Raw genomic sequence first — 60,948 nt, forward strand, 5'->3', positions numbered from 1 at the left:
ACCACGTGTAACATTCACAGGCAGTTTCTCAGAAGGTGGATACTGTGAATTTTAGTCACAATATTTTGTTATCTCCACTTTAAACTTGACAAGTCAAATCTGAAATCATTTATCTAAACACCTCAAATTTCCAAGTTTGTTGAATTCAAACAGCCTCATATAGGTAAAAATTTAATGACATGATGGTTCAGGAAAAGATCAAAGTAACAGTGTTCTGGACCTGGGATAAAGTTGCATACCTTTTATAGATAGAATTTATACAATTAAGAGTTATGCTTCAGATATTAAAGGTGAGCTCAAATCATTAGTAATTATGCAAAGAAAATGGATTAGCAAATGAAATTCTGCTATAGGATAAAAATGAATGCACTGATTGAGCTTTTAAAATCAGTTTCTATTTTTATTGTGTTCCTATTTTCCTCTTTGTTCAATAATGAAGGGGAGGGGCTGTAAGCACCCAAGCTTGAGCCCCCATATGCAGAACAAAGTTTCCATTGCTGTGCATTATCAAACTGGGTGTTAATTTCTTCCAATTTTATTTCAACTTTGCCATGGGACATCTGTTCTTGTGTGCTGTGTTATATTATTAACACTTTCTACACTCTGTTACGAGAACTCTGACAACAATTTTGAAAGGATGTTCCTGCTTTAACTTAAGAATTCTAGAATGTGCCTTTTAAAAATTAAAATGCCAGCACAGCTCTCTCATTATGGTAACAGCTGAACATCCATCTCCAAGCTGAGGATGTAAGGAGAAACCAGATGTGGTGTGACATGTACTGCATGACAAACTTATAACTTAATGGTCTGTGCTATAGGGTACAAAGAGGAGACATTTTCTACTGCTAGGACCTTGGAATTTGTGAACAATGCAGCTCCAAATCACCCCAGTTTCTTTTAAAGAGTGAAAACCCAACCACAGTCCACTTTTGTACAGCAGAATCAGACCCATTTGTTATCAATTTTCAGTGGGAGATTTCCCAAAGGGAGAATCAATCACCAGATTCTTTTTCTACTCCAATATAAAGAAACTTCAGTTTATGTAATTAAGACTCAGCCCAAATTTGTCTGAATCTTCAAAATTAACAGTGCAGAGACAACATTATGGTTTAATCCATCATTAAGGTAGAGCTGGATGTCAATTTTTAATAAAGCTACTTTTTATCAAAAAAGGTAATTTGCCTAAAAGGAGCATCCTAAAGACTGCAGCATTATTTGAGAAAAGAGAAACAGAAATCCCAAAATACTGTTTATTTAAAGCTGTTCTCTCTGTTGGCAAAAGTTTGTCTTCAGCCTAATGAATATTTCCATGTAGGTTTCATAGCTGAAAAAAGGACAGTGTAAAATGATTTCCAGACCAACATGGGTTGTTCTAAGACTTAAATCTGTGAGAATAGTCAAAAAACACTTGGAACATTTGGACCAGATTCCTAAATGCAATTATAAAATTATAAATTCTTTTCACTGATGAGATCTGGAATAATTGCACAGCAGCTGAGACCCAAGGCTGTGTGCCACTTTAGATAGGTTCAGGGTTGATTTTTAATGCACCACTCGGACCAGGGGGTCAATAGGCTTAGGCAGGAAAGAAAATAAAGGTTCTGGCTTCCAAAGCAGCTTTCTTTGCATTACTCAGATGCCCAGCTTCTGTGCCAGCTTGCTTGTGCAGTGAAGGAAAGAACACATGCACAAAAATCCCACCCACATATCTCATCCATGTTACAGGAATCAGTCTCTGGATTTCTGTGTTGGCCTAATAATAAGGATACAGGAAAGGATGTACAATGCCTGACACATGAGCCAAGGGCTTGGTTATTGCTCAAAATAAATCACTACCTAATTACACTTTGCCAAAGAGCACACACTGCTTTCTGGTGGCACACACCCAGCCAGCATTCCTTACTGTAATACCTACAATATTGACAGCTTCAACTGACAAAATTGATCAGAGTCTAGCTCAATTTAATTCACTTTATCAGTGAACACTTCTGTGTTGCTTCTTACTGAAGGAGTTTGATTTTAGTGGTTGCCACTTAAAAGCTTAGGAAGTTTTGGAAGGCTTCTTTTATGCTAAAAAAACCCCCAAAAACCTACTGCTACCAGACAAATGAAAAGTACAAAGAGTTAACATTTCCACTCAGAGACCCTCATCCTGACAAGAAACTTCTCAGATCTGCCTTTAACCTTGCTAGCCTGCCAATAATCCAGCTGGGTTGTAATGGCAGAGACAATGGTAGGGGAGTGACATCCCCACCATAATAAGCAGCTAAAACAGAGGCAATTTCATCACAAACCAAAACCAACATTTTGTCAGCTGGTACTATAATACACAACTGCTGAAAATAGGGTCTCACAAATAATGATAAATATTCATTAGGACACCATTAATGGGCTCTAAGAGACAGGGCTGGAGCAGAGCTGCCTTGCTGCCCTTGCAAGTCACTGGCCCTTCTCTCGAGGTGCTAAACTCTCTGAACTGATGGCCAGCAAAGATTTTCCCTAAACATCAGCAGGGAACACGACTGGTTGGGATTTCATGGCAGACTCTGAGTGCCTCGCAGGAGTGAGTTTTCAAAGAGAAACAAAAGGAGAAGGCAGTCTACAGGCAGATGGTAGGCAGCCGGGGAAAAGTCACGCTGTGTTGGCTGACCAGCAAAAAGAAACAGAGGGAGATGGTCCAGCAAACCCATTGAGGAATGGACAAGGGGAAAACTGGGGGGGATCACAAACAGCTCGCTTCTGTTGCTGCTGCCCCTGTTCCCTGAAGTGCAGGGGATCAGCAGTGAGTAGAGCTTGGCAGAGAATGTGTGACACTGTACCAACACCCCCTGGCACAGCTGCCTCTCTCCTTTCTGCTCCTGTCCCTCCCTAGGCTGCCACAGCCTGCACAGGGTTTGTATTGAAATGGCTCTACCCATCCAAGGAGCAACAGGTAACAAAGGGATAAGAGAAAGTCCCAGGCTGAACCTGCCCTAAATGAAGGGATTACTGTACCAACAATATTGCATCCATTTGGCCAGATGCAACAAGGTTTTTGAGAAGTTCCAGAGCAACACCTGCACTCAACAGTCGTAGAACTGCAACTGGCATGTACATTTATGTACTGATAATGCTCCTGCAGTCTCATAACCCAAAACACATCACTGCAACATTGTGAGACTGGCAGGCCAGTTCTGTTATGGACCTTTGAGTTTTCATAGTGCTAAAAAGAAATGCATTCCACCCCTCCACCCCCCTCACTCCCATATATATGTATTTATGTCCTGACTTGGTAATGATCACCTAATTTCTACACATCATCACCATCCACAAAGGTTTAAGAGTCACAAATTGAGCAAATCATAGATGTGAAGAAAAGATAGCTTAAATAATTATAACAGGGCCCACCCTTTGAAGCACAGGCTCTTGCTCTGTAAGAAACACGAGGCATGGAAAGTGCAGCAGTGTTTCTGCAGCCTGAGCAGGCTTGGAGGGTTTGCAGCAGCCAGTGCCACAAAAGTCACCTTTTCATCCTTTATTCAAAGGCATTTTATCACCTGATCGATCCTGCAAGTTACAGAATATAACATTTATAATGATACAAATTCTCTTTTGAAACCAAAACAAACCCCCAGCACGGTGCAAAGTTAAACAGACTATTTCATCTATCTACCAACCAAGACCTAATTGCCACCAAAACTTTCCTTCCCTCATTTTTTGCATAAACATTCTTCACTGTATTTTAACTGATCACTGCTTATCAAATAGTCTGGCGAGATAACAAAGGGAGAATGATTGCTTTGAGGATATGAAATTCATAAAAGGCATATTTCTCTCAAAAATCTTTACCCACAAAATCACTTTAGCAGTAACATATAGAATCCAATAGAGAAGAGGGTAGGTGAAGTTTCTCCATTATCTCAAGCAGATCACAAAGAAAGGGAGTGAAGAAATGAGGGCCAAAAATCCAGATTGCTGCCTGGGACAGGAGATTGAATTTTTAACAGTCAAATACCCGAGACATAAAAATCTCAGGACTGTTCCAGGAAAAGATCATATTACATTCCTCACTGAGCCCTTGGACCTCACCCATCTAAGTGCACAGGAAAGAAGAGAGTTTCTTCATAAATCAGAAATAAGAGGAACAGTGAATAAAGGCTGAGTCATCACAACTAAAACTTCAGCTTCCACCTACACCTCTTACACATGCACACACACACAGAAGATGAACAGCATTGTTTATGGACACTGACACATGTTAATATCAGATGAGTCATAATACAAGGTATTTCAGGATTCATTTTATCCTAGCACGTTAGAGGGATACAAAAAAGGGACTGCTTAAATCCAACCCACGTATGCTTTGTCCAGTGCTGTGTAAGACTGCCTTTTCATACAGTATTTTTCAATAGAAACAGCATCCCACTTTAAACAATTAATGTCCATTTCTGAAACTGAGGCAGTTATCCCAAAGCAGGTTTGGATAGCAGTCAGTGGATACTGCATGCTTTGTAGTGATAATTGTAGATATCCTTGTACTCTTCGTATTTATTTTCATTTCTACCTCTTAAATCTATACATAGCTTTAAAAAAATTACAAGTTACATAATCAGTTAACTAAGGACTTCCTCTCCTAACAGTTCCAGTACTTTATATCAAAATTTAGCTGCAACTGTACCCCAGCTGTGGATATTGGACTCAGTCCTCATTCCTGTTGCATGATGCCCTGAGATGACGGCCACAGCACAGGCTCCTTGCCTCCTTCAGTGCTGGACTTTGCTTATCAGACCTCTTACATCCCTAGAACAAAGAATGCTGTCCTTCAGTATAATCATGAGTAGCCAGGCTCAGTTTTAATCAGTTTTACTTCAAGGTAAGATATTTTTATCTCCAGAATGATATCTGCTACTCCTTTAGATCCTTCTCTCTAAATTCTCAGTAGACTTATAACTTCATGGCACGTGGTTGGCTCTAGTGAGGCTCTGAAGGTTCTGTTTAGGGTTGTGTGGTCTCCTTTAGTCAGACTGCTGTTTGCTGGGAGTGATTTCTTCTCAGTTATGGGGTTCAACCCGGGTTCATTGCCCCTCAAAACTGTGGGGAACTCTTCATTCTAAGGAAGGAGCAGGCTTGCTTCAGCACCCTGATGGTCTCCTGCAGCATTTCAGTTCACTGACTTTGGGATGACTTTCTGTGCTTCTTCAGACTCTTCTGTTCTCACACCTCCTGCAGCCACTGATCTGCCCTGGGGCTTTGCTCTCGGAATGAGTCTCTGCAGTGACTCAGCTGCTCCCTGGAGCTGCTGGTGGGGAGCTGAGGGTGTTACACAACCCACCCATGGACACCATCACCAATCTGCTGCTCCACTTGGGCTCTCAGGAAGGGACTGGGCCTCACAGCCATGCTCAGAGAGGGTTTGGATTCTCACATTCCAAAACACTCAGTGCTGTCTGCTCCTCAGGTTTTGCACCACGTGCTGCTGATCTGATCCTCCCACTCCAGCACTCAGTTTCCCTGTCACTCTCCAATCCCTTGTGGTGCTCAGTTCTTCCTGGGAGATGCTGAGCCTCCACTTCCCCCTGCCTGTCTGAAAATGGGAAATGCTCAGCCTCCCTCATGACTCAATCTTTACTTGGCATTCTTTTCAAACACACCAGAAATTGTAATTTTGATATGACAAAAGCCTTGGTAGAAACAGTTGTTATGGGAATGCCTGGGTTCCATCTTTGGCTCTAAACTTTCAGATAATGGGTCAGATTCTCTCCTACCTACAGTTTTTGGTTTAATTCTTTATTTTTTATATATTTTTACGGGTGCATAACAAACCAGGAGGGAAGATGCCCTGCAGACTGGTGTTGTATCCTCTGAGGTTGACTGGTTAATGCCCCGAGATGCCTTCCAGCCTGGATTATCCTGTGATCCCAAGTATTTTACACTGGCAGCCACATTACACCAGTTAAATGCAGCACTATACATTTTTTGTTTTTTCCAGCTACTTTTCTCTGCACATCTTTAGCAAATAAAGCACTGGAAGAGCAAAGGGAGTCCATCATGCAGTGAAAACAGTCTGAGACTTCAAGCATTTCAATGTTAAGTCTCCCCACAGCAGTCCCAAACTCCCACTCTCTATACTAGGTCCTTGACATGGAGCAGTGATGAAAGTCAGGAATTCAGACATTCCAGGTATTTTCTCCTTCCTTCAGATTAGTATTTCTTTTTTCTGAATGAGCAAAGCAGTAACCATGACCCCTCACACAAACTGTTGCAGCAGCAGGGAAACAGCTGCATGTGGCACTTCAGGGCTAAGGCTTAGCTGTAAGCTGCTGTTTGACCAAAGGCTGGACTCAATCTCAGAAGTTTTTTCCAACCTTAATGATTCTATACTGGAAATATGTAGGACTCACATAAAATTGTTGAGCAGATATTATTAGGCAGACACATCCCACAGTACTGATCCCAAAAATATTAAAAGATTTTTTTTTTCTTAGCTGCAAAAAGGACCCAAGATCTATAATCTAAAAATTCAGTTAGAAACAACAAAATCTCTATATCTTATCTAAAGACAAATTTGGATTGTCCAAGTTGAATTCAAGTCCTTTATATATTGTATTTATGGGTACTCTGAGGCCCTCCATGAGGGCAAGAGAGATAATTCACCTGAAAGTGGCCTGGACAGCAAGTTTCTAAGTAATTGCATTCCCTTTAGTGGGACTGTTGTAGGATTCCATGTAATCTAATTGCCTATGTTGCATGTTCCCAAGACTACCCATAAAATGCAATTTTATTCCTGGGCTGATGATATTTAGTTATTTATAGATAGGTGGGCAGCAGAGTGCTTTTTGCCATGCTATTAGAGATGGTCATGAAGTAAGGCCCACACACAGTCAGATGAAGATGATGTTTCCATGCTGTTCCAAAAATCACATCAAGCTCTACAGAAACCACAAATGAGCATATTAACATTCTGCCATTTGAGCATTCAGATCCATTTGTGGATGTTAGGGAATTGCTCCACAAAATATTGATTCCTCCCTCTCTGATTGCCTCTCAGAGATCATGATTATCTTTATTTTAAAGGATGCCACACTTCTTAGCAGAAAGTCTATCCCAAGACCAATCCCAGCTGCTGCATCACCCTTTCAGTCCCAGCTGTAATCCTGGGCTGAAATCCATGGATTCTGTCACCTTGCCTATGTGCAGGTACCTCTTGTGGCTGTAAAGTCACAGTCACAGCAGCAAATGTAAAGAAGCTGCAAAGCACTGAATGCTTTAGCATTTAATTTTCCTGATAATATCCACTGTATTAAAGCTCTACACAAGATGTGCAGCTCTGTGGATCTCAGCATCTGTCTTTTGTGGGAAAGTGTGACCTACCTGTTCCAATAAATCAGGATGCATAGGCATCACTGTTCTGTGAATAAATAACACCTTCCAAACACAACCTAATTTGAAATGCTGGGGAAGTTGGGGTTTGTGTGTTGAAGAATAAAGCTCTACAGAAATAACCACAGCAAGAGTGCATTTTCTAGGATACAGAAGCACGTAACAAACACCATGACTATAAAAAAGTGGATGCTGGCATAAAGAACAGGATTAGAGAAGTTAATTAAATAACTGATGCTACCTATAAACATTCTGGAAAGACAGTACAGTATAGGCCCTCCATGGTTTCCTAGCAACAAAATTTTCCCTGCTTTCTCAGAGTATGGTGAAGTTGTGGGATCCTCCTACACACAATTTGAAATCAGGGATGAAAACAAGGATGACCCATCTTCCAGACTAGAAGCATAAAACTGCCTCAAAGCATCCTGAAACACAGCTCAGTAAAAGGCACTGCTGGCTTACCTGGGTTTAATTTGCATTTTAGGCAAGGTCAAAGGCTTAAATGTAGCCATAGGGTAATCAACACTTGTATTGAAGGGCATAACTCAATAAAACATTGAAAAGTAAGGAATGTGACAAACCTTAAAATAACTTCAGTGATCACCACAAGAATTAAAAATAATTCCCAAAGAAAATGGCAGAAAAGAGAAAGGCTTACACTGGCAGCTGTCCCCTTGCTTTCCCTAGACAGCATAAGAGTGATGAATTCCCTGGTTTATCTTATATTTCACAGTGATTCCCTTGAGAAAAAATCTTTAAAATTTATTTCTCCACCCTCAGAATGGAGAAAGCAAAAATTTATTTCAGCTAATCAGTTTTAGCCTTTACTACTCTATTGGTATCCTGTCTGTAATGAAATTTAAAATAGCAAGTAAAATTATTTTAAAGCCCTGACAGTTATTTATAATGCCTAAACTCCTCCTCATTAAAAAAAAAATAGGATTATGGTTTATGCAATAAAATTCCCATGCAGAAATTCCTCAAAAGAAATTCCCCACCAACAGAATTAACTTTTCAATTTGGAGAGTAGCTTTCATTTCTTTAATCACTTAGAAAGCAAAGTTATGAATTCAAGAGCTTGCCAATATCCAGGTAATTGCATTTATAACTTATAAGAGTTATATCTTTCTAAGCACAGGATAAATCACCATCTCACACAAAGGAATGGGAAAGTATCTGTAAGAAAATAAAACCCAATATCACTAAAGTAGTAGAAAATTATGAGATGCCCAGGGAATCCAATTTAAAGTCTTATTCTACAGGCAAAATCCTACTAAAACTGAACAGAAAAGTAACAACATCCTCATGGCCAAAAGTGTACATGAACATTTTTGCTGTTCAGTTCCCATGGGAGTCTTGTTTCTACAAGCTAAAGAGGAAACAGGACAAGTTACTACTTTGCCTTTTCACTTTATTTTGCCTGCAATTAAAGTCTCCTGAGAGCAGCTTGCAAGGCATTGAGGTGATGGGACTGAAACTCAGCCTCAGTCCTTAGACCTGGTGTTGCAAACACCCCAGCACAGGCTCACAGCAGGGCCGAGCTGCAGCCTCAGCCTGGAACTGCTCCTCAGCTCTCCTCTGAGAAGTCAGCACCAAAGGCAGAACATAATTCAGCAAGACCAATGGCTAAAAATATGCCCATGCTGTGGTAGATATCCAGAACTGATGCTCTCCATCTCTTACAGTTACTTAAAAAGGGAGGGAACAGAAAATACTGAACTCTTCCATATTTATGCTCTCAACACAGGATGTACAAGCGCTGCCTACACCCTGTGTTACAGAAACCTCAATCTTGGAATATCTACTGGTCCATGAGAAGGAATTAAAGTAACACAGACATCTTGTTCATCATTTGAACTCCAAATCAAATCAGACTGTTTGCAGATTACAGCAGATGCATTATTGCAGTGAAAATCTCCTAGCAATGCACACAAAATGTGTATATGCAATGCATGCTGATCACCTTCCAAACACCAGCAAGAGTCTCAGTTGCCAACACAACAAAATTGTTGACAGAGAATCTACTGACACCAATTATTCCTGTTCTGGCAGAGATGGCACAGGGTAGTGTTCTTCATGAAATACATACACCACAAAGAAATTGGGAAAAAAATCCAAAATCTGCCACAGCACATTTCAGGAGCATGTCAGCCTGTGGGAAATGCTGCTCTGTTTAATACATTCAGTGGCAATGGGGCTTGGCTAGAGTGTGACTGCCAGAGAGTCACATAAATGCTCAGACTTGAAAGTTTCCTTGTAAGTGTGAGAGATAATAAAATAAATAGTCTAACAAAATATCAGGCAACAAGTTTAGAAACAGTACGTCCTAGTGTAGATGAATTTAAATACAGAAATAATTTGTGAGGAAAAAAATCTAACCTTACATTTTTACATTTAGAACTTAGAGGAAGATACAATCCTACCCACCTGTCTGGACAGTGTAAAGGAGACAAGTCAAACACAAAGATGGTAGTGGGGGTTCTGTTAGATGTAACAATGGAAAAAAAGAGGCTGTTTTCCATTATAGGTTTGAAGGCTCTGTTTCAAGGAGCAAAGCTTGAGTAGCAAACCAGAGGCAGCCTACCAGCCCTTTATCCAGCAGGAAGGGATAACTCAACAGTTCAGGTACAGCTCATGGGATTCAGGTGAAATCTGTGCTCCACAGCTGACTTTAAATCACAGCTTCTCAGTACCTCATTTCCCTCCAACAAACAAAATACTCCTTGATTTCACAGCAGGCCTGTAGGATAAATGTAAGACACGGATGGAATCGTAGCTGGGCTACCTGAGCATTCAGAATACAATTAAATTGTATTTGTGTGAGCATGCAAGCAGCATTTGCCAATGGAACACTGCAAGAGCAAGAGTCCTAAAAGCTGTCACAGGCAGATCTCCAGCACTCACACAATGAGTGGGCAGAGGAGGGCTTCAGCTGAGTTCCATATGGAATGGAGATCAGGACCAGATGCAGCCAAAATGTGAATGGAGAAGCCACACAGAGATGTAGCATCATTTAAGTGGGATTACATGGGGCAGTTCCAATGTTACCAGCTCCCCTGTTACATCCTACTGGTAGAGATTTATAGACAAATATATTAACTGAGCATTGAGAAAAAACATTCCAGATTCTAAACATCCCAACCTTTGGGAAGGAATAAAGGAAATGGTTGCAGAGCTACAGTCAGAGATTCAGTTTATAACAATGAGTATGTAATTGCATTATTTGTACCAAGGCAAAAAATAAATCATGAAATGCTAACTCCCTCCATGTGAAGCTTCATTTAACGGGCATCTAGATAAGTGCATATATTGCTGTTAATAAACTTTTTGTGCTTTTCTCTGCACCAGTATTGTAATGAGTGGAAACTGTAAAGTTCAGAGCTGTAAGCATATGGAATTTTCCAGGTCACGTGTTAAACCAAGTGCAGGACTGCACTGGGCAGAGAACGTTGAGAGGAAAAAATCCCTGAATTCTAACCATATGTTTTGAAATGAAACAATATGCTCATTCTGCTACAGCTGAAAACTTTTCTAACTGCTTCATGGTTAGCAGCAATAAAAAGGGAAAGTAATCTTGAGGCAGAATTTACTGTCAAGTAGCAAGAAATTCCAGCAGAGTAATGAGAATATCCAATGTATACATCTCCAGCAGGACACAACACAATATTGATTATACCATTTCCATCATTATGTTCATTAATCTGGTCATACAAGGATAAAAAAAACCTGACAGGAATTAAAATAAGTGAGGCTTGGGCTTTCCTTTTAAGTAATCTGTGCTAAGATTTTCGTCTTTCAGAGGATCATGAAAAATAACTTTTCCTTCTACTAACTGAACTATGATCAGTAGCAGAAGTAGGACTACTCAAGAGCTTAACATTTAATTCCAATTACAGCAAAAGGTATACACTCAGAAAAGAAAAAAATTGCACACAGAAAATAGGGTAAGGCCAGAGCCTAACACACCTTGGGGAGGCATCCACAGCTGCCCCATCTGTGACCCAAAATTCACCGTAGAGGCAGCTGCTGAGGGAGCTGGAAGCTTTCTGCTGGACACATCCCTTCCAAAAACACCATGGTCCTTTGCTTATGTGACTACAGCCATTGCTATTAAATAGTCAGAATTTGTCCAGATTAGGAATTATCATGAGTTTCTACCGATTGAAGACAATCCACAAATTTAATTAATTGTACTCAAATACAAACTTGTGCTTCTTACTAAACTGCTCTTATTAGGGAGGTGGTTTAAGTTGCTTTTGACAATCATAAATGCAAACAAGAACAACAATAACAAAAAGAGAATGAGAGAGAGACTAAAATGCTCTCAGCTCTCAGATTTTATCCTTAGTGTGGTATCTGGCATTATTTCTGCAACTTAATATTGGGACTTTTCTGTTGCTATGTTGTTTCTGTTGCTACGTTGTTTATATCACGACTGTAGATTCCCCACATTTTCTGCAGTCAAATTTTGCATTGGCTTTTCACAGAAGAATCCTAGAATCACTTTGATTTAGATTTTTTTTCCTTACATGATATTAATTTATGAGATAATATTCAACAGTATTTGGAATTTTCATTCAAAAAATCATTTTAAATTTAATATAAATGTCTACAAGCAAAAGTCAGAATTTGTTTCATGGAATAAAACCCATAAGTGTCCTAACAGTATGGGCTCAGGTTATGACAACAATGTCCCAAATTACTTGAGAACTAACTTTTCACTCCAGAGGTCAAAGGTTTTTGTGTCTAAACTGACCATAGCAATGTGTGCATTCCAGGGTCAGAAAGTTTGAGGTCTTTTCCCTCTTCAGGCTCAACCTGGTTTGAAGGCAGGGAAGCAACCTTAGAACATAAGCCAAACTGACTTCATTTTTGGTATTACAGCATTGCACAGAATAAGCAATCACTGGAAAGGATTTGACAGAGCCCTTTGAGTTAAAGGAAAGATTTTTTTTTTTAATCTCATACTCTATGTTAAGAAAAAGTCTTCACACTTGTCAAGAGTGTCAAGCTTGATCTGATGCAATAGATAATTTGCTATTTGCAGCCTGAAAGCAGCACCCAGACATTGCTTTTTCCAGCAACAAGGGTGTATGGTTTTGGGGTGAGAGTTCCTGACTAAAGCTGTGTTCTACAGCTACAGGCATAAATCTCTGCCTGGAGATTGCAGTCTGCTGCAGGCAGGGGTTGAGGGCCCTGGCTGGCTTTTAGGATGTGACATATCCATGGATCCATTCGATCTCCAGGCCCTGTTCTAGAATGGCCTTTGGTTCCCAGTTAGAAAAGTACTTTTTGCAGCTACTTTCCTGAGATTTTTGTGCTAGAATTCAAGACACCTTTGGTCTATAACAGCAAGGAAAACTAGAAACCAATAAAAGCAAGGGGAAGGAGATGCCTAACCTCAGAGCTGAATGAGTGACCTCAACCCTCTGAATTAAGGATGGCTCATGACTGCACTGGCTTGTAGGACAGAAGCAAAGCCTGCCGAATCTAACTTATAAGCTTTTCACTTCAAAACAATCTAACGACGTGGCCATTTACCAGATATTGCACTATCTCCTTCAGAAAAACATACAATCAGGACACGCCAGAATTCACACCTTCGTTATTCTTCTGGGCACTAACGCCCAGCAAGAACAGGGACTTGCCCATCGGCCTGCTCTAGTCTAATTTCTGAGGACTCTTATCATTAAGGACACAGAGCGGTAAAATGAGACAAGGCGACTGAAGCTCGAGGGAGACGTCCACGAGAAGAGTGATGGAGCAGACAGACGGGAGGTGCGGTGGCAGTGTACGGGACGGTCATTTCGGGATCCTTGCTCTCGGCAGGGCTCCCCGGGAGCGGCCCCGAGCGGTGCGGGCGGAGGGCAGCGCAGCCCCGCCGCTGCCGGAGCGCGGGGCCGGGGCCGCCCCCGGCGCGCCACCGCTGCCCCCGCCCCCGGCGCGCCGCCCGGCCCCGCTCCGCCCGCAGCCAATGGCGCTCGGCGGGGCGGCTGCATGTGGTGCGGGACACAGCGCCGGCCGCCAGCGCAGGAAGGCAGCGGGCTGCGCTCCGCCGCTCCGGGCGCTCCTCCTGCCAGCGGCGGCCCCAGCTGCCCCGCGGTGCCTGCAGCATGGACTCGGACTCGGCGGAGCTCAGCGAAGGCGAGCTGGTCTCGCCCGCAGGTGAGCGGCGGCGGCGCGCCGGGCGGGAGCTGGCTCCGGGGCCACCGCGCTGGGGAAGGGGTCGGGTCCCTTCCCGTGCCCTGATGTGCCCGGTCCCTTCCGTGCCCTGCTGGTGCCGGGTCCCTTCCGTGCTCTACTCTCTCGGGTCCCTTTCCCGTGCCCGGCTCTCTCGGGTCCCTTTCCCGTGCCCGGTTCTCTCGGATCCCTTCCCGTGCCCGGCTCTCTCGGGTCCCTTTCCCGTGCCCGGCTCTCTCGGATCCCTTCCCGTGCCCGGCTCTCTCGGATCCCTTCCCGTGCCCAGCTCTGGGATCCCTTTCCCGTGCCCGGCTCTCTCGGGTCCCTTTCCCCGTGCCCTGCTGTGCCGGGTCCCTTTCCCCGTGCCCTGCTGTGCCGGGTCCCTTTCCCCGAGCCCTGCTGTGCCGGGTCCCTTTCCCGTGCCCTGCTGTGCCGGGATCCCTTTCCCCGTGCCCTGCTGTGCCGGGTCCCTTTCCCCGTGCCCTGCTGTGCCGCGTCCCTTTCCCGTGCCCTGCTGTGCCGGGTCTCTTTCCCGTGCCCTGCTGTGCCGGGATCCCTTTCCCCGTGCCCTGCTGTGCCGGGATCCCTTTCCCCGTGCCCTGCTGTGCCGGGTCCCTTTCCCCGTGCCCTGCTGTGCCGGGTCCCTTTCCCCGTGCCCTGCTGTGCCGGGTCCCTTTCCCCGTGCCCTGCTGTGCCGGGTCCCTTTCCCCGTGCCCTGCTGTGCCGGGTCCCTTTCCCCGTGCCCTGCTGTGCTGGGATCCCTTTCCCGTGCCCGGCTCTCGGGTCCCTCCCGTGCCGCGGGGCAGCCCCAGGAGCGCTGCGGGGCGGGGGGCGCGGGGCAGCGCCGTCCCCGCTCCCGCGGCAGAGCCGAGCACGGCCCCGCTCCGGCGGTTATCGGGGCCGGAGCCGCGGGCTCGGGGTGCGGGAGAGCTGCCCCCGAGGGCTGTGACGTGACAGCGGCTCAAATCGCAGTGCTGGCGCAAGCTGATGCTTTGTACCCAGAAGCTGCGAAGTTTTCGGGGGTTTGGTCGCGGCTATTCCGCTGTCGCTCCCGGACCACCGCGCCTGGCGGAGAGGGAGAGATCCCCCTCCGGGACGGGCACGCAGAGCCCCCGGGCTGCTGGGCTTTTGTTTTCAAGTCTTGTCACCAGGAACCATGCTGTGTGCTTGCTGCAGCCCACATAGTTATTGGATGAGACAGAAGGGGAAAAAAAAAAAAAACAAAAAAGCACTAAAACCTCTCCTGCCCTTTCCAAACCTTCGCGTTCTTGCGTCTTACTCGAAACAAGTCATGGTTGATGTGCCGTAGTCAAAGGCCATCCTGCACACATGTGAAAACGCGGCCAACAAACTTGTGTGAAACACACGGAGGTAGGTTCGCTCTACCAGCACAGCACGTGGCACAGAGACGCGCTGGCACCTCACGGCCACACCTCTGGGTGTCCCACCCGTGGGTCAGCGGTGGTGGCACCCTGCCCACAGCAGAGCGAGGTGTTACACACGCAGACAGGAGTGGACAGCAGGGGTGTCACACAGACGGCACTGGGCTGCAGGAGTGTCACACACACAGCACTGGGCTGCAGGAGTGTCACACACACAGACAGAAGTGGACAGCAGGAGTGTCACACAGGACTGGGCTGCAGGAGTGACACACTCAGACAGGACTGAGGCTGCAGGAGTGTCACACACACAGGACTGGGCTGCAGGGGTGTCACACACATAGCACTGGACAGCAGGGATGTCACACACACAGACAGGAGTGGACAGCAGGGGTGTCACACACACAGACAGGACTGGGCTGCAGGGGTGTCACACACACAGACAGGACTGGACAGCAGGAGTGTCACACACGCAGACAGATGCTGGGCTACAGGAGTGTCACACACACAGGACCGGACTGGACAGCAGGGGTGTCACACTCAGAGAACCGAGCTGCAGGGGTGTCACACATACAGCTGGCACGTGACAGATGCTGGGCTGTCACTGACACCAGGTGCAGAAGGAACCTGTTTGACCTCCAGCTTCCCACAGAGGCTTTCTCTGAAGCCATTTAACTGGCATCAGATACAAGTGCAGTTGGAATGATGCCTGAAATTGTCCCAGCGATCATAATAAATCCAAGTAGAAAGTTGCCATGTTATGTTATTAGACCTTCGAGAAAATTCTCTCCACCATAACCAGTCCAGTTTGGACATGTATTTCATCCCAGCTAGCACCCTCCTGCATCCCCAAAAAGGAAGATTTGAACACCAAAATATGCTCTAACTATGAAGGCAGAAAAGCACCAGATATTTTGTGAAATAATTCACCTGTCCTATTAATACAGCAGTGATAAACAAAAGTAGGAAGTCATAAGATAAATGTGTTGTCTAGTCTCCCAGCAGAACATTTTATAGCATAATCTTAAATCTAATTCAGTTTTAAATACTGAATTTTTAAAGGGTATTTACTCTTGATATCTTGCTTTGTATTTTCTTACTTGGGATTTAGAGAATTAAAGAAAACCAGCAACAGGTCACAGAGCTCCTTATACTCAGGGAGCTCTGTTAGGCTCAGCTTACTCTCAAGGACCACCAACAGCTATAATTTTTCATCCAAACAAATCTTCCAAGTCATGCATGAAGAGCAAAATACAAACATTACATTTATAGACAAATTAATATAATAGAGCTCCTGCCAGCAATTTACTCCTGTTCTGAATAGGATTTTCTTTTAAATAAATTTAAAATAACCATCTTTAGAGATCGCCGTAAGTGCTTTTCATGTCATTACTTGCTAGCTGCCAAGAGTTGATATTCATCAGTCTCCTCTCCTCTTTTCTATTCCTTCTTTGTACTATTTAAGACAAGAAAAATCTGGTATTTTGGCCATACATGGCAGATGACTATGCAGTAGAATAAAACAGGAATAGGAGAAAACTTGAATGTTTTGTCTTACCCAGCTGCATTTTTTTTTTCTGCACTAAAGAATGACTTACTCTTTGTATCCCTCATCATCTTCTGAGAAATAGATTTTTTTGCTAGGTTTCCTTTGGTCTTTTCTCTGTACTCTGCCATATGTGTGTAGCAGCCTCTCTGTGTCCGTGGGTGTTCAGCAGCCGGGCTGTCAGTCACTGCTGCAGCCTCAGGGGCTGCAGGGGGATTCAGCCTTGCTCGGGGAGGTGCACACAGCTCCAGTGACACAGCCCACAGGGCAAGCTCAGTGCCCTGGAGGAAAATTGGGGTGAGGACCTGGTGATGGTTAGATTTTGGACACTGAGTTTAGTCCAGCTAGGAGCCTGCACTGAAGCTGACAGTGACCCCAGTGTTGAGCTTGCTCTCCTCATTGCCAGTCCTCGCCCTTCCCCGGGTTCAGCTGGCACAGCCCAGGCTCTGAGGCTGCCAATTGTTGGAGCAGTGGGATGCAGCCTGCTTTATCCCCAGGGCTCCACCATGCCCGTGCAACACAGATGTTTAAGGCACAGCCCAGTTCAGGGATTGCAGTGCTCTCCCAGCCTTTTGCTATGTCCCTGTGGAGTGGCACCCCTGCCATTCCTGCACTCACACAGGTGTGCAGGAGCTACCTAGTGCCCCCCACCATCTGCCATGCACACGTGGCTTCCAAGAACCAGCTGGAATCTTGCTCCAAGATCCCAGCAGCCTCATTTGCTTTAATAGCCCACTTCAAACTTGAGTCTCAAAGGAGGCAGAAATATTTTTTCTCTTTCTATTCCGAACATGTTGTCACAATAGCGTCTTCATATTCCTTTGGTGCAAACAAAAAGCTCCTTATATGTGAGCAGTGCAAGATGTTAGCTGTATTAAAAGCAAACAAACAGCAAAAACCACCACACCTCTAACAACATTCAGCTCTACAGCCTTGGCTCCCACAAGTCTCTCACGCCCATCTATTACTGCTTTGCACTTCGGGTGTCTGTGGGGTCAAAAAGCTTTGGTTTTCAAGAAAGGTTACTCATGAGAAAGACTCCTATTAAGAACATTAAACAGGTCTTCATGGTTCTGAAACAATTACATATTGTGGTGCAAAAGAAGAAAAGTTGCATGCTTGTTAGCTCGTGAAATTTCTAGTTTTACTGTAGAGGTGACTAGTCATATTCTTTTTCTTGTCCTACAGAAGAGCTTTTGAGAACTGAACAGGTAATCTTAAAATAGAAAGTTGTTCTCATTTTTAATGTCCACCTATTGAGAGGTTGGGTTTTTAAAAAGTCCTTTTCAATGGAATAATGGTCTCCTTTTCATCAGGCCTTTCATAGTCATCCTGCCACATGAAAGAATGATCCTCCATGTCATCTTTCCGGGTAACATTTCACAAAAATTCAGGTCATCACCAACAGAAATTATTTTGCAGTGGGTTTGGAAATTCTGCATACAGGAGAAAAAAGGTGTGAGACCTTCATTTGGAACTGAGGCCTTGTCCTCAGTTCCCTGGCTGGAACAGGCAGGAATTTGGTCACATACCTTTTATGTGCACTGATTTAAGCCTTTATACAAGTCACTCTGTCACAACATGGATTTTCATGTTTGTTTTAATGGAACTGTTATGCTACACTAGTAACAGATGATATCCAGAGGCTAAATTGCCTCTATGGTCTCTAAAACAATACAGATGGTCCTCATGAAGTTTAACATACTGTGGAGGACAAACTCTCGCTGGTCCCTTCTGTGGGTTTCCTTCCACAGAAGTCAGAAGATGTTTGGCCTAGGAAAGAACAGCTTGTACTCCAAGTAGAGCTCTAAACTGATGACAGGGGTTTTGGTTTTGTTTTTTTTTAAGAATTGAGTGTGAACTTTGTATAGTGGCAAGGATAACAAAATGAAGATGACCTTACACCAGGCTTGTGTCCATGAGAGAGCCTGATTATGACTTCAGTACATCTTCAACAGAGCCAAGGTCTTACCCTGGAACTCTTAGCACAAAGATGCATTTAAAATTATTTGATAAATTATCTGACGTTTTCCCTGGACAATAAATATATACTTAGTAAAAAACCCAGCAGATTTAAACATTATTTACTGGTGTAAAGTCACCTCTATGGAAATGAATAATTTTTCTGGAGCTGTAGTATTATTTGATTTGCAATGCTTAGCAAGTAATTTTTTCTGAAAACTGTTTATCATGTTATGTGAACTGCCTGTGGTTTTGTGATGTTATCTTTGAAGCCTGCTACATCTTTTAATCACTGTTTTACAGAGTTAAATGCCATTTAAGAGTTAATATACTCTTGTAAATACAAAATGGATTAGAAAGCATAATGAAGACATTTAAGAATTTTTATTTGAGACATCACTAACATGCTTATGTGATGTATAGTGCAAGTAGGCATTGTTTAACCTTTTGCAGTGTCACACCATTTGAAAAATATATCCTTTGCCCCAAGGAATACTTGTGTGAAGGAGGGGTTTGGTTTACCAAAGCCTTGTTTTGAAACTATGCAGAAAGTTCCAAATCAGATAAACAATAATATTTATTAGACTTCAGACAAGCCAAAAGAAGTAGTAGATAACATGTTCTAGGTATGAAAACAAGAAAAATATTTTAAAATACTTTTTATGAAGCTCTTTCTAGCAACTGTCTAATGAAGGGCTCTCCCTTCCCTTTCTGCTGGAAAACAAAGGAAAACAAAGCTAATAGAAAAAAAGATGGACAGACAACAGACATGAGCTAACTTGCCATGGAGCTGTGCACCAAACTGTTACAGGGTTTTCTGAATCACTGCAAACTGAGGCAAGCACAGGTCCAGGTCTCTCTGCCAAGAGAGTGGGCAAGAGATGCTTTGGGATGAGCAGGCAGCAGCCAGGGCAAGGATGAGAGCCAGGAGCCTGTTTGGGTGGATTTTTTCTTTTAGTGTTTCCTCCAGGAATCACCTGGGCTGCTGATTTGCATCAGACTCCTCATTAGCACAGCAGCTGTCAGTGAGGGAGTCTTGTCCAGCAGGGAAAAAAACCCAGAACAGTAAAAACTTTAAAGGGAAAAAATCCAACCACGCTGTAAGGATGGTAAAGACCATAAATAATCCTGCTTTTGTCAAATTGACTATGCCTTGGACAAACAATTTAGTTGAACAAGTCAATTTGTTCAGGGTTCTGGTCTTAAAATCAAGTGGAAATGTGACCTTCATGAAGCCCAAGCTCACCTGCCTGTGCAAGATCATGACCAAGCTGTTCCCCCACCTGAAATTTTGCTAGCAGTCATGGAGCAGGGAGCCCCCACTCTTTCTAACATGTGGATATGGACAAGGAATTTATGATGGCATATTAAATTCATAAGTAGAAATATGAAGCAGTTGCTGCCACACAGCAATTATTGGCCATTCTTGTCTGCCTTGCCAAAGGTCTGGGATAAGACTGAATTCTATTTAAAGTGCTATTTTGGCACTAAGGAATGACCTGTACAAAACAAAGAGTGCACTGCCTCAAAAAACTCCCACCTCCCCTTTGAAGAAATAAATCTTTTAGCCTTTCATCTCCTCCACAGCAAAGACTAAAAAGTCGTGGTGGGAAGAGCAAATCACCTTATTCAGCTGGTAACAGAACAATCAAGCTATAAATCCCAGGTAAAAAGGACAACAGGAGGCCAGAGAGATGACAGAGTTTTCCTGAAGACCAGCCTGAGAAACCTTTGGCACTTACGTTCTACCCACAGCACCAGCCTTAGGGTGACAGAGCTCCCAGGAAGGTGGGAGAGCCCTGTAACTTTCTGAGACCTCCCTGTTTTATCTGGTGAACTAAGCAGGGCCTGGCTGTGAGCCCAAGCAGTGGTGCACAATCCTCTAAGCTGTTTATCTATTAATACACTTCCTGGCACTGCTTCAGCCCGTGCCAGATAATCTCCCACTAAATGTCCTGGCATGAGACAGGGGATAGCAGTGGCCAGTATGAATTAAACATTTGGAGTGTGGGAAAGAATTCAGGCTGTATCCAGATGGCAGCACAATGCATGGACAAAAGGTTCTGTGCTGGTTTATTTACAGACAGAGACCCTGTGGTCAGAGCAGGGGCAGAGGGTCTTCACTCTTGCTGTGGCCTCTGCTGCCTGCTCAAGGCTCTCCAGGCTCTTGGGCTGCTTGGGGACCCTGCTCAGGGCAGCTTCCCTGCGTTTGGAGCCCTGCCCAATTAAAAGTGTGGTACTTGCTGTTTGCCTGCAGAAATCTCTCTGCCAGTGATGGGATGGGAGGTCATTTCATGGGCTGACAAGTGCAGCTGGAGGAGATTGATGGGAGGCTGAGAGTTGCTGCAGTAACTACAACTCTATACCCAAGCCTCAGACATCATCCTGAGAAGCCAAGCTGAGCTCAGACATGGGCTGGAAGCCAGTGAGTTTTTCTGCTCTTTAAGGCAGATATCTTTAACAAAGAAGGCTGAGAAAGAGCAAGAGTCACTTGGATGTCTTTTCAGTGGTCACTGATCCCTCCTTGGTCCAGCTGCTGGTTTATGTCAAGTTTTAGCAGTTGGCTCTGTTCAGCCTTCCTGCAGAGGAACAGACTGACCAGTCCCTCTGCACAGGTGTTGATTTTGGCTGACATCTGTTGATATAACAACACAAAACAGGGCAGGAAGATTATGCCATCTATGAAACAAACACTTCACCATGGAGACATTCTCTTAGGTCTTCTTACTAGTGCTGGTTTAATATGAAAGGCAATCTTCTGAAACACTCACAGTAGAAGTTAGCATAATATCTCACTTATCACCATCTCATTCCTGCATTAGCTTTGTTTATCCAAGCAGTTTGTGTTGCAGGAAAAACTAAATTCTTTCCTTCTTTCTTTCTCTTTGAAGAAATGTATTACCACTATTATTGTGTTAGTTTCCTTTCCAAATAGTTTTCCATCTAGTTTTAGAACCTATAGTTTACATGGTCAAATCACTGACAGATGCAGATCAAACAAATACAAGTTTTTGAGACTTTTCAAAGTTGGGAGTATTTTTATTTTTTTTTAATTAAGATAACCATCTTTCAGATGATTTTTTTTTCAACAAAAGCTCTGTGCCATATAGTGTTATGCCAGGTGAATGTCTGTAGCTTTTGTTTACTTGCATTTAATTTTAGCATTGTGTTTTTGTGTATCATTTCCCTCTAAATCCCAGAAGTGAGAAGGAAGTAGGCTAAAGGTATCAAGAATGACCTTCATGTTCACTTCAAAGCAACTTACAGTTGGTGCCTCACTATTTTTATACATTATTAATCATCTCCACTGTTAGGAAGAATGTTTACTAGTAGCTATAGGAGTAATCAGTACAGTCATTATGATGCACAGCTAGTGAATTCATTAAGAAGTGATAAAGAATTGGTGAGGAAAAATATTGGCTGGAATTACAGGTTGAAGAATGGGATAAAAAGTTCAAGCCTAAGTATATGTAAAAACCACTTGCACAAACTTTGTACAGTGCCAGTATGCCCCCTCGTTACCCCCTTGGACTAATTTGTGCTCTTCAAATACACCAGGGTCTATTAACTAAGAGAGGAAATTTCTGTTCAGTGATTAAACCTCACCTGTATCAGAAACCAGCTTCTGTTGTGTGCATCTAGCCTGACCTCAGCTGAGGCTTCTCTGGCTTTTCTCTTACCTGCATTTGTTTTTAAGAGTCTATTTCTATACCAGTTCTTACAGGTCAGTATCAGATTATCCTGCATAAGAAGGAAGGATGTAACACTTTGCATCCTTGGGGCAGATATAGCTGAGAGTTTACTCTTGCCTGCAGTCCTGTCCATTCCTCTCCCCCAAAACAAAACCCCACAACCAAAAGCTAAAACAACAACAAGAACAGAAAACAACCACCGAAAACCCCCAGACCTGTACACTCATCCAAAACAGTCACCACTGGCATTTCTCTGCAGAGCACTTCCCCTCACAGAAATCATACAGAACTGATGGAATGCCAAGAACAAATTGTCTTAAGGACAGATGAATACCATGTTTTCCACAGTTCCATGATTTAACTCCATAGTTTGGATGAAATCAGATGCTGGAGGGCTTAGAGCAGTCCCAGTTAATCAGCTGGCATCCCTTCATCCTCCAGACCAGGATCTCTCCTGCAGTTGTGCAGCCACACTGTGAGCTGGGGCTCCTGACTGGTTGGTGCTGTTCACTTCTGCACAGAGCTGATTTTACTCTGTGCCAGGTGTTTGAAAGCCTGGCTGGGGACAGCCAGAACACAGCCACTTTCAGTGTTATGGTGCCAGATAGTTGTGCTGGTACAAATGGATGTTTGCACTTCATCAGGAGGTGTCACTGCACCCTGGGAGGACTGGCAGAAACTCCTCCTGCTTTGAGAAAAGGTACATGGAGAGGGCAAGGAAGCTCTAAATCCTCCTTGCACCCTCACTTTGGCTGCCCTTGCCACCAGAGAGGCTAAGGCCCTTGCAGGAAGGCAGGCACCCAGATTTGGGCTATATTCTCCATCTTCTAACCTCTAGAATACTTTTAAATTCTTTTTCCTGTCCATCCTCATATCTTACTCTAACAGTTTTTGTTCATTCTCCACATCTGTCTAGCATTTAACTGATCTTCTCTGTGCCCCAGCCAATATGCTGCTCTCCTCAAGCCTCAGTTTTTCCAGTATTGATCTGATTCTTCTTCCTTAACTCATTTCTTCTCCAAGGCTCTTGGGTTTATGATTTCTACCACTAAAAAAAGGGGAGAAAATGCTGTTAGGTTATATTTCAAGAAAGAGTAAATTGATGGAAGTAGATACCAACTTGGCACTGTAATTAAAGGTTCCAGAAACAGGAACTAACCTGCCTCCTCTGGCAAACGAAAAATACAGACAGTGGGCTCGCAAGTGGGATCAGGAAATTTAATTTGATTTTGAAATACTGAAACAGGTAGGTGCAATATTTTCCAGAAACTGAGAACACAATAGCATCTCCACAGATAACAAAAGCTTCCCAGCTATTTCCAGAATGCATTCCTGAACAAACAGCTCCTTGAAGAAACTGTATCCTCACCCCTGTAAGTTCAAATCATTGGGCTTGAATAGCAGATCCAGGGGAGAATTGCATCTGTCACCAGACACAGCAGTCTGTGACTGTCACTGCTCAGAGGTCAGAGGAGGACACTGTTTTCTAGGGATACAGCTTAACTACAGGGAATAAAGGAAACCAGAGCCTTGCCATTTTGCACAGTATTGTCTGGAATCACAGCATGCAGATCTCCCTCACACAAGGTTACAAATATGTATTTATTAAGAAGTGACAATATACTTTCATTAAAAAAATATTAGAAGAGAATTCACAGAAATTGCCTCTAGAAAGCAATCAGAAGCTTTAAGCAGCTGTGAAAAAGTGGTGAAGGCAAAAGATGCTTCTGTAAACTAAACTCTTCTTCACTTGGGACAAGAATGTCTCTTTCAATTTTCTTGTGCCAATGAGGCAAGGACGAGAGCAGAGAAATGCACTGAGGGAGGCTCCAGGGAAGGGCTGAAGCACAGGAGTTGCCAAGCAGGTACAGACCCAGCAGAACACCAGCACAATGCCTACATCCACCCTTCCACTCTGCTGCTGACTGGCCTGAACTGAATCAAACTAAAACTGGGCTCGTTCTGCCCTTTGGAGGGCCAGCAGCCACCCTGACACTCAGGTTTCATCTCCCATCACTGGATGGGAGGCTCCCAGACACAGGGTCCCCGTTTTGCAGCACAGCTTCCCTCTCTGGGCTGCTGGCTGTGCCCAACCCAGCTGGCACATCCTCGGTCAGCAGCCCTGAGTGACCAGGACACGGCAGGGGACAGTCCTGCCCAGCAGGCAGGGAGGGCACAGCCCTGCCCTTCCCCTTGGGCTGCTGCAGTGCAGCAGGACCATCTCCCCTGCATGGTTCTGCCCTGCATGGTTCTCCCCTGCATGGCTGTCCCCTGCACGGCTCTCCCTGCACGGTTCTCCCTGCACGGCTCTCCCTGCATGTTTCTCCCTGCATGGCTGTCCCTGCATGGCTGTCCCTGCATGTTTCTCCCTGCATGGCTCTCCCTGCATGGCTCTCCCTGCATGGCTCTCCCTGCATGGCTCTCCCTGCATGGCTCTCCCTGCATGGCTCTCCCTGCATGGCTGTCCCTGCATGGCTGTCCCTGCATGGTTCTGCAGCCAGGATCTGTCAGGTCCCCGGAGCTGCCTGCACTTGCCCGTGCAGGTGGGGAGGATGAGCAGCAGCTGCTCCTGCACTGTTCAGGGCTCTGTTCAGGGCTCTGTTCGGGGCTCTGTTCAGGGCTCTGTTCAGGGCTCTGTTCGGGGCTCTGTTCAGGGCTCTGTTCAGGGCTCTGTTCAGGGCTCTGTTCGGGGCTCTGTTCAGGGCTCTGTTCGGGGCTCTGTTCAAGGCTCTGTTCGGGGCTCTGTTCGGGGCTCTGTTCACGGCTCTGTTCGGGGCTCTGTTCGGGGCTCTGTTCGGGGCTCTGTTCAGGGCTCTGTTCGGGGCTCTGTTCGGGGCTCTGTTCGGGGCTCTGTTCAGGGCTCTGTTCGGGGCTCTGTTCAAGGCTCTGTTCGGGGCTCTGTTCGGGGCTCTGTTCGGGGCTCTGTTCAGGGCTCTGTTCGGGGCTCTGTTCAGGGCTCTGTTCAGGGCTCTGTTCAGGGCTCTGTTCGGGGCTCTGTTCGGGGCTCTGTTCGGGGCTCTGTTCGGGGCTCTGTTCGGGGCTCTGTTCAAGGCTCTGTTCGGGGCTCTGTTCGGGGCTCTGTTCGGGGCTCTGTTCAGGGCTCTGTTCGGGGCTCTGTGTTTACCTTCAGAACTTCACAGGGAAGCGGTGCCTTAGCAACAGCTGAGGAGTATTAAAGAGACAGGGGACGTGTAGGAAGGGAGTTTGGGGCGATGGTGGGGGAGCGATTATTCAATGTTTTCCATATTTTCACATAACAGAATTTCATTTCCTTGAAGTTACTGCAGTCAGTGACAAGCAGAAGCGTGCACGTGAAATAACTCTGGCTGAGCAGCGAAATAAAGCATGACTAGACACACCAAATAACCCATGCAGACTGCAAGAGGTTGTTTAAAAAATAATTATGTGCTTGTCACTGCAGAAGCTTTTCTATATTTATAACTCCTTTTTCCTCGCAGCCTCGTCTGATGGAATTCAGACAGCATGCACGCCTTTATGTTAAACAACCAATTCTGGAATGCTTCTCTTCTTCCCTCTCTTCTACAGGCATTAAAGCAGTAGTTACACTTAATGGGGATTATTTTAGGGACAGTTAAGGCCTGTGCTTAGTCACTTCATCGTTGACTAAAATACAAACCCTCCTCACATGCCATTAAAGAGATTGAGAACAAATCTTTAAATAAGTACTTAGCTTGCTTTTAAAGCAATGTGGTTTCTTTACCATGATAAAGTGATAAAAATACATATGAGATCATAAAGCTCACAGTAGTTTTGTTGCTGAAGAAGTTTTACAGCTATCTCCTTGAATTCATTTGGTTTGAAACTTGCCTTGGTGTAGCTTTTTTTTTTTGAGTTGAAAACATTTTTTATACAAGCAGCATGTGACTGAATATAACTAAGCTTTTTTATACATATGTAAAATGGACAAAAAATATTTTCCCTAAGTAAGGAAATGCTATATATAGAAGGAAAGCAGGAGACTTTCAAGTCACAGACTTCAGGAGGTTTGTTAACACCATCCCCAGGGAGGCAGAAAGACAAACAATAAAAAAGCAATTTCCTTCACAGGAACATACAGAACATCAGAAACACCTAGTAAAGAGAACAGTGTGCAGGGTGGAAGTAATTTATCCTGTTGGTTCATGTTTTTCACTCTACTAATCATCATTCCCTGTTACCATCACTGGGAGGTGCACACCCATCAGCAGGTAACACTGAGTTTTAAATATTTTTAACAAATGTCACAATCTGGACAAGCCAGAGAAGGTGTAGCCTCCACAACTCTTTGAGATGTACAGTGTGGAATAAAAGCTGTGGGGAGGAAGGGATGGCACAGGGCATTACTGTGCCATCAGAACTGCAGACCCCGTGGGGACAGAGCAGTCTCTGCCCTCAGAGCTGCCCCAGGAACACCATGGCCAGGAAATTCATCCCTAGGGGGACACAGTGCTGCTGCTGCTCAGGGAAAACATCCTGCATCAGACCTTCTGCAGCTTCTCAGACCTTGAGGGTGGCAGACCTGGACTGTGGTAGGAGTGGGACTAGATGCTCCTACTTGATTTTTTTCTTCTCTTTTTTTTTTTTTTTTTTAGCAGCTACACCACAAGGGTTAATATGAACACAAACACACAAAATTGATATTTAAAGTTACTTTCACTTGGCTCACAGACACACAGCTTTCACAATGATAAGGAGGAACCAGAAGCTTGTCTATAGCAAATAAAAATTAATCTTGGGACAGTGCTGCCTGAGGCATTGATAGGAGGGGCTGATTCTGCAGGAGCACAGTTATTTAGGTAGAGCAGAGATCACAGAGGAAATGTTAGATGGCTGCACTGGAAGGGTTTAGGAAGGAGGTGAGGATGTGCATGGATGTGTCAGATTTCAACAGATGGAAGGCTGATTTGGGGTTTATGTAATTCAGAGCTGTTCTAACAAAGTACTCAGGGACAGACATTCAGAGTAATAGAGAATGGCAGTATTTAAGAAGCTTTGCCATGTTTTCACATGCTCATTTGGGAAAAAGATGGAAAGAAAATATCCAAATAGGTTTTTCCCTCATAAAAAACCCCCAAACACCTACTCAAGAAAACAGAAAAAAACCCCAAACAAACCCAAAAAACTACAGTGACAGGAATCCTTTCTTTGTGTGACATCCCAGTTGGGTTTGTGCAGAAATAACACTGTATTCATATTAAACCAATTTAGTGCATTGTAGAAGGTATCTGTAATCTGTATAACTTTCAAAATACACTTTGGAACTTTACAGTTCCAAATAATTAAATAACACCTTCAGCAATTTCAAAGCAAATAAAACTGGAAATTTAAGGACACTTTAAAGATACTGGGCTAATTTCTTTGTGCTCCCATATGATAACTTTTCAAAATCTGGTGAATAAAGTACTGGGCTGACAGCAGGATCTTAATGACAGCCTTAAGCAAGTTTTTCAGCTGCATCTATTTCTCCTCCCATTCCTGATCATCTTTGGCTGTTTTTACCTTCACTATTTTTAGGTGAGGAATGTCTTTTATTACATTCGTGCAGTAAGAACCCTGAGGTGCTTTATGAAAAGCATGTAAATACTAATATCAATGGTCTCTCATGGTACTTTTGTTGGTAAATTATCAGAGGGCTTCCCTACCAGAGAAAAAACCTGCACTTCTGCAGTTCACACAGCATCTTAAATGTGAAAGATACATGTGCATTCAGTAAGGACTTTCAGAAGTTTTTTATGAAAAAGACTGCAGTTTGTACACTACTTTATCTTAACCACACCTGACTTTTTGTCACAATAAGCAGGTGACTGAAATTATTTTTTCATAGCAGTGCTACTGCATATCATAAGACAAAGGAATGTTACAAGCAAAAGTAGAAAATTCATGTTTTTAGCATGAGCTAAAGAGAACACACTTATGTTTTTCTCCTCCATTTTTCCATTTGTTTCTGATTCCAACTGTTTAGCTTTCTGGCAGTGAAAATATGTTTGGAATCAAAATACCCCACAATTTGAAGTTATCCTATATTACTTCCTTTTGCTTTTCCCTTTAATATATTCCTACTGAAATGAGGAAAGCCGTTCACCCAAAGAGAATTTACCAGAGAGGGTTTGGCAGAATTAACCTGCTGATGACTGCTGGTGTATTTTTTTGGTACAAGTCTTTGGAGGGTAGGATCAAGCACAAAAAAGAGATCCTGATCCAGTGCTTGGACACAGGATTCCTTCCATGGCCTTTGTACACACACCATGGTGTAACACTACCTCATCCAGCAGAAACCTGCTGTAAGTGGAAAGTATTCCCACTGCACACAGAGCCACTACTTTCTTTACAGCCCCAGTCTCAGTTCTTGCACATAAAGGAGTTTGTGTGTTATTCACATGTATAACCCACCTACACCATCATCCTCCCAAGAGGCGCCTGCTGCCAAGCTCGCTTGTGTGCAGGCCAAGGAATATGGACATTTTCCAGTGCTGTCTGTTCAGACTTCCCTGCAGGAAGCTGCCTTCCCAGGGTGTGAATTTGTGCTTTAAAGCCATCTGCCCTACGCTGCTTCATCTCAGGCAGAGCCTCAGTGGAAGAAACAATAAATCCTGTTCAAAGGTGACGAGGTCTGGTAACCTGGCACTAACCCTCAAATTCTACAAAACCAGGTGGAAGCTGGCCTGAAATACAACAAACTCCAAAATCAGGTCCAGCCAAAACACAGATTTCATTATTAGAGCTCTGACAGTCACCTTGCCTGTAGAAACACAGGTTGTAAACAGCTGTAGAGGATAAGGTTATTGTCACTCTCTCACTTCTCAAGATCAGTTTATTTAATCTAGAAATGAAATCATGACAAGACAATGTTTTCCACACTCACACATGCTGGAAGAATGCTGAACCCTGTTAATGCACAGAGGGATCAGAGAGACAGCAAGAGGCACCCAGCATGTTTACAGCCAGGGAGATTCAGCCTGACATCAGGAAAATCAGAGTTCCAACCACTGAGAAGGAACAGTCTTTAGGAACAGATCAGAAAACTGTCTCTTCGAGCCTGCTAGCCTTATCTCAGAGAAAGGAATGGATTAGAGGATTGATATAAAGTTTTTTCCTTCAGCCCCAGGTTTCTATGGCACTAAAACAATGCACAGCAGTTCAAAGCTTAGCTGGGTGATGTAAAGAACAATTTTTTACACCAAACCTGACTCACTTTCCATGTGAGCAGACAGAACAACCTTTGCCAAAGCTCAGTCCTTAACTCCATCTCATTTTAGCACTGATAGTCTTGCAGATAAAGGCTCCAGTCGTTCTGGAGTGTATCACTCCTTCAGTTAATACCTGTGTAGGTTGCTGCATCCTAGCATCAGGCAAACAGCCCTTGCCAGCTGCACCTCCTTCATGGATCAGTACCTAATCCTGACATTGCGGGTGATCTTTAACACAAACATTGCTTTCAAGGTGTAAATGCTGACAGTTCAGTTGCAGAGACTCATAAAGACAGCTGAAAAAAATTTTAGAAAACATACTTGGGTAGTCTTATCCTTCAATCTGCAGCAAGCCAAAACCCCATAGGCTGCATTGAGCTGTGAGATCAGATCCCACCTGTGTGTATCCCATGCTATCAGGTCACTTGCACAATCCATTCCCATCTCCCCAGATCGATTCCTCCCAGCATCACCTCGGGTCCTGCTGATCCTGAGTTGCTCCTGTCCACTGGACTGGCCCCACCTGTCTGGGAGCCAATGTTCCTGCAGGAGCCAGGTGCAGCCTCCCTCTGTGCCAGCTGGCTTGGAAAGCAGAAAAAGAGCCTGTCCAACCCATCAGCACATTGTACCTGGTGCTCTGTCAATAATATTTATACCTCCATACCCTATAGCCACTCTTGACACCTCGTGGCAAACTTCCCCCCCTTAATTAATAGTAAAATAGATCACTCATAGGTAGTTGTAGATGTAACCTGACTAATGCCTGCTAGAAGCACTTTGTGTGTAGAAGTTACACTTGGAAAAAAAGGAAGGCAGGTTTTAATTAAAAATACACCATCTACTCCCAGCCTACAGACTGGTTATACATTGATTTACAGCTCAACAGTGCAGGGAGGCCAGGAGACAAATTAATTCCAAGTGTAGGTGCTGAGGAGCAGACACACTTTCAGTCAGACTGGACATGTAATTTTATACATTAAACATCTGGGGGTTTTATTTTAATCTTGCTGTAACAAAACTATATATAGCAGGAAAAAAGAGTCTTACTAAAGTGGAACTGTTCCTGAAGTGACCTAAGATAGACTAAACAGACCATCTGTCTCAGGAATCTGATTTTTAACCAGAAATAAAAAGGAATGTTAGAACTTATGAGTTATAGTTAGCCTCAATCCCTTTTTCATAGTGCTCTAACTTTCCCCTGGAAAAATGTAAACAGACTGAAAGAGGGGGAGGGAAAAAAAAAGGTTTTGTAAAGTTTTATTGCCTAGAGGGAAGACAAGGGGGAAAGTCATTTTTCCTCTCAGGGTGGGAGCTACAAAGTCTCTTTGAACTACACAAGAAAAGCACATCAGAGCAAAATGACTGAAGTGCAATGCATGAACAAGACTACTATAATAAAGTGATTGGCATCATGTTCAGCTATTCATCATGTTCATGCTGCCAGAAATAAACTTACCAAGCTCCATGATATTCATTTGAATATTAAAGGAGACACGCATTCATTGCTCTTTTAGACGAAAATAAAATCAACAGAAAGCAGCTAAAATTGTAATAGAACAGTATTCCCAAGGACCATGTAAACTTGCACTACAAGAAAATACCCTTTCTGTGAACTCCTCTTGAGGATGGGAATGTACTTATTTATACTGATTAATCCAATAGTTTCCTCTCTTTTTTTCAGACTACTAATGAATATCTCTGCTTTAAAAAAGCAACAAACAAACCACCACCACCACCAAAAAAAAAACCACAAAAAAAAAACCAAAAAACCAAAAAACAAACAAACAAAAAAACCCACACAACAAAAAAGAAAACCATGCAACCTAAACAAGCAAAAATCCAAACATTCCCAAACTAGCTTTACTTTTAAAGTCAGGGAGCAAAGAGGTGTCCTTTAAACCCATAGTCAGACAGGCTGGTGGAGGTGTCACCATGCACAGTGCCAGTGGAATTGACTCCTTGTTTCTTGCAGAACTTTGCCCTGCCACACACCACAATGAATGCATGACTGAAGAATTGTAACGTCAGATTTTTGCATTTAGCTTCTTTCAGCAAAAAGAATAAAAATCTTACACAAATAATTGGATCCATTCTCAGTTCTATGAGATAATGAAACCAAACCATGCAGACAGCCCAACCTGTACCTGCTGCCAGAGCAACAAGAAGGGGCACAAAGCCCTCCCTGTGACACTGTGACAAAGCCACCACCTCTCACAGAGATTTTGCCTGCAGGCCCCAAGGGGACAGAGCATCCCCAGGTGGGAGCAGGGCTCCCTCCAGCCCACATTGTGACCCTCAGGTGGCCCGTGGGACCCCCAGCACTGGCACAAAGCTGCAGCCCTTGCAGCTGGAGCTTTCCCAGCTCCCAGGGGCTGGGGGAGCAGAGTGACCCTGGGTGTGTCCCATGGCTCACTTTCTGTGCGCCTCGGACGTAACAATCCAAAATGTGCAAACCTGGCTACTCAGATTCTGAGCCATCAATTTTTGTCCTCACTTTGGTACTTCAAAGTCTGCTTTTTGGTTTTCTACTTCAGTCATTTCTGTGTTCCAAAGCAGAATATAAATAGGATCACAGAAACCAATCTTCCATTTCTTCCAGAATAAAAATTAAATCTGCACTATTGACATCACCATATGCAAGGAGCAATCACAGAGTAGAACTACATAGCAAGTCATAAAAAGATTCATCAAATATTAAAGGAACTTGCTTTTAATTGGACTTTCAGTGGTCAGACTTTTTTTAATTCTGTCAATATCTTTGAAAAGCACTGACAGAATCGTCTTGCAGTATAAAGTTGGTTAATACATAAAATAAGTATCTCCAGATCAGAGTAAGGCAATTTAAATGCTCAAAATACCTTATTAGGATTATGAGGAAAAACATAATTACCTATTTGCTACTAATAAAATAGATTTGTATTTATTGTGTAACACTTAAGCTAGGCCTAACCTTGCAGCTTTAGTTTAGTAGAACTCCCATCAAGTGAGGAATTAGTGCTAGACATAAGTCATCACGTGGGAAGAATGCAGGAAACACTTTTCTAATAAAGCCTTACAAGTTTTTTTGGAGTAGCTAGCAGGTATCATCAGCTCTGGGGAAGTTAAATACTTAAGTGTCATCATGGACTGTGAAAATCACACTGTCAAGAGCCTGCAAGGGACTTAGCACTGAAGTAGGGAAATAGAAATTTAAAATTGATTTACTGTCCCACTCGTAGGTTAGTCTAGGTGGAAGTTCTCAATCTGGAAATGATGTTATTTGGGTCTCTGTCTCACATCCTTTACCACGTCTTTCATGGTTGCTAAGAAACAGCAGCATTACAGCAGAGTAATCATTCGTACTCCAGTCTAAATTGTGGTTAATTAGCTGATGTGTGAAGTGGGATCCCTACCATGAGAGGAAAGAGATACCAGTTATGTTTAAAAGCACAAACCAACACAACTGACAAGCTGAGGGTTCGTTCTCAATCAAAATGTTCAAATGGTTAAAAGCTTTGGAAAGTTTACATTCCTGGAGTGGTTTGTAATACATGGGTGGAATAAAGGAATGATGATTAGCTGTGTCCCAAAATCAGTCCTTTTCACAGGCCTTAATGAACATTCTCAGCTTGAGTGTGAAATCCGATGGGTACAAAACCAAAGATTATGTGATTGGACAAATTAAAACAAAAGGAGTTTGTTTTCTGACATGGACAATGTATACAGCAGAGCAAGGTTTACAGCTTAGGAGAAGGTGGGAAGTAAAAGATGCTACTGGGATTTTTTAGATTTGATGGTATAATTTTATGCGGAAATTGTTTGGGATAAAAATGTTTAGGATACACAAAAATAGCTGATTATCCTTGTCTTCTGCATTTCTCATTTACCCAAACAAGGGTAAACATCAAGGTCTTGAACAGAAATAAGTCTTGGCTGTGTCATTTGCAAGGGAGTTTTCTAATTAGTGCCTTTGTTGTACATAGCTGCAGTCAAACAGTCTTGTCATTTGATTTCCAAACAGGAGTGAAAATTGGTATTTCATTAGGAAAGAACAATGAACAAGTGCCTGATATTTGAAGCTCAGGGCAGATCTGTCATTCTCTTTCTAGCAAATCTGAGCTAGCAGTGATACTATTTTTTAACTAAGTCAAGTAACAGAATTTTAAATACCTCAGAAACTGATTGCTGTGGAAGCATTTTTTTTCTTTGTACAATTTTAGATAATATACAATTTTCTTAAGTTCTGCTTGGAGAGGAAAAAACTATCTTACTTCAGTGTGTTTTGCTATTTCTTTTCCAAATATGGATGTTATGGAGAGACATTTCTGAGACAAGTGCAATGAACCTCTCAGTTCTTACACAGCAGAGACTATCTAGGTGCTAAATGTTAACATTACTGACCATCTCAATCTATGCCCTGTTAGACAGCCTTCATTTCAGTGGTTATTTTTAAGAGCCAAAAATGCTTTGTGTGATGGTTTATTAGGCAGGATATACACTGCAAACAAAAAGATATTTGTGTTCATTATGCTTTGAGAGCTTTCAAATTACAAAAATGTAGAAAATATGGTTTAGATCTTTATATGTTATCTCTAAAGCTTCTATTTTCCTTCCTCTCCCTGTTGGTAGAAAGATTCATACATCTTGTAAGAAATCAATGTTTGTTTCATTTTTCTCCTGATTGGGATGTCAGAGGGCTTCTGAGATGTATTGTAAATAAATAGTTTGAGTGAGGCCACATTGGCTGTGCCCCTGAGGAGAAGCTATGGTGATTTTTGGAGCAGCCCAGTGCTATTTTGGACATGAGCTGAACAACCAGCTGTTGTCACTGGGGCAGAAAGAAATTAAAGCAGGGGTGGCTGCAGCCTGAGCCAGGAGAGGAGGATACACTGTGCAGCCAGGAGCACCTAATGAAATGAATGAGCTGAGCAGAACTGGGGGTGGAAGTGGGATAAAGCTTCCCTTTCTCCCACTCCTTCATCTGCAGATCCCAGCTCAGACTGTGAAATTCATACGGGTAAAAAAGATACCCATAAGATACACTTCAGTAAGGACCTAAAGAATGAATAGTGCTAAGGGCTAGTGTTGGTCTTCAGCAATCTGGAGAGCTCTACAGGGATTCTTTACATCTCCTATTGCCCTCAGATAGTCCAGTACTAAGAAAATCTTCAATTCTAACAGTGAAAGATTGTCTGTGGTGCATCATGGCTGGTAAGAGTTTCACAGAAGCTTGCTGGCTTGTGAGGATACAATTTTCAGAAGCACAATGGACATTCCACAGAAATCTGCTTAAGGCCCTTGTGTTTGAAGTACTTAAGTATTTTAGTCTTTCATTACTCTTTGAATGTCACTGTGGAAATGTGGTGAGGAGTGTAACTCAGTGATGGTGGTGTTTTGATGCTGCTTCCCAAATTTAATGCATCATTTGATTGTAAGGGATGTTACTTGAGGCACTGACAGCCTTACCTGGGCCTAGCAGAGTGGCTTTATATTTTTTAAATGGGACTAGTCTGTGAGTAAAACTAACCATGAGTTGTAGTTACTCGGCTTTAAATAGGATAAAGTCATCCACAGTCTTGTGAGTGCTCTTTGGCTGATGCCTCACAGACCATCTCTCTCCTGGCTTGCTCCTCAGGGCTGCATTCCCCTGGAGTCCCTGGCGTTCTGGCTGTGCAGTGTAAAGGAAAGCAGGGATATTCTGCATGGGTCAGGAATCCTGCCCAGGGCACACCTGAATTCTGTCAGCAGAAGACATTCTCAGCAAGAGCTGCCATTGTGTGGGCTCCCACACAGAGATGGTTGCAGCATCCATGTAGGTGGTACTTCTGTGCCCAGAACACTTTTGGGATCCTGAAACCAACCCAGAGAAATCTTTGTTGAAAACAGTGGGCAGGTCTATAAGTGCCAATCCCTGAGTGGACAGGCAGCATGGCAGGGCCATCCACCCTGTGGGAAGGGGAGTGTGTCCTGCTCCACCTGCAGGACTGCTGCCTCTGTTTCTGGGATGCTCTTGGAGAGTCTGGGGGACATGCAGAGATGTGACAAACTGATTTGGCTTCCCAAATCCTCTGGCTGGAACTCCTGTGTATGGTATGGGCAGCGACAGCCACTGTGGCAGCATCTGAAGTGTCACAGCAGCAAGGGAGGAGCTGGCAGGACCTACAGACCCCGGGCAAGGACTGCATTCCTGCATTCCCAGGGGCAGGCCCTGGCAGATCTGTGTGCTCCAGTGTTTCAGCTTTCAAAGGAAGCTTTTGGAAAAAGGCTATGGAACAGCCGCTCAGTTTCCACTCGACAGAAAGCAGCAGTCCAGCCCCACTGACTGTAGATTCTTTTTAGAGAACCCTAGAAATGAATCAGTAAAAGGCACAGCACAGAATAGGCTGCTGTTTCAACTGGCAACTGTGGAATGCACTTGTGTTGGGCTATTTCTGTCTTCCTTGTGCAAGAATAATTTCCATCATTTTAGATCATTTTTCCAAATCACACAAGCTGGTTTCATTTTCTAGCAGCAATTGAGGAGAAACCTTTATTTAAATCCTGTAAATGATCATGGGTGTGTAGATGAACCTGTAACAGAGCTAAATAAATATGCCAGATACCCAAATGAGTTTGTTGTCTACTCCAGAGTGATGAAAAAAATAAACAATTAGATCTTTGAGTGGCAAACTTCCAATCCCAGCAATAAAGGCAGGCCCTATGTACTCTGGAGCTGACATATTTCTTCAGCATAGAACAAAGTGAACTCTGCAGCAACGATGACTATAGCCAGCTATGGAAAGGAATGAGCACTCCCAAGGAATAAGCACTCAGTAGTCTACTGCAGTGCTTTCAGTGTTCTGTTTAATTATGCAGATTACCTAACTTTTTTTCTTCAGTTCAGGGTGCTTACAGTAAATATAGGCTTATAAAGACTTGACTGGATTTTCATAATTACCTTTTTTTTGGACATCTTGGAAAAAGTTCATGGGCTGCTGTTGTCTGGGTATATCCTCCAAATTAACAGTCCAGGACTCAGCCTAGATATAAAGATGTAACTTTCTATAATATGCTTCACCCAGGAAATAAACCTGTGGAGAATTGTGGAATTTTTCTCTATCAAGAGCTGGTACCAGTGTGATACCACACATGGGTAGTGGTGCATGACCTCCCTGTAAGCATCTGAGCTTCATCCAGTACAAGGAGGAAAGGGAATACTTTAGGGCTTAGTGATTTGTTGTTGTTGTTGTTTTGTTGAGCATTTTTCTTTTTAATTAATTTGTTCTTTATTTCCCTGCTAATAAATGAGACATCGTGGACTTTCATCTGTCTCTTTGTATAACCTGAACTGCACAGCCATAGAAGTCAATGCTTTCAGCTCTTTACTCAGGTTTTCTAACACATTTTTCTAATCCTTATCAAAGATGGAACATTACAAATATAAATAAGCTATCAGAAGTTACAAGCTTTGAAGCTTTGTATAACAACTGGTTCCAAATAAAAGCAGGGACTGAAGCACCAGCAGCAGCACTTACATGGACAAGAAAGACACCTTTCATGTGGTGAGCACCTACAGAGACTCCTCCTGCTCACAGCACATGAGAGGAAACCAAAGAGGAGACGTGTGAGACTGCAGTGCACGAGGTTAATACATTGTTTGAATCGAGAAAAACACAAGAACACAGGACTCTGAGAAGTTAAAAAAAACCAAACAAACAACTCAGCCTGATTTAATTGGAAAGCATCACTTGGCTGGCTTCTTTAGTGATTGTTGGAAGCCATCCCAACTCTTTATATATTTAGCAGTGATACAATTCAACTCGTAAATAATTTTTTAATAAGCGACAGTGCTCCCAAAGTGTGTGATTTAACCCTTCAATGTATATGAGAAATATGGTTGTTCCTTTCATGCTTCAGACATTTAGAACATTTTATGATAACAATCATTCTTCTGTTGTATATTTTAGAAGTAGGATATCACAATAAATGCATTTGCTGTCCTGTGAAACGACAAAGGCTTTGGACAGCAGGTAACAATAACAACTGAAACAATAATAATGTGCTGAAACAATTAGTATTACCAGTCCTATGGTGTCACAGAGATGAAATTATCATTAGGGAGATCTGCATAAGTGTATGCAAAATTAGATTTGATTAAGAGGCAGTCTTTGCACTGCAAAATCTAGTGGTGCTGTGTTGTCACTGAGAATGAAAAATTTCCTGAAAAAAAAAGCATGTGTGTAACATATCTATATACACACACACATTTGCTGGGGTTTTTGGTTTGTTTTGATGGTTTTGTTTGGGATTTTTTTCCCAAAAGGACACCAAGTCTACATGACCAAAGTCAGTATCAACTCTGCTAGTCTGAAGAGGAGCACTGAGCTGGATTCCCAATTGCATGGGGGAACAATTCACTTTTTCTGCCAAAATCTGTGCAGCAAAGCTAACTCCAATGGCAGATTCAAGAAGAGAGGGATGAAAATCTGGGAGATTGACAGGAAATCACTAGGAATTTTAGAAAAGAATACATGCACTTCCAACAGTATTTCACCCAGCCAACATTTTCTGTCAAAATAACTCAATAATTCCAGTTTATATGAATGTTAGAGACAGCCCATAACTTGTGATTTTCCCTGTTCTCAACTGCATAAGTAGATAAAGCCATAATATTTTTCCAGTCTTAAGTCTCATTAGGTGCAGAGTGGCTATTTTTCTTCAGTCAATCTATCAAAAATAAATTTGATGAGGGGAGTGCTCCCTCCCTGGGTGTAGAACTGGACCAGTTTGCCAGTGCTGGTGGAACTGTGCTGGTGTACACCAGAGGATTTAGTTTATTTTAAAGAAAAGCAAACCATTTCAGAGGCTGATTCTGTACCTTGGGACAGAGGATATAGGAAAGACCACAAATTATTTTTGATTCAGGGGTTATGTTTTTCTATGACTTCAGTGCAAATTTCAGCCATGCTCTGACTCATCTTCGGGATATTATTCAATATAGCTATTAAACATTAGATTGCATGAACAGGGTCACCTTAGAACTGGCAAAAATTTAGGGCATATTTGGAAAGACATGAGGAAGGGGGAAAATCAATATTTTTTAATTCAATTTCCCAGGAAGGTCTGCTCATTTAACTCAGAACATACCCTATAAAATGACAAAGCTATTTACATCAGTAAGTTTAGGCAGTGCTTGGCTGCGAAATCCCTGGCTGTTAAAGAAGCGTGTTTTCATTAGTTTCATCTGGCTTTGGGTTTAAAAAAAGTAACAAATAGTGCTGGAAATCAGCAAGGTGCCAAGGCTGGCAACAGGGAGTCCCCTGAGCCTGCAGCCATTCTAATCAGGGTACTGCTGAAAAGCTCTGTTCTTGGAGCTGTTCTCTGGCAATGGAGAGTGAAACGTCTTTTCATTCACTTCTTCCCACTTCAGTGGGTTAGTCAGGACCAGCAGAGGAGAAAAGGCTCCTTATGGCAGCTGTTCAAAGGAGAAGGATTTTATATTTCTATATAAATAAAATGGGGTGGCTTTGCTGGTGTTACCAGCCCCGTGCAGTCTGTCATAGCACCTCAAAAGGGTTGCTTTGTGCCACTTGGAGGGTTCAGTTCATTTCTGCACATCTCAATTAGGGAAAGCAGACCCAGCAGCTTTGCTCTCTGGAGCTCATTCATGAGAGAGCTGCAATGTGACGCTGCAAACTCTGCAAGGAATCGGGGGAAACGTTTTTCACAGAATCTTTTAAAGGTCCCACGTAAACCTTTGAAGAGGAAAGTCCATTTTCCTTGTATGACAAAGAAAGGGGAAAAGATTGCACAAGCAGGACTGGAAGAACAGAGTGTGATTATAGTTGCCCATATTTAACCAAAATACATTAACTAGCCTACGTGATAAAAATGACAGCCAAGAAATGACACAGAACTGAGAGTTTCAGAGATCTTGCAAATCATTAGAGTTTGGTGGAATCAGCCTATTGTATTTCAAATCTCCAGGGGCTTTAAAGCATCCACTGCACACATTTCTCCATTCCTATCTCTGAAGCAGTTTTTTTCATTTACTGCCTTACTGACCTGTGCCTGTGGTCTTTTCACTTCTGAAGCAAAGATAATGTCATTAAAAGTCACTCCTAAATCTAGCCATTGACATAAATAAATGATATCCCCATATTCCAGATGATTTCTATTATTTTGTGGTGAGAAAAAAAAAAGGAGGAATGAGGCAAGAGCAGACACAGTAAGATTTCAGCTTGTTCTCTGAGAAGTTGTCATAGTGAAAAATAAACATAACTAAAAGAAATCAGAAAATAGTCTTTCTCTTCATTTGCTGATTCAGTCCCCAATGAGGAGGATGGGAGCCTGAGTATGAGACAGACATACTTTTTAAATTCAGGGCATTAATTCAGACTGGAGCCACTGTGCAATGCAGGGTTATGCTCTGGCAGCTGTGGGAAATCAGAGCGATAATACCAAATATCGGGAACAAAAACACATTCTGAGAAAGGTGGTGAAGTGCACCCAAAAATACATAATCGTTGACTGGGATACATCCCCTTTCTGTAGTGAGTTCCCCCTAAAAAGAATTAGGAAGGAGAACCTGCTGGAGATAGGTCAGTGCTGGATGAGAAATGGTTGGAGTCAAACCCAAGCCCATCACGGGAGAAGAAAGCTCTGTGTCATCATGCATGACATGAAAACTTTACCTGGCCAGTTTAGACCATGATCACTGATATCAGTAAAGACTTCCTTTCATGAAACTCTGAATATAGCAAAAGAATTCTTATCTATGCAAATAGATATCTTATCTATCTAAATATTGCTTATGTGCAACCTTTGGGATCTCCAGCTATTTCAGAGGCAGATCCCCATACAGCAAATTCTCCTCCACAAGGCAGTGTGTTCTCCAGCTTTGTGAAGAAAAAATGCAAGTATTTTCTTTAAACATTTTGTCTTCCGTAGCTTATCTGAGCAGATAACTTTCTCTTACCACAACATCTTGTGGTAAGAAATATTTCAATTTTTGTAAATTTCTCTTTGGAAAGAAAATGAAGGAAAAAAGCTGCCTCTAAATGCATATAGTTTCATTGATTGTAAAATAAAGAACTTTTATGGGTAAATCTTTTATGGGTAAATATTAAACTATATTAGAAGAAGCCATAACAGGAATGCCCAAACTAAGCCATCCAAGTGTACACTTTTAGAATATTGAAATACGCTACATTCTTTTTATAGTGTTGGACTGAGTTTTATTCTGGAATAAAGCAGATTGCTGTACGATTGTCAAGCATCTCTAGAATTTTACAGACCATACCCATGAGATTGTTAACAAGATTTATCAGGTTCCATTTGCCAGTTTACAAAGCAGTATCGTTATTATAACCATCTTGATTAGGAAACTGAGGGCTGCCTGAATAAACCGTGGTGTATCATCACATTTACAGAGTTGTGTTCAGAGCTTTAATGGTCTCAAGCAAAAGTCACTGGATACAAATCTCTCTTTAGCTGCTGTCTTGGGAGGAATCCTTTGTGTGAGTTCCAAGAAAATGCATCAGCCAGCCACGAGCATGAACGTGGGACCAGAACACACACAGTGACAGCTGACTTTCTTCTTTTTACCCTACTCTCTCCATTTGTCAGAAATCTTGCAATCTCCAGCATGCTGCTTGGATTTATAGACTATCTCTCACTAGATAAAAGACAGAGTTCTGGTATCTAGAGTTTCATTTCTTTGATAAAAGCTTTCCACAAGCAATATTAAAGTCAAATAAATGTCCACTGAAGCAACATTACACTTCCACCACAGGGCTGCACTTAATGAGAGCTCACACAGTGGGGAGTGAGTCTGAGAGGCTCACTGGGGAGCCCATTTCCATAAGAAAATGCAGTTTTATCACAGACATATTTTGCACTGGTTGTTAAGCAAGCCAAAAGGGTAAAGCTTCTGCATGTGCTTTCTCTGTAAGCATGAGAGTATTTGATATTTGGGGAGGAAATATGGCAAAGTGGCAAACCATCTTCTGGCTTTAGGCTTGGAGAAAGGCCAGGCAGCTGAGAGATGGGGAGTTGCTGCTCCTGAAACAAACCTTGAGACCTGTGGGCAGGGAGGGACCAGCGCTGCCAGAGCCTGAAGAAATGCAAAGGAGCAAAGGCAGGCCTGAAGAGCTCCATGCCAAGGGGATCTCAGCAACAGCATCAGGCCCAGAGGAAGAGAACAGATTGCTGCAAAAGAAACTGTTTGAATAGACTTGGGTGGGGAAAAGGAAAAAAAAACACTAAAAAAGAAAAGCAGGCCAGCTCTCTTTGGCAGCAAACCCAGCTCACCAAGGTGAGGCCCACTGAGTTAAATTGCTGCTCAGTTATTTGCCAAGGGAAGCTTCAGCTGTACTGAAGTGTAGGGCTTAACAGCATGAGACTAGCAGCTCAGATTAGCATTGGTTAAAAGGAAATAAGAATAAACAAAAGGGCTCCTCTTCCAGGCCTTTCCTGTTGAATATGTAATGTGTGATGTCTCTATGCAGAGGACTGCAAACATTCTCTCTTTTGGCTTAAAGCATCCTGGGAAACTTCATTAAATTAATAATGACTATTAGTAAAAGTTAAACAATTATTTTAAAGTATCATTCAGCTTGATGATAGAGTTTATTGAAGTGTTCCTGCCAGCAGTTTATTCCCTGTGAGCAATACCAACATTCAGATCACAAACTGGATTATCACTCCCTAGGCTTCCTGGTGCAAACCCATAGGAATCTGAAGATTATTTTGGTTTATTAAATAATAGTAATGACTTACACATATACACTCATTCCTGTCTAAGGCTCCTGTCTCCATTTAAAAGCATAGAAATGTCTCACTTGATCAAAGGCTCTCTGCTTTCTGCTCCTTCCTTGTGTACTTAGATGTGAATGTCCCTGTGGCAACAGCGGGAGCACAAGCAGGAACTACAGTTAGACCTTGCTGCAGGAAAATCCAAACCCTACAAAAGCAGGAGCATGGCAATCTTAATTCTCCGGACAAGAGTGTGACAGGGGTTGTTAGACCCCCTCACCAAAGGCAGGTGGAGCAGTTATGAGAACTGGGCTCCAAGCAACCTGGCCCATCCCTGCCTGACAAAGCCCTCTCTGGGGATTGCCCACCTGCAGCGGGACATGCCAGAACTGCTCAAACCCCTCTTCAGGAAAGGAATTAACACTTTGCTTCACTGCATAAAAAGTTGAATGGGAAACATAGGATCAGGCAAAATCCAGTTTTTTCCTACAGGACTGATGAGAGAGGAGCAAGAAGTAGATTTGTCACATTTCTTCAGGCAGAAAGAGCACCGATCCCAGTGTCCTCAGGCAGGACTAAGAAATGCAAGATGAATTCCCTAGGAAAGAAGGATTTACTGAGTCCTACAAAGCAGCAAGAAGAAAGTAAGCAGTGTTTTTGCTCAGGTGGCTGCTGCTCTATCTGAGAAGGTTCCACAGGGTGTTCAGTCTTTGAATACCATGTCAATTCCAGGAGAGATAACATGGGTCTAAATTCACCTTTGGAAACTTTCTAGGTCAGCCTGGAGAGGCTGCCTATGCTTAGAGCGGCTCCAGAAGGAGAAGTAATAGCCCAGTGCCTCTGCTTCTTCAGCAGGTACCACAGACACTCTAAAAATTCATGCTCAAGATCAAGAAAGGGCCCCACTGCCCAGACTCCCTTCAGGAGTGTCAGCAGTTTGGGTGGGCTGAGCTCTGCTTGCGAGCACAGCGTTCCCTCGGAGCTGTGGCACTGTCTGGTGTTCCCTCCCGACTGCCCAGCCGGAGGAAGCACCTCGAGATGGTGACAGCCATCTGTGGCTGTGAGCACCTCCTGCTCTCAGGGTCAGCCTGGGCCACACTCAGCTCTGGTGGAGCCTCTCCCCAGGGGCCGATGTCACTGCTGCACTCAGGGGTTACAGTGTTGTTATTGCTGCACTCAGGGGTTATGGTGTCACTGCTGCACTCACAGGTTACGGTGTCACTGCTGCACTCACAGGTTATGGTGTCACTCCTGCACTCACAGGTTACGGTGTCACTGCTGCACTCACAGGTTATGGTGTCACTCCTGCACTCACAGGTTACAATGTTGTCACTGCTGCACTCACAGGTTACGGTGTTGTCACTGCTGCACTCACGGGTTACGGTGTTGTCACTGCTGCACTCAGGGGTTACGGTGTTGTCACTGCTGCACTCACGGGTTACGGTGTTGTCACTGCTGCACTCACAGGTTACGGTGTCACTGCTGCACTCACAGGTTACGGTGTTGTCACTGCTGCACTCACGGGTTACGGTGTTGTCACTGCTGCACTCAGGGGTTACGGTGTTGTCACTGCTGCACTCACAGGTTACGGTGTTGTCACTGCTGCACTCAGGGGTTACAGTGTCACTGCTGCACTCAGGGGTTACGGTGTCACTGCTGCACTCACAGGTTACGGTGTTGTCACTGCTGCACTCACGGGTTACGGTGTTGTCACTGCTGCACTCACAGGTTATGGTGTTGTCACTGCTGCACTCACAGGTTACGGTGTTGTCACTGCTGCACTCACAGGTTACGGTGTCACTGCTGCACTCACAGGTTACGGTGTTGTCACTGCTGCACTCACAGGTTACGGTGTCACTGCTGCACTCACAGGTTACATCCCGCATGCCCCAGCTGGATGCTCTCAGTACAGGTGTAGGCATCACCACAAATCAGCTCAGTGCGGATGTACCCAGAGATTTCACAGAACTGAAACTGTGAGGGATGGCCAATTCTGTTTATCTGTGTTTGTTGTTGAGGCTTGTGCTGTCAGGCTTTTCTGTAGGTAATGCAAAGGCAGTGATTTTTGGTTTTTTTCCTATGCAAATTCAATCCTGACTCCTTGGAGCTGCAGTGTTATATAATGAGGATAAATGTGCATACATATAAATATATACATATATATATAAACCCCCCACACAACACATTGCTCTTACTCACATGCCTCACAATAATGAAACAGACCTAAGAACTGTCTTGACCATTTCAGTACTTTTCCAGCATCTTTTCCATTTCTGCTTTCTTGAAATAAAGAGTTGTACCCCAAGTGAACTTCAGCACCACGGGAGGTTACAGCCACTGCTGTTACCGTGTTATTAGAGACTGATGACAGCAAAAGCATCCCTGCCATCAGTATTTCCCTCCTGGCATGATGTGCTTTGCAATATGTATACACACAATGAACAAGGTAAAAGTACAAAACCAGATTATTTTCATTAGTGTTTATCCTCTGCAGGAGCTCTGACTGTCAGGTTTTATTTATGCTGCCCGGGTCAGTTACCTCACTGTGAAGATGCTGATGCCATGCTTAGCAATTTAGTTTAAACGCAACAAGGAAACCATCATCAGTAGTCAGGTTTCTCCTTTTTTCTTTTTTTCTTTTTTCTTTTTTCTTTTTTTTTTCTTTTTTTTTTCTTTTTTCTTTTTTCTTTTTTTTTTTTTTTTTTTTTCTTTTTTTTTTTTTTTTTCCCCAGTATAAATTCAGGATTTTTCTTTGATTAGTGTAAGACACTAAGACTCTGTAAGTTTTGGGAGAAAATATTCATGCAGATTTTGAACCAAGGAGGAACAGAATGGACCTGCAATTCTACCTTCCCAGGTTTTCTGTCCTTCCAAAGGAAATAATCTTTTGCTTGTACTGTAAGGCTCAGCTTTCATTAGCCTAGACAAAGTTTTCCACAGTTGTTATTCTTTATGACAGGATTGCAGGACGAGTATGGAGAATACAGCAGGTGGTCCTGTTCATGTGGAATAGATAGATATATTAACCTGAGTCTCTTTTTCCACAGGGATGGAATTCATCACATATTCATTCCTAATGTTTTGGGCATCTTGATCAGATACTTGACCTGACACTGTAGACAAACAGTGCAGAGCAGATCACCCAAATTATATATTTAAGTCCAAATCAGACTTCATTCTAAAGCAAAACAAGGTTATAGATCACATCTGAGGCATAAGGCAATGTGTTCCTACCAATAAATCCCCAATCAGATGCACAAAAACTTGTAAGAGATGGACAGTGTGATGAATCCCAGCTGCATTAACCAGCATTAATTTTTCCTTTGGTCAGGAGTTTTCCATTCAGAATCTGGGTTGGCCATCTCCCCAGCAACTAATCCTTCTCCAGGGACAGGGGAAAGAAGAAAAAAAAAAGGAAAATAAAGTTACTTAAGGATTCTATACAGCCTAATGTTCTGCAACAGAAAAATTGCCTTTTCTTTTGAATAACCAAGCAAACATTGTAAAGCATTATTCAAAACAAAAAGTAAATTGAGTCTCTTCTAGCTTTGTTGTCCTCTTTGGGGAACAACACTAAATAGCAAACTCTTCTTCTAAGTATTCACATCTTCTGTCTTTTCAGTTTCAGCTTTGCTGTTGTTAACAAATCCTCTTCCAGCACTTTCAGACAGAGAACAAGGCATTGGTTTCACTCTGCATTGGGGGTATTGACACGTTGAGGTCAGATTTTCTGGTAAAGTGTGCAGAGCTGCAGTGTTCATATGAGGGCAGCTGTTTCAGTATGGCACAAGCTTAATCTCCTCTCTGTTAAAGAAAACTACAAGTAAAAGGAATTTACTCATTTGCTTGTCAGCAAGGAGAAGTCAATGACATTTAAAAATAAATTTTCTCTTTTAAAATTGTAACAGCACTAGCTCTTTTATAACTATACCATTGAAATAACTCACTGTAGGTGGATTCTGCAATCCTGGTGGTTATAATCAAGCAGCAAGCAAGGTTTGTTTCACCAAGGCCACAATGGATTGTCTGTTAGATGTCTGTAAGGAAATTGTTTAAAAAAAAAAAAAAACCAAAACTTGAAATGAGTTAAAAGAAACCAGAGCAGGCATCTTTCAGAAACTGATGTTATCAGCAGCTCTTGCTCCGAAAGGAAGGGCACCCTTAGGTCTTTTATGAACTTGCACAAGCAACATTCCCATCTGGTATTGTGCTGGGCTCATAAAGCTGCAGCACCATCAGCAGCTAATTGGGGCTGGATGGAACAAAACTGCTTCAAGCAGCAGTGAAACCCTCAGTGCCACGCTGGAGCTCAGCTCTGCACCTGAACCCTGCTCCAAGTGCAACAGAACCCGGCTCAGAAGGGCTGCTGCTCTCCCCCCCTGCAGCGGACACAGCCCTGGGCAGAGGGAGCAAGGGATGCTCTGGAAGGCACGAGGAGGGTCACTGCAGTGGGAGCCATGAACTAATCCCGAGCATTTTCTTTACCCCAAAAGACTTCACAAGTTGCAACTCCTCCTGATCTGTTTTAAGTCCCTTTTTACCTCCTGCACATTCTCAGAATAGGAGCTAAGATTTTGGACTGCAGTCAGTGGTAAATTAGATGCCTTTACAAATCCAGTCCTCTGCATTCATGGAGGGAGTGAAAATCATTATAAATACAGAGACAGCTGCACCCACATACCTTGTAAGTAATGATTCTGTGACATAGACAGTATAACTAAGGGGAGGGTTCAGAAAACTATTTCTTTAGTAATAGACATGAACATCTGCAGAGTCTCTTCTAGCAATAGTTTTGTGTTGGGGTTTTGAGTGGCATTTTCTGTTTGGTTAGGGGGGGTTGTTTGGTTTGTTGAGGGGGATGGTTGGGGGTTGGGGCTTTTGTTGGATTTTTTTTGTTTGTTTGTTTAATCTGTTAAGGAACATCAGTCCATAGGATAAGCCTCATTTGAAGCTCCCTTATGCCCCTACCAGGCTCCCATGTTGGAGCAGGTTTGACATCCTCTGTTTGCTTAGTGACACTCACATCACAGTCCTGCCCTTCCAGCTGTAAGACAGCCACAGCTGTGCCTCTGTGCACTGCAAACAGCAAATCCAAATGGGATTTAACCTGAAAGCCCCCATACTCCAGAGTTGTGAGCACCAATCAGCATCTTCAAAATACTTTTTTTTAATTGACTACCCCAAAACACACACACACAGAATAAAAATTAGACAATAAATAGTCCATGCAAAAGGTTAAGGAAACCTTCTTTCATTAATAGTTTTAAACATGTTGTGATCAGTCTACAGTGTCTGCTCCTGACTTAGGAAAGTGAACTGCTGTCAGACATTTCTTGCCATTATTGTCCTCCTCACCTTCACCTCATTTGACTTTGTTCTCTGGTATAAAGAGAGTTTGGAAGCATGGCTGGAATTAAATGTGGAGATTACCAGCTCCTCTGGTGTTTTTATTTAGGAACCAACAGTACGTTTTTCCAGCTGCACCTGATACTTGGCATTGGTTTATTCCCCTTCCATCTATCACCTTCTTAATTCAAAACCAAGTGGTCAAGCAACCAAGTACCAAATTAGGAAAGCAATAGCACACAGTGTCCATAAAAAAGCATCTCCCTCTTTTGCCAGATACACAGATGCCATTAACTCATATCAAGCTCCTCCAGCCTGTCTTTGCCCTGCACTCCCTTGGCCTCTTCCCATTTCCACGCTCCCTGTCAGGCTTTACCCAGCCCAGCCAGCGCTCACAGCACTGCAGGCAGAGAAGACACAGTGCTGCTGTCAGGGTGTTTGCCTGTTTTAAAACCCAAGACAAAAACCACCCAACAAGAGTGAATTCCAGTTGTGCTTCTCACACCCCAAACAGCCTGCCCTGTCCCACAGAGGGGACACCCGAGCAGCCTGTCTGGGATAGCTCTGCAGGGATGGAGCTGCTGCCCCATCCTCTGCCTCTGGACGTGGCAGAGCTCAGCTCACACAGCCACTTGGTCAGCTGGACACCTGCTGCAGCTGCAGCCTAGTGTGGGCTCTTTGGAGTTTGTTCACCTTGACCTGGTTTAGCAGAAATACTTCCCCCTTCCTGTTTTCTTTCAGCCTCACGTTAAGCTATAGAGAAATGCCATCTCAGTTTCACAGCATCTTCAGAGCAGCTACCCTTGGGGTCCCAATTGCTTGCTTTCTCATGGAAGTCTGTACATCCCTAGAGCACAGATGTGGTTATTTTTCATGCCACTCTTAATATATTAGAGTCAAAAATAGAATTATTCTATGTAAAAGGCAAGGACGTTTTATCTCCGGAGAAAGAGCAGTGTAGTGCAACAGCAAGCAATTTGAAGGCACAAAAATAAACCCTCAAAATTTTCTTCCTGAGAGGATGAGAAATGGGTGGGGGAAAAAATAGAAATTGGTGAAGCAGTACCAAAAAGCCTGTTTCATAGCTACACTTTAACTATTTAAAGCACACAGATTGCACAGAGGCCTTGTGTAATATTTAGGGCTGATATTGACGGGCCTTGCTTTACTAACAGCATATTATTTTGTTCCTACTGGGAACAACCAGCTCCTGCATGCTAAAGAGACTTCTTTGGAAGGAATAGAAAGCATTTGAGCTGCAGAAGCCCAGAGAAATCTGACCCTCCCGTTAACCAGGAGTGGTGCCTGTGGTTACTGCCAAGCACCAAGCCCACAAAAGCACAGATGCCTCCACAGCCTTCCTCCCTGCCTCACCCTGCCAGAGGAGAGGATAAAAGAAGACATGAAAACCATACACAGCCTGATCAAGGATTCAAGTCATTCATGGAACTGGACTGAAAGATCTATGCAAGTGTCACGATGTTCAAACAGCTCTTCAAGTTTTTGTTCAGAACAAATCTACCAGTTCAGAACCACTGCAAGCAGGTTCTGCAGATCATTGACAGAGAGGAGCTGCTACAATAATTGCATCTGGATAAAACAGGACAGCTGCAAGATCTTCAAAGGTTTCACGTGGCTTTCAAGTCTGTGACAATACTTTGGCAAGGAAATCCTTTCTTTCCTGGATAATTGTTACTTTAGTGTGGAAGAACACGATGGTTGAATCCTTTCAAAGAAGCCTACAAGCCTTCACTCCTTAACAAGATAATTGTTTATCGTTCATTATATGCCTGATATTCCCCAAGAGCCTCTGTCCCTTCTAAGCAATAAACAACCCCTTAGCACATACCAAAGAACTCATTATGATCCTGTTGTGAAAATTACATGGCCAGACATTAAAACAAGCATAATTTTCCTATAGAGATAATAATTATTTGACTAATTGGGTATTTTTGCCACACAGTCCCCATGATAGCTTCTTTTTCCCCTGCTGTGTCTTCTAGAAAGGACAGTGTAATAAATGTGGTAATCGTGGAAAAGGCAAAGGACACAGAACACAAAATGTTTCAGACACTGAAGTTTAATTCTTCAATAGTTCCTGCCCAAGATTTTGTGTAGAGCCTATATTGGGGGAAAAAAAACCTTCATAGACAATTTGAAGGCAAAAAACTCCTGGCCAGTTAAAGATGTCCCCGAGTGCCAGCAAGGCAAGGGCTGCTGGGGAGCAGCTATGCGTGCTTAAATAGGATCTGGCTGGAGTGTTTCGGGTATGCCACCATGACTCTTTGGTCAAAAGAAGTCTTTTAGAGTAAAACTAGCATGTAAAAACCCCACATTAATATAGTCATAAACACCTGTCTCAAAATACAAGAACAGGACCAATAGGTCATTGCAAGGGGTAGTAACAAATCTTCCTTTGTCAAAACTCTGCTGACAGTGGGGAACCTTTTTGTCTGGCAGTGTCAGGCAGAGCTAAACAAGCTTTTTCTGGGATAGGGGTGTTCACTCTTTTCAAAGTATTTTGCCATGAGTATAAACTGACATCAAAAGACTTTAAACCTGTTTATAAAACACAGTGGTCAGTTTATCAAAACCTCTTCTAGTTGTATAGCAAATCTTAGGAACCCAAACACCCCAGTGTTTTATTATCACTCCTGGCAGACAGACTTTAACTCCTGAGCAGTTCACTTGAGAGCAGAGCCTTGCTCACGCTCTGGGCGTACCTCAGGGTGCTGTGCAAGCCCTGCATGGCTTACACTCACTGCCAGCTGCCAGGAGCTAACCAGATGTGTTTGCTTCCCCCTGTGCTATGAAATACAAGGTGCAAAGTTGAAAATGAACTCTTGAAAGTGACCCCACAAAGATGCCATTCCAGGAGCTGCAGCCTGGTTCAGGCTTTGGTTCTGATTCGCCTTATCAGGTTAATAAAGTTAAAAGCTTTAGTGGCCACTTTCAGAGAGGTGTCTGCTGCCTGTGTGTGCCCAGCTGGTCCCTGGCAGGCTGGAGCAGGGCTGGGTCCTGAGCACAGCAGCTGCTGCCTGGCCTGGCCCTTTGGTCTGTGGGACACAGTGGCAGAGGTGATCCTCACTGAGCCCTTGGCAGGGAGGGGTTTCCTCTCCCACCCGCTGGATGTGAGTTTGCAGGATATGACCAAGAGTAATGTCTCATTTGTAATGTCAAGCAGCAGCCAGGGAGAATCCCAGCGTGCTGTCAGCTGTGCCATGGGTACAAGGGAGTGCCTGGGAGGGTTTCACCCTGTGAGCCAGGCTCAGCTCTGGGGCAGGGCTGTCATCCACACACCACTCGCCAGCTACTGCTTTCAGACCCAGGAGAGGAGCACAGCGGAGCAGTTCAGTTCCCAGCCAGCTACCAGGGGCAGCAGGAGCAAAACTCAGCCAGAGCCTTTTTTGGCAAGGCCATCAGAGCTGATGGAAAGTGCAGCTGAGCCCCTCTCCCCTGGCCAGGCTCCTGGAGGTGTTACCCAGAGGAAAGCAGTCTACCCGCTCACTCTGCACTGCTCTTCTTCTTTTCAGAAGGGGCCCCCCAGCCTTCCACCACCTCCTCCACGTATTGAAAGACAACTCCAGCATGCAGCAACAAGAAAAGTAAATGCCAGATACAAGTCAGCAGCAGAATTAAGACTATCCACTGGAATCTCCAGTCCCCAGGTTCCCAGACAGAGCTTTTTTTGTGGCATAGTTGCTGCTCATCTAAAGCACTGAAAGGAAAATAGTCTTCTTTTCCATTCAGTCATATTTCCTCTGCACAGGCCTGTTGCTGCCATTGCCAGCATGTCCAAGTTCTGCCTTCAGACGTTTGGGTACTGGTACGTTCTCCCAAGATCATATAATTATCAGTCTGTAACCTCCTGTTCCACTGCGGATATGAGCAACCCTTTTATGCTCACAGTAACAATTTAGAAGTGTTAAAGTTTGAGCACTGGGCCCCTGGTGCTTACACGTGTTTAAATTGGCCCTCCCTGAAAGCTGATGTATTCCATCTGCTCTATTGGATTTCTTGGCTTAAAGTTACTGGAAACACTGAATGTTTCTTCTGCAGTGATCCTGTAGCTGTCCAAGAGCAATACACACACTCAGAGCTCGTGCCTGGGCTGCTCAGGACTAAAACACTGCAGGACAAGTGGCTTTACTGGGCTTTTTTCCTGTCTGCTTTCAGAGCTACTTTGAAATCCTAAGTCCTGCAGTTCACATTTCTAATCAATCCTGTAACATGTGAGACTTGATGGATAAGTAAAACACACACGTTTGCAGCTCATTTCCTCTAACATTTTGCCTGAATGATAGAAATTAAGCAACTAGATTTTTCTATTTATGTCAAGAAAAGGAGCCATTACAGGCAAATCTTTAGATTATAAAGAAACAAGCTGCAACACAGTAAACTATCAACACCAGCAGCAATGCTGGGTTAACCATTCAGATATCCACTGCAAGAGCTTTACAATCCAAGTGCCTCATCTTCATTCCCAGACTCTCCAGGCTCAGGGGCAGGTGTATCACTAAGTTAAAGTACACAGGTGCATTCAAACTGGGTCACACAAGTCATTAAAACAGCACATTCCTACAACAATGCTCACAGCCAGTTATCTCACACGGTGGCAGATCTGAGAGCGTGCCTGGCCCTTGGCTTGGGCCATCTCCCACCAGCCTGAGCAACTGCTACCAGCTGGAGGGATGCCCACGTTTGCAGCAGCACTGCTGACTCCTTAAAGCCTGTCTTTTGCTGCAGAAGCTGTGCTGCATTTTAAAAGTGAAGGTTCAGGAGTATTAAAAATATTTCAGCCTTTTCATCAGCTTTACTTTCTTATGCATTTCCATCTTGTTCAGCTAAGACTCAGCCCTTTGCTCACTTCCAGTACAGCTGGGGCACAGATGCAGGGAACCTTTTCTAGTTCCCATCGCCTCCCATTCCTGCCAAGCTGTGGGAACCCTCTTCAGACCTGCAGCCTCTTCATGATTTTAGCTCAGCCCTTTAATTCAAAACAGCTCAACTCACCTCTCCAGGCTGCTCTCAAGCCTACTCAGTAGCTCCACCACATGCACTCTTTGGCTGGAAAACACAACCACCCCGACTGCTAGGAGCTGGGGTTACACTCAGGGTAGGGCAAAATCAGGGAAAAGCTCCACGTGTGTCTCTCTTTGGAGCAGGAGAGGCCAATGGCTGAGGTGACTGATTACCCAGGACAGGCTGCAGCAGGCACTGGGGTAGCAGCTTCCAGAGCCAGGTGAAATTCCAGCCTGCCTGCTGATACAATTAAAAATGCACTGGACAAGCTCCACAGAAGCCCTTCAGGTCAACTCCTCTCTCCATTTTTGCGGTGCAGCCACACTCCCTCCAGAGTTCACTTCAACTCAGCTTTCAGCCATTAGCCAGGGGAGAAAATATCCTGGCTGCAAAATGGCATTATGGCTTTGACTAAGTGGCTAACTGGGAGGGAAATGGATTCATTGCTCAAGAGGCTGGTTTCCATATCCTCATAATTGCTTCCAGCAAATGTTGACCATTCTCCCTCCTCACCATAGTGGGAGCATCTTCTGGTTGACTGGATTTGCTGTGTTTTGTACAGAGTGTCTGAATGCAGATTTACATAAAAATAGTATTGCTGAGCATTTCGTTCTGACCATTTTGTACTTGGTACAGCCATCTGCAATCAAAGTATTTGGAGAATATTACAGATGTTCTTGCATTTTAGTCTGAAAAACTCCTAAAATATAAAACTCTTACATCCGCTCGCTGGAGTTGCCAAACTTTTTCTGCACTTCTGTTATTAAGCAACTCTGTTATTAAGCAATCATGTTATTAAGTTTAGTGGATGTGAGACGTCTTTGTCGTGTTCAGCACCACGTGCCAGCAGCTGGGTGGTCACTGGTGGGGAGGGGTGTCCTGCCCTGCCCCCCTGGACACAGGGAGCCTCTCCCCATCCTGCTGCCCACGGCTGGGCACTCACACAGGGCTAGGGAGCTGCACTCCCAGAGGGATGGAAGATTGCTGTGGGGTCAATCCCACCACAAGGAGCTTTTTAAACAGCTTTTATCATACACAGCTCTCCAGATGACAGAGAGAAGGTGAGAGCAGATCTGAGGCAGAACTGGCCCTTTCTTTAGTAAAAACTAAGATGTCAGATTTTCTATAATGGAAGTTAATCCTTACCCAACAAAGCAGTGTGCTTGGAGGGTGGTTTTTCATTTTTAGCCTTGGTGAAATGTTCCTGAAAGCTAATAGCATCTATAATGCCGTTGCTGGTTTGTTTTGCTGTATGAAAGAAAGCAGAAAATAGAATTGCTGTATGTAGGAGGTGAAGATGTATTTTGTGTAGTGAGCAATGTGCTGCAGTAAGAAAAGGCTGCCACGGTAAACATGCTGTCCCCACGAAAGCCTGAATGTGATCATGTGGCTAACCACTTGTGATCTTTGAAAGGCAAGGCGTCACCTGGGTGTCTGAGCACAGCGGGATTTTGGAGGCAGGAATCCAAACACTCAATCCAAACAGCTTCTCTCGCTCTCCAGCACATGCTGCTGCAAAGCTGCACACACCCTGAATCAAAGCACAGCCCTTTGTGAGAGCCCCCCTGCTGCTGTCTGCAGGCACAGGGGTGCTGCTGCTGCTGGTGCTGCCTGCTCCCCACACACACCCCGAGCCCAGTGCAGGCACAGGGGTGCTGCTGGTGCTGCTGGTGCTGCTGGCTGCTCCCCACACACACCCCGAGCCCAGTGCAGGCACAGGGGTGCTGCTGGCTGCTCCCCATCCCACACACACTGTCTGAGTCCAGTGCAGGCACAGGGGTGCTGCTGGTGCTGCTGGTGCTGCTGGTGCTGGCTGCTCCCCACCCCACACACACTCTTTGAGTCCAGTGCAGGCACAGCCCAGGCTCTGCAGAGTGCCCATCCCAGGGCCCTGGTAGGCAGCTTGCTGGGCAGGTGGGACACTGCTCTTCTCCTCCTCCTGAGCTCGTCAGCAGTTTCCTGACACGCTGGAGGGACCGTGGCAGCAGCTGAAGTTCTGTATTTAGCAGACACCACAATGCACAACAATCTGTGTCCCACCAGGCTCTGCTGTGCCCACTGGAACCTCTTCTGCCTGGCACAGCCGACTGGGACAGAGCACACGGCAGCCACCATGGTGAAACTAATTCCCAGCTCCAAGAGATCGTGCAGTGCAGAGAGCAGCACAGGCCACGGGGGGAATTGGGGGAAGGAGTGTGCACAGAGGATTTGGGGTGCCTGGTTTCTGGGGGCTGCAGATGCCGTGGAAGGAAAGGATGGAGAGGCAGGAGCGCAAAGTGGGGAGGGAGCCACAGCAGCAATGCAATAACACATTTCTTCATTTTACTTTTAGAAAGATGAGGAGGAGCTCAGTCTCATGCTGTTAAAGAGTAGATCCTGCATTTGGGACTTGCCATGGAGAAGCATTCCAGCCTTAACATTCAGTTAAACCTGGCCTGATGGTTTCCAGCTGTGCTCCCCTCTCACAGCCTGCACCCTTCCCTGGGAGCTGTGGTAGCATGGTGTGAGCTACCAAACCCAGGCGTGTCCCAGGAAAGAAACCCATGCTTGAAGGTCACACTGCTCGGTTTTGTGGATAAGAAACAGGACTTTGGACTCACAGACATGCATCACACTTGTCCTTCCTGTGCTGGACAACCCTCCCTTCTGAAAAGTTCATAGAATATGCTAATTTAGCATCCAGCTTTGTCTCAGGGATCACACAGGTGGGAGGGCAGCTGCCTGTGTCTGTGTTTAAGGTGCTGGTGGCTCTGCTGGTCCCAGAGCCTCCCCGGGGGTGTGATGGGGATGGGATATTTTGCTCACCCCAGCTGCTAGCTTTGCTTCGAGCCACAGAACTGCAGCAGCTCTGCAGAGCTGTCCCTGCAGCAGGGCCAGGCACGGCAGGATTCAGCTGCGCTCTCACCTGGGCAAAGGGACACGGGGCTGAAGAGGCGTGATCTTCAATAAAATTAATATTCTAAAAACCTACTGCAATTATTTTCAATTTTTGATCAAACCTGGTACTGATCAACTACATCCACTTGATTAATAGCAAGCACTTCATACAGAAACAGACACTAACAATCTCCCATTTCAGTGTGTCAAATGCACATAATTACTCATCATGGATACTATTGATGTACCCACGTACTGCTAAGTGAAAGAATGCTTTCATCCTGGTTTTATCATTTCTAGATTAAATCACAGTTTTTCCTGTTTCCTCCAGACAGCAGCTCAGCCCCACAATTTTCTCTCCAAATGACAGGCAATTCTTTTAAACACATTGAATTATTTTTTCCAGGTGGTGGTTCAGTTGAAATTAAATGTTACTCTTTAACATTGCTCAGCAGTACAGCTGTGGCACAAAAAGATGACAACTTTAATATCCCAGCCAACTTGAAAATCGGAATTAAAACGAGGACTTTGAATTTAGCATTACTTGCTCCAAGTGAGCACTGGCAGCCAGCACCCCTTTTTCCTGGCATGAGGGTGTAAGGAGCACAGGGGAGGTGACAACACTCATGTGCTGAAGGCTGGAAAGGGCCTTGGAGCTCACCCCACCAGCCTAAAGACTCACTCAGGCTCTACAATCAAATAAGTACTGGAAGATTTGATTTTTATTGTCATTTTTAATCTCTTAGTGGTTTGATTTCCCAGCAGCTGGTGAAGGACGTGGTTAGCTCCATCCCCTGGGAGCAGCCAAGGCTCTGGTGTCCCTGTGGGCAGAGCAAGGTCCCCAGCTGGCAGGGACACACAGGCACCTCCTTTGCAGGAGCACAGAGTGCAGGGAGATGTGAGGGAAAGGCAAGGAAGGTGTTTGGGAACAGAGAGGCCACTCTGCCATCACTCTGAGCTCTCTGGCTGTCCTCCCCAGACACACCCTCATCTCCACCTGGCTACAGTGACAAAGTGCCTTTGATCCAACAGAGGCTTTGCTGCCCCAGAATTAACCTGGATAATTATGCTATATCCATATTTCCTTTGCTTTGTCCACAGAGGGTCAGTTAGAAGCCAACATTAGTATGAGAAACAGAGGAAAGTCGAATTAATCTCGAGCAAGAATTACAGAAGCTCATGGGACAAAGCCCAGCAGTAGCCATGTGTTCAGGTGCTCTGCTGAGTGAAATGTGCAGATATGAGCAAAAGATAAAAAATCCAAAGAATTTGTTTGATAAATGTAGAGCAAACAGCTGAGATATTTTTGTCTGGCAGGAACCGCACGCACTGAAGCACCAACATTTTTAAAACATTGTATTCTATAATTTTTCAAATCGATAACAAAAGGGGAAGGCATTGATACTATAGATTAAGGCAAAATAAATCCATGCTTGTGGATCTGTTTAGCCTAACTATGGAACAACAGTGCCTCCCAATGATCAGAGTGTAACTCTGAAGGTTCGTATATTGCTTGCCACTATCTCCTTTTGCTTGTCTCTGATACTTCATGTATTATTTCAACCACAACATCTCAGCAGATCTCTCTGCCAAGAAAGCTTTCATTTTGAACTACAAAATTAAAAGCCTATCACAGAATCAGAACATATATCCCCTGCCAGAATATTCTGTTCTTTATTTGCAAGCAAAAGCCCTCAGTGACAGCAAGACCTGACACATGGATGTGTGGAACCCCTGGCAATGTGTGCTGGGAGTGTTCCTGCAGTCGTGACTGTTCTGGTCTGTGACTCATGCAAGGTCTCAGTTAAGCATACAGGTACTGCTTTTCTTAACTGATTGCAAAAATAATCCACCAAATAAAATTAACATCTCCCCTTTTTTCTATCCCAAACCAGGTCCTGATTATTTCAGCTCCAAGAATCTTGCGCTGCAAGCCCAGAAAAAGATCCTGAGTAAAATGGCAACCAAAACCATGGCTAACATGCTGATCGATGACACAAGCAGTGAAATCTTCGATGAGCTGTACAAAGTAACTAAGGAACACACCAGAAACAAAAAGGAAGCCCATAAAATCATGAAAGACCTGATCAAAGTGGCAATAAAAATCGGGATCCTCTATCGAAATAATCAATTCAACCAGGAAGAGCTGGAGATCGTAGACAAGTTCAGGAAGAAGCTGAACCAAACTGCCATGACAATCGTCAGCTTCTACGAGGTGGAGTACACTTTTGACAGGAACGTGCTGGCCGAACTGCTGAACGAGTGCAAGGAGCTGGTGCACGAACTGGTGGGGCGGCACCTGACGGCGCGGTCCCACGGCCGCATCAACCACGTCTTCAACCACTTTGCGGACGTGGAGTTCCTGTCCGCGCTCTACAGCCTGGACGGGGACTGCCGGCCCTACCTCAAGAGGATCTGCAACGGCATCAACAAACTGCTGGACGAGAAGGTTCTCTGAAACCGCCCTCAAAGGCAAGGAAACAACCAAAAACTTCTCTCTAGAACTGGTCACCCTTCCTAAGCCATGGTAGGCAAGCAAGCTTCCTTCCCATCAGTCTTACTACAGTCCCCAGCAGGGCCCAGAAGGTGCTCACCAGGCTCATGATGAAGTGGAAAACTTAAATCAGAAAGCCATCGATTTTAATGTTTTGCTCAGATAATTCAGCCTTTTTCAAGGAGCAGAGTGAACAAGGCTGCTGATGCATATTGTTCAGACACAGATTGCTATTCACCGTGACCTTGCTAGCTTTGTGTTCAAGGCTGAACATGTGAACAGAAAGTAAACTCAGATGCATGGCTATGTAAAAATAGACAGATGAAGGCAAGAGCAATGCATGGAATTTACCCCCAAGGCCCTTGGTGCGTATATTTTTATTATTTCCACGCTAACTGAAAAAGCTTTGGCAGAAAGTAGGGCTGTAATGGATTAAGTTCACTCCTTTAAAAAGGATGAGGAATCAATATGAGAAAACATCTCTGATTTTACATGGTATATAAATCTAATAAGAGAGTAACAAATCATACAAATTGAAGCAGGAGAAAATCTAAAGATCTGCTCTATGAAGCAACAGTTTCATCAGTTTAGTTTTATACCTGCTAACAACAGAGAGAAGGTTTCATTTTAATTTGAAAAGCAGCTCAGTGGTTCAAGCTCAAAGGCAGATGCAGTAGTACAGCAGCTTCCCCGCTCTCAGGGCTTGTGTATTGGGTAACATCAGGTGAGTTCAGACTGAAGGCTGTGCTGCCTGACAGAACAAAACACTCTTTGTGAAGATTTTGAAATTGCCCTTGTGAGGAGCAGCACGCCTGAGACATCATTTCCATCCCTGATCCTCAAAACATTCAGCCTAGATAAAACTCTTGGTTTAATGTACCCATGACATTTGTGCCTACAGTAAATCAGAGGTGGGATACAAAGGAACCCCATCCACTATTTGTGCAGTGCCTCCAAGTGTAGCATATCCACAATAGTCAAAAGAGAACAGCCTTAGTGACTCTGGTGGGTTTCTGGAGTGAGTTTTTGTTCAGAATGTTTTCAGTGAATTTTTTGGGGTTTTTTGAAACAAAGTATAGATATGTCTTCAAACTGAAAACACTTTGCCAAGAAGGAGTGTGTTTTGTAGTTGTGGTTGGACCCAGGGAGTGTGGAGCAGAGTGGATGCTCTGGCTGCCACTTGCAGAACCTGGGTAGGTGCAGACTGACCCAGAGTGAAAAACACTTGTTCAGAAACCTCTGCTCTCCTTGTCCTCTCCATCTTCCCTCCAGACATCTCTATCTCCTAACCCTGCAGTGGCAGGAACCCTCTCCTTTCAGCTGACACAGAGAGCAGACAGTGCCATCATCTGGGGGTAATACCTTCCACATCATCTATGCTGTAATAGAGAGATGCATGTTGACAATGCAAGGCAAGAAATTATACTTGAAAGCCATTCCTCTCTAAGGGAACCTTACACGTTGATCACTCATTTACCTGTTCCCAGGAGAACTCATTTGAAGCACAGTAGAAATGAGACATTGGCAGAACAGTTTTTAAAGGTGTAAATTTCCCTCACGCATTTCCTTTAACCATTAAAAGTAGATTTCGTTACAATGAGGATGGAAAACTCCTTTGCAACACAGAAATGAGACAGCAACATTTGGGGTTGCAAGTTCAGCCAGTTGCAGAGCCATATTTACCTGCATCATTACCTGCATTTCTTCCAGGCATGTACTTGTCAACTGATGCTTTTAAACAATATTTCTTGTATCCAACGCTCCTGTCCCAGTGCACATGTCAGATTTTGTGTGTTTCATTTGTGGTAAACAAATTTAAGTTCTTCTTTCAAAGTCAGAAAAAGATTATTTAACATTCAAGATATCTAAAGGAAAGGGATATCCTGTATTTGTGACTTTTTGTGTGTTTCAAGTATCAATATTCAGATCCTGGTATTTTAAACACACCAGCTGAACATCTGTTGTTTTATTTAAAAATAATCTGAGTAGCCTTAAGGAAAGATATGTTTTCAAGTATTTCTCATACTTGCATATCCTGTATATTCATTGTTTACTTTTGTACTTGTAGCTTGGTATGTAAGAACATTGCTAAAATATGGGCAATGTTAAGTTCACCTTAAATATATTATGTATTATCACATTTGTGGATTAAAAATGTGTGATTACTGCCTTTTTTGTTTCCTTTTGATTTATTTATCCTACCACCTCTATTGTATCACCTCTAGCAGATACCATAAGCCAAAATCTCACTCTTCCAAGGACCTTCTTGCACATTTCCCATGATATATTCAGCCCAGCTTAGCTTGATGTGATTTAAGGTACATGGAAGACACATTCCTGACAGATTTCACAGCCTTGTCCTAAACATGGAGATGCTGGAACCTACCAGAACGTTTAACAGCAAGCATTTATTCTCCTGTCCTTATTCCCAGAAAAGGAAACTGTTTTGGCTGAAAGAGCTCAGGATTTGCAAACAACTCACATGGCAATTATACTGAAAGCAATGAAATACTGGCACAAAGAGAAAATTGACAACTACCTTAAAATCAAAGTTTAAAGCAATCTCCTTAAGTGGTGCTTTGAGCCTTCCTGCTGCTAAAACATTGCTGTCAGGTTAATTTTATGAATCCTATCACGGTAGGACACAATATTCTTTGCTTCATCACTGCCAACTTTATATAATAAACACAAGAATGTTAATGTTGTCAAGAAACTCTCATGGGAGTGACCACTTCTGACATGTTAATGATATGGTGCCTGTGCCACAGAGCTGCACATCACACTGAACATGCAATCTGATTTGTGCTAGAGAAACGTTCTCAGAGACACACATAAATGGTGTGAAGAGAACCAAGCAGTAAAGCATAATTAAGTTTCACCACAGCAACAGAAATGCAAAAAGCAAGTTTTAACTGGATTACTTAAGCAAGTCTATTTTTGTTTTTACATAAATCAATGTCAGAAAAAAGCCCACGCACAGTCTAACCCACACAGAAGAAGATAATACAGCTTTTTATGCTGAAAAACTACCAGTGGGACTCTATAGGAGAGAAACATGTTTCTGATACTTAGAAACCATCAGTGTCATTTATGAGCTACTTGCAAGTATAGGAAAACCTCAAGATAGTGCCATCCATGACACAAGTTTACTGAGTCTTTACAGAATGAGGATTTGGGAATATTTAGCAGA

General features: G+C 43.7%; 1 protein-coding gene across 1 annotated transcript; it reads left to right on the forward strand.

Moving 5' to 3' along the window:
• Positions 1 to 13,319: 13,319 nt before the first annotated feature.
• TNFAIP8L3 (TNF alpha induced protein 8 like 3) lies at positions 13,320 to 59,928 on the forward strand. The gene is made up of 2 exons (XM_063412588.1): positions 13,320 to 13,524; positions 57,160 to 59,928. Exons 1-2 carry the CDS (start codon positions 13,473 to 13,475, stop codon positions 57,720 to 57,722), a joined length of 615 nt encoding a protein of 204 aa, XP_063268658.1. The 5' UTR covers positions 13,320 to 13,472; the 3' UTR covers positions 57,723 to 59,928.
• Positions 59,929 to 60,948: the final 1,020 nt, after the last annotated feature.

Source organism: Prinia subflava, chromosome 15 (assembly GCF_021018805.1).
Source record: "Prinia subflava isolate CZ2003 ecotype Zambia chromosome 15, Cam_Psub_1.2, whole genome shotgun sequence".
NCBI classification, from domain to species: domain Eukaryota; kingdom Metazoa; phylum Chordata; class Aves; order Passeriformes; family Cisticolidae; genus Prinia; species Prinia subflava.

Coding starts and splice junctions, on each gene's coding strand:
- TNFAIP8L3 (XM_063412588.1), top strand. CDS start 13,473: ATGGACTCGGACTCGGCGGAGCTCAGCGAAGGCGAGCTGGTCTCGCCC. Junction 13,525..57,159: donor CGAGCTGGTCTCGCCCGCAG/GTGAGCGGCGGC, acceptor ATCCCAAACCAG/GTCCTGATTATTTCAGCTCC.